Below are 72,089 nucleotides of genomic sequence, written 5' to 3' on the forward strand. Positions count from 1 at the left end.
TTTGACCCAGGAAAATAAAAACAAAAAAATATCAATCACCTAAAATACCACTTCTTAGTCTAACAACAACCAAAACTCCACCAGTTGTGCGTGCTTCTTAACTGCAACACCTAAAATACCACTTCTTAGGCTACGACCAAGCAAAGCAGACACCTCAAAATTCCTCCACCCTGGATGGAAGAAACAAGCAAATATTTCATACACACAGAATTGCACGTGTAAGGAAAGAATTAGAGAACAGTTTGGTTCCCAGAAAAATGAAGCCAAACGAGTAACAAGGAAATCTCACCTCTTCACACCAACTTCAGAAAGATGTCCAACTTTAACTGCGCAAAAGAATAACAGAAGAAAATAAAAATAAAAACGAACATTGACAAAAGACTAACTGGAACCAAAAGTATTAACTAGGTAGATTCAATGATTTTATTAGACAAGTAAAAAGCAAAACAATTACTGCAAAACAATTACTGCATAGAATTAAAGAACAGAATCAGTACGACGGAGACTCCAATGATAACTGGAAGAGCGGTAACCAAGTACAATGCACCAAATCCCTGCATGACAATTAGCTAGCCTGGTTACGTACTCAAAAAGAGCCTTGTCAAAGCATAAAAGTGAAGTTCATAGGGTTAGGATTAGGTGTTGTAACTGGTTTAAAAATGTAGAACACGTGACTATAGGACTAGTGAAATTTCAAACTACCATATTAGACCTTGGTTCTAACACTCCCAACAGAAGACATGGAAATAAAAACTAAGGATCACAAAAGTAGAGTTTCCTATTTTTGACGTCAGAGTGATCCTACGTATGACTTAAGTCATGTTCCTCACAAATAATGCTTAACCAGAGTTCACGGGGATATATATATATATATATATGTCTAGTTTTTAAGAGTACATATAGGGTGTTTGTGGTAAATTAAATATGATTATCATGTCTATGGGTGGGAGGTGGGGGTATGTTTATGTGGCTTTTCCGATTGGAAAATTGGGCACATCAATTCACACCTTCTGAGATTCGAGTACGCACTAAAACTTGGAAAAAGTTGCATGAAGCCCAAGAGAGGAGATAAGAAAACAAACCACGGCGGCGGGTACGTCTACTTGGTCACTAGCCTCACATCGTCAATCTCTGCAGTTGTATCCCATTCAATTTTGAGTCTTTTAGCAGCCACTTTGGGATCAACACCAGCGTTAGTTGCCTTGGCATATAGAGATTTGCTGGGTTTTTTATTTATCAATTGAACCCATTGGACAAAACAAAGTAAGAAAATGAACAATTCTCAAGAAACATAATTTGATTCAGTCCAACACCTCTGAACTCCATGTATACAGAATCTCTTAGCATTGTTTGCCAAATGATAATCGATTTTTACTGTCACATCAGTCTGGTAGATGGCAATCACGCGGCAAAGGTGGCCCTTAAGAGGACCAATTCGGATTCTCAAAGTTTGGCCAATGGAGAAAGCTCCTTCCCTACCTTGGCGGTTATTGTTGACTACATATATGGAAGGTACTACGTTAGAAGCAACACGAAAAAAAAAATCCACCTTCGAAACCAACCAGCTTGAAAAATACAAGAGATCAACAGTTGAGAGCGTACACTCTTGGTTGTTTTCCCTTCTTGCCTGTCATGCCAATCTAGATGATTGAGGAGATTTCGGAAATGCTGCTGAATCTGTAAACCCTGTGGGACCTGAATCATCAACTTGTAGCAGCCAAATTAAACTTGATGATAGGAAGAAAGAAAACAAACAGACAAGTTACACCACAGACATGGTTATAAGACATACATCGATATCTTGACAGCCATTGAACAACTTAATCTTCTCACACATTTGGCACTTAGCGCAAAAGTATCCACCATTCTCAAGATCGTTTTCACTATCATATACAAATATGTTGCCTTTGTAAATTTGCCTAACAATACCTTGTCTGCCCTGCACAGCACAAACATAAACAGAGTAACCACATTCAATCAGGTTTCACCCGAATATAATAAAACAGGATGAAACTGAGGTTCATCTTAGTTTAGTCATGGTGAACAAAATTTCTGACCAATGTAATACAAGATGAAACTGAGTTTAATTTAACACATTATAATAAAACAAGATGAAACTGAGGTCACCTTGAATTTTTAATGAAGCATGCCAACAATATCTTTCATGGGAGCATGTAGGTGAACAAGATGTTTATTACAGAGGTTTCATCCACCGAGAACGCATGATGAAAAAACACAAGATGAAACCGGTTTCACTCAGTGTCCACTAGTGATATAATACAAAAATACATCAAAGTTTACACTAATATGTAAACAATGGTGTAGTCAATTGCATCTGATTCTATAGCTAAATCTAAACAAAATTGACACAAATTTAAGCTAGTATGTGTATAAATGCATAAAAAAGAAAACTAAAGCATTAAATTCACGTCCAAAATTTATGTCAACATTAGCATCAACTTTTCAACTGAATGAAACCAATTAAAAATCAAATGTAATTAAGAAGACAATTGGGGTTTGGAATCTTACAAATTTGAGTATTTTCTTCATTTTCCTGAACCAAACTCGTTCTTAATTCATCATCATAATCTTCCAGCAACAGCAGCTCAACCTCGAATTCATCTGTTTATCAGCAAGAACAACATCTTCTTAGGCTCAGTTTCAACTGCAACCAAGCTCGGTCCAATCCTGCAGCTGCACCTTCAAAACAAGATGAAACTGATTTTCATCCAGCATATTCCGATGAAAATACAATTATATAATAGTCTATAACTAGATGAAACTAGTTTCATCCTGCATATTTTGACAAAAAAACAATTATATTACAGTTTACAACTAGATGAAATTGGTTTCATCCTGAGTATTCTTACGAAATTAAGGTATATCAATATGCAAGTTATATGAAACTGGTTTCATCCTGCACATTTGGCGAAAATACAGCTATATGAAAGTTTACAACTAGATGAAATTGGTTTCTAGTTGAGTATTCTGACGAAAATGGTATATCAATGAATAAACTATATGAAACTAGTTTTCATCCTGCATATTTTGAAAAAAAAAACAAATTTTACTTAATCTTAGAAAGGATTAAACTGGTTTCATCCTAATTAAGCAGGATTAAACTGGTTTCATCCTAGTTTCATCCTAATTAAGCAGGATGAAACTAGTTTCATCCTATTTTAAACTTGTATAAAAACAAATTCAAAAGGGATGAAATCAGTTTCATCACCAGCAAACATGGATGAAAGCAAATTGAACTACACCTAAAACATGATGAAACCGATTTTGAATAAAATATAACTTTTTCTTCTCTTTAGTGCATCTAGGTATATGAATTCAGTCAATTTTTTAAAATGGAATGTATACAGAGGCAATATGCTTATTGAAACAAGTTTCATCCTACTTTAAATCAGCTGAAACTGCACATTAAACCTGGATGAAGCCGGTTTCTTCTTGGATGGAACTGGTTTCATCGTTAGATTTAAATTCATCAATCATAAGGAATAATGAATTAAAGACAACACAGGAAAATCACTTAGTTAACTGCATCAAATTACATGAATGCAAAATCAATCAATTCAAGAATCAAAACCCATGTCATTCTAAAATATGATATCTATACATTTCCAAAATAAAAACAAATCAACATGCACCAAATTTTATAACTAAGATTAAACTATTTTGAATGTAATCAAAGATAATTAGAGTCCTGAGCTTACCGATTTGAACATATACTTCAATTAACACAAAACCCTAATTTTCTCAATTTATGAATTTGGGAAATCTAACTTAAATTACGGCATAAGAGATTTCTTTATGGACGGTGGCGGTGGTGACGACATTGGTGACGGTGTTGGAGAAACATGATGTTACCAACGTCGTTGGTCTCTTCTGATAGTAGAGATGGTGGTGGTGCTGTCGATGTTGGTGGTGGTGGATTGATGGTGTTGATAATGGAGTTGGAAGAAGATTATGTTGTTGATGGTGGTGCTGCTGTTTTCTGGTGGTGTAGAAAGAAGACGATGGTAGCTGTTGTTTGATTGATGAAGAAGATGAGGTGGAGACGCTTACTGAGAACGAGAGATTGAAATAATTTTTTTGGATCTGGTTTCTATGGATACGATAGAGAAGAAGGGTAATTAAGTCTGTTTCATTAAAAAAAAAATCCCGTCCATTTGACCCAGAACAAAAGCTACTCGTCCATTTGACCCGGAAAATGTGCAATTTTGGCTATATAGCCCATTTTCCGTTAAGTAAAAGTTAGGGGGTCATATAATTAGTTTTTCTTGTTCCCATACGAGCAGCTCAGGGCAATTCTTTGAAATTGGCAAATGTGTATTTTAGTAAAAATAAAATGAAGGCTATTATTCAAGATTTGAACTCAAGAACACTTACTCTATGATACAAGCTTGAACAATTATCACTAACAATCTTCAAGATGGATTTCAGATTGGTTTTGTTCCCACTCTGGTAGTCCGTTCATGTCTGTAAGGAAAACAATTTCTCTCCTGACAATTCTATGCATTGGTTAAGTGACTTCCATTATTCTGGAACTAATGGTAGCTACAAGACTAATTTATGATCAAAGTGCACAGCAAATCAACAATACAACATAGAATTCCGATAATATAACAACCACTTCTATTTACAGTTGAAAAGATAATACCTTGACTTATATTGAAATATATCCAATCAAAAAGAAAAAGGGAAAACATAAAGATCAATATAACTTTAAATATAGTACATTCACATTACATCACATGGCAACAGACTCACATTATTTTTTTTGGGGTTCAAGTTAAGATCAAGATCTAAAAAGGCTATTGACCGAACCTAAGATTACTCATCAAAAAAGCAGCAGTAATTGGTTGGGTAATCTATCATGAATCTCATTTACTTCTATCCACATTTCATTTTCACACAAATCGATATCAAAATATTATATGCTACAAAAAATACAAAGTAGAAAAAAAAAAAAAAATCCACTCTATACTTAGCTACTACCAAGACCCGCACAATACTTCTCTGTTTTGATTCGTCTCCAAGAATTTAGATGAATTTGACGAATATCAAATTCAGGTTGTCGATATTGACACTGTGATGGAGAGGCATTTGAGCACCCAATCTGCATTTTTTTTTAGTCGTAATAGTAGTTTATTTTTCTATATATTTAGCTCCATTTGGTTGAGGAGAAATGTCTTGATCACGCTGCTGGTTGATGAAATAAGGTGATCCACTATTGCTTCTGTTAAGAGCTTTCTGTTTACTACTAGAGAGTTCAAAAGCAGGATTATCATGAACATCAATATCACTATCAACCATATGTTCATCATTGCTAGCTTTATACTTGTACCACGAAGCCCAAAACAGATAGTTTGCAAAGTTTAGGAAACTAAGGATAGCTAAGAACCAATAGAACAGGTTCAAGTTGTTTTTGTTCAAGTCTTGACCATCTAACCATCCTCTTTTGCTTTTAGTAACTCTAGATGTTGTAGTGTTGATGAGATCAACAAAAACACTGCTCAAGAAGTAACCCACGGATTGAGACAAGTATGTGAATGAAGTTGAAAGTGATCTCATCCCTGACGGAGCTTCCTTATAAAAGAATTCCAACAGACCCACCAACGTAAACATATCGGCGATACCGAAAATGGCGTATTGGAAGGACAACCAGAAAAGGCTAATGGGTTTGGTTGGGTCTTTGATGGCTTGGTTCTTTCTTTTTACCTCTACAATACCTGCTACACCCATTGAGATGGCCGAGAGAAATAGCCCGACTCCGACACGTTGAAGTTGAGTTATGCCAGCAGGGTGTTTAGTAATCTTTCTTGCAAAGGGGACGAAAAGGAATTCATAGATGGGTATGAGAATGGTTAAGAAGAGAAGAGGGATGACTGGTATTGAAGCTGCAGGGATTTTGAAAGAAGGTCCTAGGTGAAGGTTCATGCTGTTACCCTGTTGAACTGAGAAGGTCTGAAGTTGGGCTAGACATGTATTTACTAGGATGGTGCTAGCTATGATTGGTAACATTCTGGTTAGGATTTTTACTTGTTCAACTTGGGTAATTGTACAGACTTTCCATGGATCCACAGTTGGTGATGTTGAGCAATCTTGGCGAAGAATTGCAGCTTTGTCTAGAAACCTGCTTTGTGATCAATAAACCACTTCATTTAGCTAACTGATATTAATTAAAGAACAATTACATAAAATCTATAGCTAGAGTACAAGTCATAAGACATCTAACGCAAGAAGAAAAAGAAAACGTCATGTACTGGTTATGAATACCAACCAAACAGACATGGACAGATATATGGTGGTGGAACCAAAATGCAAATGGCCGAAGAATAACGATTGAATCCAGGTTAAAACGCAGTTTATGATAGCAATAATAAATGAAATTGAAACGGTGTCAATTATTTGAGTAGACGAGAGACTACGTTTTGTGGGTGGGGCAATAATAGTATAGATTGTGATTTTTGAACAAAGAAAGTAAAACCGATAAAGTAAAGCAAAAAAAAAGAATGGTCGAACCACAAGAATAATAACACACACGCACTTTTACTGTTGTGGCAGCACTGCAAGAGAATGTCTACTCCAGCATCTAGCTGCTAATGCATAGACATAAAACATACCCAGTTGGTACTTGGTACTTGAGATTGTCAAGTGTAGGGTCACTAGTACATAAAATAATTGTAGGAATATTTTCTCATACTCTCTTCATTTCTCCATGTGGATATGTGGAAGTATTTGTTTTGGGGCTGTAAGGTCTGTCTTCTGTCGACAGCTAAACTTTGGTCTTTAAATATGTACTATGTGTTGGTGGTGGTGGTGGTGAACATATGAATGAATAAACCATCTATCTGATTTATCAAGAATATCTTAACAAATCCAACCTAGCACATGAAGACAACTAACCATATATATATATATATATATATATTTCCTAACCAAAAATACATGAATTGAAATAGAACATCACCTGAACTGGTCAGTATGTGTGATTTTTTCCTCATCAATGCAACTAGCTACTGTTGTAGATGCTGTAGTTGTTGCTGCTTCAGTACTTGTGCTGACTGGCTCATACAATTCTTCGGAATTTTCTGGTACCTCCAATTTCCGATTTTTAAAAGCCACAACAATAACCTGTAAGGAAGCCCAAATATAGCAAGTCAAATCTTCATCTCATTTCCCTTTCTAAATACGCGTACGTATATTATTAGGCAGCGAATAAAAACACCGGGAACAGAATAAGTGTCGCTTATTAGCTGAGTTCTTGACACTAAGCAAGGAAATGATGTTTGAATTATTATTGAATATATAATATGAAAGAGATAAATATAATAGAGAGACCTGTATAATCCTCAAGATTGGGCTGTCCCCTGGTGTTTGTATGCGATAGTAAGGTTTTCCGAGAGCCAGAAAGACGTAACCCACGATAGCAGCAATTGTGGCAATGAAGAAGCCCAAGTCCCAATCTTTATTCATGCTGACCCACACAATTACAGTCACGCCAATAGTAGCTCCAAAGGTTGTACTCAGTAAAAGCCAATTGAAATAGCTGGCAAGAGACTTCCTTTCATTTGGATCCTTTTGATTGAATTGGTCACCACCAAGTGCCGGTACAGTTCCTCTCATTCCACCTGCACCCAGTGCCAGCAAACACAGAGACACGTAGAACATCGCCGCGTTACCGCCTTTTAGACAAGTCGAACCGCTGCAAGCTTGCATTGGCATCATTGCATCCGGCTGTAATTCTTTATAATGAGCTTGAATTGTCACCATTGCCAATGCCTACACAGAAATTTAAAGTAACCCAGAATCAAAATCTTGATCAGTTACCCAGTAGAGTAATAAGCTTCTTAAGAACAAATCAATGAATGAAATTAGTATTACCAGAATTTCGATCACTCCGAATACAAGGCATGTATTGAATCTAGTCAAGTAAGTGTCGGAGATGAAACCGGCGAAGAGACAGAGCAAATAAGTCGAACCGATGAAATTTGTGAGGGTATTTGCTGAACCGGCCAAATCGAAGTGCATTACAAACAGGAAGTACAGTACCATGCTCACCATGTTAGCAACAAATCCCATATTCTCAAGAGCAATCAAGACTACAACACCCAGGAACAAACAACATAGATGAATCAATCCTTTGTGATACAGATAAAAATCCTTCGATTATTAACAGAACTGCAATACCAATACAATTGAGACTCACAGTTATACTTACCATATATGAACATTGTAGCTCGAAAACCGCCTTTTCGGTCACCCATTTTGTTAAGAGACTTATATCCTGCTTCGAAACCTCCTTTGTTTTCTTCCTGTAATTGCAAAGTATATCAATAACATTAGTGAGAACAGAGTAAATGAAAGAATACAAACATAGATGTGATATGTTAAGACTCACTCACCATTGTTTGGAGAGGGAAACAGAGAGAAGAGAGGGAGGGAGAGAGAGAGAAGAATCTTGGTGTGGAGAGAGTTAATGGCAATGAGAAAATAGAGTGGATGTTCTCATCATATATATGTTTTAGTTTCTCATAGTATCTAGCATTATATCAAGATAGATAGATAGATGGTTAGCTAGCTAGCATTTTAGTCATCAAAAGGAAAAAGTGTTGAGAATGAGGTGTACAGTAATTATACATGGCATGATCCACCCCAAACAGAATGATTTGAATAACTTTTTATTTAAAAAAAAAAATTATACATGTGAGTGAGTGAGTGAGTGTGGGAGGTAAGGTTTGGTAAATCAGAAAACATTGAATATACAACTCAAAGTCAATATTAGTCAGCTGGATAGTCTGTCTGTCGACTCTGTCTGTTCTTACTTCTTACCTTTGAGGAACTAGCTAGTTACTACTACTATACAGACTACAAAAAAAGTCCAGTAATTATTGGATTAAAAGTGGGTGCCGAAAGCCTACTTAAGTAAAAGGCGCTGTCGTCTAATTATAGTTAATAATTCTTAATCAATTCTTAATGATTTTCTTGATTAGGATTTGATTTGATGTTTCATCTATTGGTAGGTTTCTTAAGGACCAGTTGGGACTCTTTCAGTGACCAAAAGGTCCTAGACAAACTAGTTCATGGCTGGTTACTGTAAGGATCAAAATCTTTGTTCTTCTTTTACATGTACTACTACTACCATGACTATATTCATTGTTTCGATTGTGGGGTTTATTGACATCGAATGATCCAAGCTTGAGACACATAACATAATCTTTAAGCTTGTCCATATAATCTTCTTTTTTTTTTGCCAAAAAAGCATTTAAGCAAATGGCTGGTTGCACATCAAAACTAGGGCCATTTCCAAAAAGAAATTAATGTGCTCTTGACCCCCCACCCCCTCTTTTCTTACTTTAACTCCCTCCCATATGTTACATAAGTGGGGGGATTTCAAATTCCCACCTATCTTAGTGATTTGCAAGGGTGTGTGCATTTCAAGAGAGGGGGGGGGGGGGGGGGGGGGGGGGGGGGGACTACTACAAACCACTCATGGCAGATAGAATCATAACCAGATTACTCCAATTGTTTCTGTATCTTCTTCTTCACTTTCTACTTAATTCAATTATAGAAAACAAATCCCTGGCTTGGAGTGCTAAGGTTTCTTCTTCTTCTTCATTTTAATTAACTTCTTCTTAATTCTTAAGTGAGAGCAGTTGGGATCCAAGATATCTAAGTGGGTCACAGCAAGGATCTAATCTCTTTTGTTTGAATGCATGGGTGAATTAGCATTGTTTAATCTTGTTTGATTCTCTTAATAATGGGTCTGTAACAAGTTGTTTTTTCTGTTCACTTGCATTTTAATTTGTACTTTGGAAACATGTTTTATGGGTTTGGAAATCCTTATGATGTCATTAGGTTCCTCTTATAAAAGTAGAAAAACAACTAGTGTGGCATCGGGTTGTTTCTGTCCCACATTACAGCCTTGACTTATCCTGTTAAATATTCTTCTCCCAAAAAGTAAAAAAATAAAAAATGTAACAAGAAATTGAGCCCTCCATGCAAAATACTAGTAACATGCTCCTTGCCCCACAGAAACACCCACCTTCTCTCATCATTTGGTACAGAAGAGAGTATGAGAGCTTTTTCACCTATCAGTGAACCCTGAATCTCACAAAGTTTTCCTCAACCCATGTGATTAGAGATGCTTCTTTTCTACATAGTCTTCCTTCCTTTTGTGATTAAGTTATTACACCTTTCGTCTAATACCTTTTGGAATACTTTAAAGCCTCTTTTTCTGATAAGGACTCGGCTACTTTCATGTCTCATTCAAACTAGATAAGAAAATTGGGCTCAGATTAAGATCAACATTGAGTTATATGGACTTTATACAAGGTTAACAGAGGGTTTTTCCTCAGCTCTTTACTTTTAGTTCACATTTGGTTCTATGGTAAAATTAGATGATTCGGATAACAACCTGAAATTTCTAGTTTTGAGCAAACAATGCCTGCGCACAGAACTGTTCTTCAGTCAATATTCCTTTTGGTCTATTTTAGTTAGGACTGACAACTAAACATGGACCCAATTCACTTGGATATTTACAGTCCTTAGCATTTTGGTAGCTCGGTTGTACCCATCAAAGAAAGGGACTGAACAAGAACACATAATATCTGACTTGTGTAGATTAACAATAGTGTTGAATCAATATACTTTAAACATACGATATTCCAAACAAATAAGACATACTTCTTTAAACATATGATGAATCCATACAAAAGTATGCACGGCCATATCACGCAACAACCGAGAATTTCGTCAAAAGCTTAATCAGTGAATGCACGTCCAAATCAAAACAACCAATTTTCCTTCTGTGTTTTAATGAATTTTGTACTCCATTGTTATCGACAGACGAGTACAATTTGTAATTACAACTTACTGTGCACCAGATAAACATAAACATGGAAACCAGTCAAAAAATGTAGACGAAGGTAAATGGTGAGCAGGAGCACAGTTCTACCAATAACAGTGTACAATTCACCAGCTGAAGGGAAGAACCGACCTAAGCTATAGCTGTAGAATGAATGCTTTGACACTAAGCTATGTGCACCTTCAGTCAAAGAGTTGGTATCTTGGGATCTGTACCTGAGAAATCAAAATTTCTGTTGTTGTCAAAGGATGAAAAAATCTCAATTGCTCATCTTTTTACTCGAGCTATTTGATATCCTGATCTGCTTGGTGCCATCTTCAACTCGACAAAAGTAATAAAGAGATATCAAACAGATTATGACATCGGTAAGGAGTAGGCCGACCGCATCAAACACAAATTTCGGAGCAAAGAATCCCCATACCTGTAAATGAAGCAAGCAATGTTAATAGATCAATTACTTCAGAGTAGAGAGAGTAAAAAGAAGTGTTTACCATCAAATGCCTTCTCTGTATCGTCACACATATTACTGTGAGCATGGTTGTTATTGAAGTAATGAGTCCATACATAAGAAACACCTGAAATGTACAAGATGAAGAGAGGAACATATAATGCAATGTCAATTATACGAAACCCAAAACCAGTAAGCAGGAAAAGAAGTCCATTTAAGCAATTGCGATGTGTCATCCACAGAGAACATTCACCTGAGATAATTTCACAAAAAAGATCCCCCTTCCTTGGGTCCTCCCAGTAGCCTGTGAATATGGATACTGAAGGACAACAAGTAATGGAAGGCCGAGAATAGGAAGGATGAGAGAAACACCAAATGCATCAATTGTAAGAAGGATAGCTTGGCGAATTAGGTTGAACTCATCAAACTTGAAAAATGAATCCAAAATTAAACTACTATCATATTCTGCATCTAAACCTGCTATATAGTGGTAAATATAACAATATATTGCATAAAATTCAAGGATAAGAGCACTCATCCTATTATTTAAAAGATGAACCAAGAGACCAGTGGACTTGTTTGTTTTTCGGTAGCAGCACACAGACTCAAGTGAAAACATGGAATCTATAAACTTTTAGACTAGAAAAAATATAAAAAGATAGAACAAGAGTTCGGAATCTTTGGTCCACTTACCCAATAAATGCAGCACCATATCGGAGACCATCAAAGGCACACCTGCAATAACCTTGGATTAGTAAATAATTGGGGAAGGTTCTATGAAAATTTACAGATTGCTGCCTAAAGGTGCTCTCTGCCAAGTTTAACACAAAAATGTCAGCCTCCAAGTTACAAACATACAAGTCAAAAGGGTCTTACCAATGACCAGTAGAAGAAAATAGACATACAGCAAAAAGGCTCCACTGGGTTACTGGAAGAGGATCAGCAGTAAATACTCCAATGCCATTCTTGGTCTTTACCTCCAATTGTCCAAATCTTGTTATGCACCACCTGCCAAATGTGGATATTATTAACACAAAGCAAAATTACACCAAACAAAATAGCACTCTGATGTGTGTCAAATTAAAAAAGGGGGCATGATACGTATCTACTCAAGGATGGAGTTTGCGGATCATTTAACAATTAAAGAAATTTAGAATAACAAATTCAAAATTTAAGAAATATACCTCCGGTTATGCATGCCAAAGCAATCAACGGTCCTTGCCGTCCCAATAATAATATAACTGTTGAACTACATGTTAGAAAAAACGCTTTAAAATTACCAATTTTTCCATGGACTGTGTTTTGATCCCTAGACCTATTGCCCATTAGTTGTTTTTTCTTTTGAATAGATAAAACAATAGTCCCACATTGACTAAAATCTAAAGAGTTTTAGACATAAATACCATAGAGTTGGCTATAAGGGCATGGCCCTTGGGTCATTAGACTTTTGTGCTTGGGGGGGAGGCTTGGACTAGGGCAAGGTTGCCTTTCCCGTACGCGCGGTGCTTCGCACAGAAGCACGCACGCCGCCGTCCGGTCGGTCGGGTTCGGGTGTGGGTGTGGGTTCATTAGATCCTATCTTTTTGCTGAAATTTTTGGTACGTGTTTTCCACACAAGTAGAAGAATCTTTTCTTTGTCTGAACGTGCTTGTCTTGGCTTCTTTGTCTGCACGAGTTTTCTCCTGACTTCTTTGTCTGAACGTGCTTGTCTTGGCTTCTTTGTCTGTACGTGTTTTGTCCTGGCTCTCTTGTATGTACGTATTTGGCTTGGCAGCAACACACTGCTCCATGCCTGTCAAAACAACTTTTCTTGCACTATCTTTAACCCAACATAACCAGTTTTTCCTGTCATACGCATGGGTTTTCTTTCTTGTTTGTAACTACACAAACACTATATAAGAGAGTAGTTGTAATCTCATAAGACATACCACAGAGAAATATCTCTTCTACTCTCCCTCAGTTTTTCTATAAACATCTCTTCTACTTTTTTTAAGTTCTGCCAAGCTCTAAGGGTACCCTCATTGTATGCTACATTGAGGGGTACTAACTGTAGTTGTATCCTGGAGGTGACTCGCCAACTGCTGTAGCATCTCAGAGGAGTGGCAGGCGATATTGCCTTTAGGACAGCGTAGTCTACGTGCCTCTACATTCTCTGTGCAGCACACATCAGCAACATTATTTTGTGCTAAGTATCTTCTTCTCAGTTACTTTATTAGTATTTTTCTCAACAATCTAAAGGCAATATCCTCTTTACTATATTTTGTAACAACATGGGAAAGAGTACTGTAGACAAACCCCCAAAGTTTAGTGGCAAAGACTTTAAACGATGGCAGTCCAAAATGTTATTCTTCTTAAAAGACCAAAGGCTAGATGAAGTTGCCTTAGAAAGACCCTCAAGAAGGCTTCATGACCGTGGTTATGAAGATAGACTGGATAGGTGGACTAGGAAAAATTACATGTGCAAAAACCATATTCTTAACTGTCTGGATGACTCCTTGTACGACTTTTATAATGCAAAAGATAATTTTACTGCTTTTGATTTATGGGAAGCCCTAGAAGAAAAATATCTTGCTGAAGCTGCTGGAAGCAAGAAGTTCTTGGTGGCTAGGTTCCTGGAATATAAGATGACTGATGAAAAGCCTGTTGTAGAACAATTCGTCGAACTCCAGCTACTCATCAACGAAATTCTTGCTGAAGGCATGCATATTGATGAATCTCTACAAGTATCCGCAGTGATTGAAAAGCTACCACCCTCATGGAACGAGTACAAGAGGAGGCTGCGACACAAGAATCGTGAAATCACCATGGTGGAGCTGGGGAAAAAGATCCAGGTGGAGGAACTTCTGTGCTGCAAAGACAAGAGCCTGATGCTGAGCAAAGACATGTCAAACAAAGCTCATGTCCTGGACGATAATGCTGCGTCAAAGAAAAAGCACGGAGAATCCAGCAAAAATGGTAAACGTAACAAACATCGTAACTCCAAAGGTAACCATCTTAAGCCAAAGGGTGGTGTCTCCAAAAACACCATCAAAGGCGACTGCTATAACTGTGGGAAAACTGGTCATATGGCCAAGGACTGTAGGGCACCTAAAAAGACCAAAAATGATCCTAAACAGAAAAATAAGGCAAACGTAGTAGATGATTCTGGATATTTTACTGGCATGGTGTCTGAAGTCAACCTTGTCTCTAATGTGACCAATGTGAGAGACTGGTGGCTTGATTCTGGAGCCACTAGGCATGTCTGTAAGTTCAGAAATGCTTTCTCCTCCTATAACAAAGTAGGAGACGATGAGAAATTGTTTATGGGAAACTCTTCTACCTCTAAAGTGGTAGGAAAAGGCAAGGTTGAATTGAAGCTCACTTCAGGAAAAACTCTCGCATTGAATGACGTGTATCACGTCCCGGACATATGCAAGAATCTTATCTCAGAAACCATCTTACTTGGAAAAGGTTTTAAATTTGTAGCTGAGTCTAACAAAGTTGTAATCTCTAAAGGTGGTGACTTCGTAGGAAAAGGATATGTCACTGATAACATGATTAAGCTTAGTGTACTTTCTTTGAACTTGAATGATAATGCATCTTCTTCTGCTTATGTTTGTGACTCCTCACATGTTTGGCATGATAGACTAGGACATGTTAATTTCAAATCTATTGAAAGACTTGCTAAATTAGGCTGCATTCCTAAAATAAACTTTGACAGAGGTCATAAATGTGAAATTTGTGTTGAATCTAAATTTGCTAGAAAACCCTTTAACAAAAGGTTGAACGTAGTACAACTCCCCTAGAACTAATCCACTCCGATTTGGGAGATTTGAAATCAACACCAACTAGAGGTGGGAAAAAATGGTACATCACTTTTATAGATGATCACTCAAGATACTGTCAGGTTTATCTTCTTAGAAGTAAAGATGAAGCCCTAGACGCTTTCAAATTATATAAACTTGAAGTAGAAAACCAAAGAGGTGTTACTATTAAAACTCTTAGGTCGGACCGAGGCGGTGAGTATGTGATACCTATAGGAGAATTCTGCAAACTTAATGGCATCATTCATGAAACTACTGCACCTTATTCACCTGAGTCGAATGGAGTAGCTGAAAGGAAAAACCGAACACTCATAGATATGGTGAACGCTATGTTAGCTAGTTCAGGGCTACCTTCGAACCTGTGGGGGGAAGCAATTCTCTCTGCTTGCTATATCTTGAACCGAGTTCCATTTAAGAAATCCGACAAAACTCCATATGAGTTGTGGAAAGGAAGACAACCGTCCTATGCATACTTTAAAGTGTGGGGGTGTGTTGGCCAAGGTGGCCACTCCTCGTTCCAAGAAAACCAAAATAGGACCAAAAACTGTAGATTGTGTTTTCCTAGGATATCCTGAGCACACTAGTGCTTATAGGTTCATGGTAATTGGTGAGAACACCATAATGGAATCCAGAGATGCAGTGTTTTTCGAACACATTTTCCCTTTAGGGTCTGGACCTCATAAAAGGGTCCGCGATGATCTCTCAGATGTTCCTTCGACTAGTCAACCCCGTCTCTAGATGCTGAAACCGAACCTAGAAGAAGTAAGAGGGTCAGAACCAGGAGAAAGGTTTCGGTCCAGATTTTGTGACTCTTACGGTAGAGTCTGAACCCCAAACCTATAAGGAAGCTATGACTTCTCCGGAAGCTCCCTTCTGGGAAGAAGCTTCAAATAATGAGTGGGATTCCATTCAACAAAATGAAACTTGGGAGCTTGTAGACTTACCTCCTGGTAGTAAAACCATAGGTTGCAAGTGGGTCTTCAAAAGGAAACTTATAACAGATGGAACTATAGAAAAACACAAAGCTAGGTTGGTAGCTAAGGGGTACAGACAACAGGAAGGATTAGATTTCTTTGACACCTATTCACCGGTCACTAGAATCACTTCTATCCGGATGTTGATTGCTATTGCTTCTATTTATGATTTGCATATACATCAGATGGATGTTAAAACTGCTTTTTTATATGGTGAATTGAATGAAGAAATTTATATGGACCAACCGGAAGGTTTTGTTGTGAAAGGTTTTGAAGATAAAGTATGCAAACTGAAAAAATCTTTGTATGGTTTAAAACAAGCACCTAAACAGTGGCATGAAAAATTTAATCATGTAATGATATCTAATGGCTTCAAGGTTAATGAATCTGATAAATGTGTTTACATTAAATCTGTGGACGATTCTCATGTTATTGTGTGCCTATATGTTGATGATATGCTCATATTAGGAAGTAACCTTGATAGTATCAATACCACTAAAAGCATGCTTAACGAAAACTTTGACATGAAAGACTTAGGCCCTGCTGATGTAATCTTAGGGATGAAAATCAGAAAGATGTCTGATGGATATAGTCTTAGTCAATCTCATTATGTTGAAACTGTGCTTAAGAGATTTAATCATGAAAAAGCTAAACCTGCAACTACTCCTTATGATCCCAATTGCAAATTGAAAAAGAACAAGGGTGAGGGTATTTATCAACTTGAGTATTCTCGTGTTATTGGCAGTCTTATGTATTTAATGAACTGTACAAGACCTGATATTGCTTATACTGTGAGTAGATTAAGCAGGTACACTTGCAACCCTGGGCAGGATCACTGGAATGCTCTCTACAGAGTTCTACGGTACCTGAGAGGAACTTCAAACTATTGCCTAAGTTTTGGGAAGTATCCTGCTGTGCTAGAAGGGTATTGTGATGCTAACTGGATATCAGACTCAGATGAGTGCAAATCCACTAGCGGGTACATCTTCACACTTGGTGGTGCGTCTGTGTCATGGAAGTCTACCAAACAGACATGTATAGCTCGATCCACCATGGAGTCTGAGTTTATAGCCTTGGAGAAAGCTGGAGAGGAAGCTGAATGGATACGAGGTTTCCTGGGTGGAATTCCACTCTGGCCCAAGCCTGTGTCTTCGATCGCAATCCATTGTGACAGTCAAGCTGCTATTGGATGCGCAAAGAATAGTGTATACAACGGAAAGTCTATACATCTTCGAAGAAGACACAAGACAGTGAAACAACTACTCTCTACTGGCATCATCTCTATAGACTTTGTAAGGTCTAAAGAGAATATTGCAGATCCTTTGACGAAAGGGTTATCTAGAGAGGTAGTTAGATCCACATCGAAGGGGATGGGACTCAAGCTCATAGAATAAATCGCCATGAAGGACACTCAACCTTGTGAATGGAGCTCCAAGATCAAGGTTCAATGAGATAACTAAAATGGAGGCACATTTCGAGAAAGGATAATAGACTCGAAGACGCTTTTGCTTTCATCTCAAGTATGATGACATATCCAACTGCGAGATGCATAAAAATACAATCACTTCTGTCACCATCAGTTAACAAAGAAGAGGAAGATGTGGATGTGATTGTCATAGATAATGAAAAAGAAGAACAAATAAATAATGTCGCAGACTGGAGAATGGAGCTTCACGCATATTTGGCGAAAGGAGAAACACCAAGAAATAGATTGGAAACACACAAGTTAAAAAGCCGAGCAACGAATTATGAATTAAGAGATGGGTTGTTATACCGAAAATCCTTTAGTGGACCATCACTCAGATGTTTGACACGACAGGAAGGAGAAAAGGTGATGAAAATGTTACATAGTGGAGACGCTGGCAATCATAGTGGAGGAAGATCTTTGGCACATAGAGCAAAAATGCAAGGTTATTACTGGCCATACATGCATGAAGATGCAAAACAAATATCAAGACGTTGCGAAGATTGTCAGCGGCATGGAAAGAAGATACATGCACCAGGAGCACCATTGTCATCTTCAACCAGTGTGTGGCCCTTTGGAAAATGGGGCTTAGACATTGTGGGGCCATTTTTACCAGGAACTGGACAAAGAAGATACTTAATAGTCGCAACAGATTATTTCACAAAATGGACAGAAGTGAAGGCAGTACAACATATTCGCGACAAAGATATCTTTACATTCATATTCGAAAATATCATTTGCAGATTTGGAATTCCTGCACAGTTGGTATCTGATAATGGGAAACAGTTTGAGGGGCAGACATAGAAATGTTACTAATGCATTCAAGATAAAATGTGGAAAGTCCACTCCTTGTATCCACAAGCTAATGGGCAAGTAGAAGCAACAAATAAAACAATTGCAGATATATTAAAGAAGAAATTGGAAGGACATCACAGATCATGGTGCGAACAAGTACATAATGCAGTATGGGCTTATAATACAACTAGAAGAGAAGCTACTGGAATGTCACCTTTTTGTTTAACATGGAGTTGAAGCGGTGTTACCAACAGAAGTTGTTATTCCGACAACAAAAAGAGAAGCTTGGGAGAAAAATCTTAGTGCGGGTTTAATTTAAACAAACTTGATGAATTAGAAAAAAGAGAAAAAGCTTTACAACATATGGAGAATTATCAGCGAAGATTAGCTCGAGAATATAATAAACGTGTCAAATACGTGAATTTCAACCAGGAGATTTAGTTCTGCGAGAAACACCAATATATCAGCGAGAAAATGGTGGAAAATTAGCGAAAAAATGGGATGGACCTTACATCATAAGGAGATAGTTGGAACAGGAGCTTATAGATTAATGGACCCAGAAGGAAGAGATGTTGGTCATAGATTAGATAGACCATGGAACAGATTGTACTTGAAAAGATATTATCCGTAAGAAGCTTTGAGAAGTTATGAATTCTGAAAGAATAATTGCAGGATTATTCATGACAAAACAAGATCATGATGTGCGAAATTTTCGCAGAGAACAATGACATAAAAGAAAGGGGCGAACCTTTATGGCGTACACCCTAGTTCGCGAATAAAATTTCGCAAGAGGCAAATGTAAGACCTAAAGTACGTCATATTAGGGGGTACCTGTTACATGACTCAGGGAAAGGCTACCGCCACCGGAACCTGAGTCATGGAGATTTGGGGTCAATAAAACCCATCCGGGAGAGGCACCTTGGATTCTCAACTTAAGCATATGACTTAGGTTGGGCGACTAAGGTAATAAGGACTCTCCCAAGGAGTGCAGATCTGATCAAGGCGCCGAGGTACACGGTTGAGTCAAGAGTGCCGAGGGCGTTTGAAGCGTCCTTGCCATTCTTGACAAGTCTTGGCTTATACTGCACTCGGCCTGAAGAAAACCCCACTTAGGGTGCAGTCTCGTAACCATAAGCCCTATAGGTAAAAGGGATAAGAGGCTGCGAAAACAACTGGTTGTTGTTAAGACTGGATGGGAGGAGCTAACCTTGTATGGTATAAGTACGCCTCCTTGAAGGGGAAACCAGGGGGAAGATAAGGGCGGCACCCTCTATTAGGGAGATGATAAGTGTCTTAAGACGCAAATATCATGAGGCTTATTATTCGCAAGGATAATTAGCTTGTCATATTTTTGCAACAATCCTGAAGAGGCAATAATACAAAAGAAAAAGATAAGATGAGATCAATGGGTTTTCGCATGCAAGTGCGAAGACGTCCTGCGATTTCATCGCAAGACGGAAATGTCATGGGGCTTTATTTTCGCAAGAATATTTAGGCCTGTCATATTGTCGCAACATTCCTGAAGAGGCCATAATACAAAAGAAAAAGTTAAGACAAGATCAATGGGTTTTTGTATGAAAGTGCAAGGACGTCCTGCGATTTTGTCGCAATGACAAGAGATGGCATAATAAGACCTTTAATTAGGAAGGAAAAATAAGACCATATAATAAAACAAACTAATTATAAGCATTCATAAAAGATTATTTTTTGCAAGAAAGATAATGAGAGGCAAGTATGGGAATCAATATACAAGAAGCATTATCTTTCTTATCAACAAAATATTAAAAGAAAAAGTTGACTCCAAATTCGATTGAAAAATGTAGCTCTCAAAAGTGATAAAAATAATATAACTCAAGAAAATAAAGCTAGAAAAGAAGCTCAAGCTTCAATATCAATATCAGTAGCAGGAGATGACAGAAATTCTTCGCCAACATTCTCGCAAGCTTCTCCTTCATTTCGGCTTTGATCTTCGCCATGACTAGCATTTTGATTATCTCCAGCAATTACTTGATTAGCATCTTGATTATCGCCAACAACTACTTTTTCAGGAGAAATTTCTTTCTCATTCTGATTAACACCAGCAGATACTTCTTTAGAAGGAACTTCTTCTTCATCTTCCAGGAAATTATCCTCTGCACCGTTTTCATAATCGTAATCACTATCAGCAGGAAGAGGAACTTCATCATCATCTACTTCTAAAGGATCAATTGATGTAGGAGGAAGAGAGTTAGACAATAAAATGTCATTTACAAGGACTTCATCCCGGAGATGAACTTGGCGAAGAAGTGCTCTTTGATGATTCCTATCTTGAATATCCTTAAAATAAGCAAGATAATCAAGTCTTCTTTCTGCCCGGTCACGAGAACCAGTAAGGGTAGAGACGAGTAATGCATTCTTTTTGCGAATTTTAGCATATTTAGCCTCCAGATCAGAAATAGAAGAATGAAGATTCTTCTCAGACTCTGCGAAAAATAGAATACAAAATTTTATTAAGATAAGGAATTCAGAGAGATGTGACAAAGAAAAGATAATTAAGGCAGTCAAACTATTATGACTACCTTCCTTTTGCGAAATAAGATGTTGAATCAAGGATAGACAACTATTCTCCCAATGATCCATTGCGTCATCAAATTTATCTCCAATTAAACCTTTAAGTCGAGACTGAAGATTTTTCTCTTTAGAAACAAGGAAGGCATTTTTCTTCGCAAGAGAAGAATAAGATTCTTCTAATTTGGAATATTGTTCTTTAAGATGATTTGCCTTCACACTTAAATCTATTCTACCTTGAATGAGTGTATCTCTTTCAGCGATAGATGATTCTGTTACTTCTTTAAGTTCATTTCTTAAAGAGCGAAGAGATTTCTCTTGGTCAGCACACACTTTTTGGAGAATATTAAGTTATTGCGAAGATATCGCCATCTTGTTTAAATAAACTCGCTTCTCTTGAGATAAGGTTTTATTCTCATCTGATAAAGTTTTCATCCCTAAATTAGCTTTGGTTAAAGAATAATAAAGACGAGATACTTCATTACTTTATAGATCTTGTTTTTCAACTAATTGAGTATTTTCATTGGTAAGATTATTTATTTGATCAAGAGAATATGAATAGAGATTATCTAATTGGTTATATTGATCCATTAAGACTTCTTTATCAACACGGGCTTCTTCAACAACAGATTCAAATTGATATCTCTCCATTACTCGTTTCTGATTTAATTCTTAACATGCGAAAGAGGGATTTAAAGGATAATTAAACAGGGGAAAGATAAAACCATCGAAAAGGAAAATTAAAGACATAGATGAGGAAATCATACCTCTTAATTCATCATTCTTCTTGCGAAGATTATCACGATCCAGCAAAACATTCTGAAGTTTCGGATTTTCAAGACGAAGAGCATTACATTCTTTTTCTAAAGCTGTCTGCGAAGCAGCTTTGTCAGAACCCAAATGCTTGCTCAGAATTTCATAAACATTAGACTTGATGGGATCAGTAGAAGACTTCTTTCCATCATCCAGAATCTCAGATAAAACTTTGAAAGCAATATCTATCCCTTCCACGGTCTCTTTCGACAAAGGAGGAGACTTAGGTAGAGAACTAGTAGAGATAGAAGGTTGAGAAACATTCTCATTGGGAAGAGAAGAGGCTTCATTCGCGGAAGGAACCACAAGGGGAATTTCAGTCATAGAAAGATCAACTGGAGAAATGAAATCAGAGGCAGCATTCTCGCGAGTTGGAGATAAAGGTTTATCTTGCGAATATGTCGCAGGAGATTTGGAAGAAATGAAGTCAGAAGCAGCGTCTTCACGAATTGGAGATAAAGATTTATCCTGCGAAGATGTCGCATGAGATTTGGAAGAAATAAGTAGATGGAAGGGAACAAAAGTTGGAACAGCCTTGAGGTGTCGAGATTTCTTGTGAGGTATATGAAGATCTTTATCACCCTGCGAATTACAATCTAGATAAGAAACATAAGCAACAATATTGTTATTAGAAAAAGATAGTGTTTCTTACTACCTTCTCATTCGCAGACTTTCTTTTATGAACGACAACTTTATGCTGTGATTTGGGATTGTTAGGATTTTGAACTATAAATTTAGTGTTGGAGCCGCTTTTGCTGAAATAACAAGAGTATGGGAATCACATAAACAACATCACATAAGGCAATAAACAAGATTAATTTCAAATATATCAATTTCATCAAAACTTACAAGGAAGAAAAGAGAAGACTGACCTTGATGAATCCATGAAAAATGATAGTAGGGAAAATTATCTTGAAGAAGATCACGAACTATGAAGATCTAATTTGAAGATGAAGAAGAATTTAAAAAGATTAAAGAGGAAAGAAGAAAAGTTGCAACAATGGAGCTTGCAGAAGAACGACGAAGTTGCAGAGAGAATAAAAAGAAAGAAGAAGAGGATGAAAAGAAATATATATAGAGGGAATTTTTCCTCGAGAAAATAAACATGGTTAATACGGAAAGATTTAAGCGGTTAAAAAGTAACGGTTACAAAAGACGTGTCGAGAAATAAATGGAAGAAAGAATACGTGTGATAAATGCAGAATATGAGAAGATAAGTGGTTGCGTCATTTCTCACATCATTCTCTACTTTGCAGAGAAGATATGAGAAGAGGCAAGATGTAGGATCAGAATCTCGCAATAATTATATCTTAGCGAAGTTATCAATGGTATTGCACAAGAGCGTCGCAGAACAATTTCAGAAACGACGTCAGCAAGGATCATGAGAAAGATGTGATAGTCTCGCGAAAATTAGAAAGCTTGCGAAGTCAACATTTGTAAGGTTGCGAGAATGTCGCAAACCATATCCGAAAATAAAGGACAAATTAGTTGTCATCCACTATGTATTTCCTTTATAAATAGTCATTCGAGTTGTAAAGGAGAGACAAGTAAATAGGAGAGAGAAGTAAATAGGAGAGACAAGTAAATAGGAGAGAGAAAGTTCAGAACAAAGATCATTCTAGATTTTCTTTATTTTCCTTGTCTTGTAAGAACATTCAGAATTTAATCAATAAAATTAAGAGCGTTAACCTAAATAAGTTGATCAACAATGAAATCATATGACGGGTGTAGTGTAGGATTTCCTGCAACTACAGTTTCAATCGCTGACCGTTAACCTTTGAAGAACTACTACCATCCGGTGTCTCGATCTCAACAGCTCCATGAGGAAAAACAGTACGGACTACAAAAGGACCGGTCCACCGAGAGAGTAACTTCCCAGGGAATAGATGCAAACGAGTATCATACAGAAGAAATTTTTGACCTGGAGAAAATGACTTTTTTAAGATATTTCTATCATGCACAAGTTTCATTTTGTTCTTATACTCTTTAGCACTATCGTATGCATCTCTACGAATCTCTTCCAACTCATTGAGATGGAGTTTCCTATGGGCTCCTCCCTTGTCAAGGGAAAAATTTAGCTGCTTAACAGCCCAATAAGATCTATGTTCTAACTCAACAGGTAAATGACATGCCTTGCCATACACAAGACGATAAGGCGACATTCCAATGGGGGTCTTAAACGCAGTACGATAAGCCCATAAGGCATCAGTAAGCCTAGACGACCAGTCTTTCCGATTAGGATTAACTGTTTTCTCTATTATAAATTTTATCTCGCTATTGGAAACCTCTACCTGACCACTAGTCTGTGGATGATACGGGGTAGCTACCTTATGTGTAATACCATATTTCTTCATCAGAAGCCTAAAAGGCCCATTACAAAAGTGCGACCCTCCATCACTAATTATAGCTCGCGGTGTACCAAAACGTGTAAGTATATTATTTTTCAAGAACTCAATCACAACCCTATGGTCATTGATTTTACACGCAACCGCCTCAATCCACTTAGAGACATAGTCTACATCGACAAGGATGTATAGGTTACCAAAAGAATTAGGAAACGGACCCATAAAGTCAATACCCCACACATCAAAGACCTCAACAATTAGAATCGGGTTCAAGGGCATCATGTTCCTACGGGAAATGGTTACTAATTTTTGGCAACATTCACAAGTAACACAGTAACTGTGGGAGTCTTTAAACAACGAAGGCCAATAGAATCCACACTGCAATATCTTAGCAGCAGTCTTCTTAGCACTAAAGTGACCCCCACAAGCATGATCATGACAAAAGAAAATAATACTGGACTGGTCACTCTCAGGTATACATCTCCTAATAATCTGGTCTGGAAAATACTTAAACAAATAAGGATCATCCCAAAAAAAGTGCTTAACCTCGGATAAAAACCTAGAACGATCTTGTTTACCCCAATGTTGGGGCATTCGACCAGTAACAAGATAATTCACTATATTCGCATACCAAGGTGCTTGGGTAACAAAGAAAAGTTGTTCATCAGGAAAACTATCCCTTATAGGAAGGGAATCATCAGGGGAATCAACAACTAGCCTAGACAAGTGGTCTGCTACTACATTTTCGGTACCCTTTTTGTCTCTAATATCTGGAGAGAACTCTTGCAACAAAAGGATCCACCTAACCAATCTAGGTTTCGTATCCCTCTTAGACAAAAGATATTTCAAAGCAGCATGATCAGTATATATGACGATCTTAGAACCTAAGAGATAGGGTCTAAACTTGTCTAAGGCAAACACAATGGATAACAGTTCCTTCTCGGTAGTGGTATAGTTCAACTGGGCATCATTCAGAGTTTTGGTAGCATAGTAAATCACATGAAGTAATTTGTTTTCTCGCTGACCTAGCACAACACCAATAGCATAATCGGAAGCATCACACATGATCTCAAAGGGTAAGTTCCAGTTGGGTGCCTGGACTATGGGGGAGGTAGTGAGTAAAGTCTTAAGCTTCTCAAAAGCCTCTAAACAAGCATCATCAAAGACAAACTTAACATCTTTTGCAAGCAAATTGCAAAGAGGTCTAGAAATCAAGCTAAAATCCTTAATGAATCGATGATAAAAACCTGCATGCCCTAAGAATGACCTAATATCTCTTACGGTTTTTGGGACTTGTAAAGTCTTGATAAGGTCAAATTTTGGCTTTATCTACCTCTATACACTTATAAGATACGATATTCCCTAAAACAATTCCTGATTGAACCATGAAATGACATTTCTCCCAATTAAGCACTAGATTCTTTTCCTTACACCTAGTCAACACTAATGACAAATGATGCAAGCACTCATCGAAAGACGAACCAAACACTGAAAAATCATCCATAAAGACCTCTAAAAACTTTTCTACCATATCGGAAAATATGCTCATCATGCAACACTGAAAAGTCGCAGGGGCGTTACATAGCCCGAAAGGCATGCGTCTATACGCAAAGGTACCAAAGGGACAGGTAAAAATAGTTTTTTCTTGGTCTTCTGGGGCAATAATGATCTGATTGTAGCCTGAGTAGCCATCTAGAAAACATTAATGACTATGTCCAGCTAATCTCTCTAGCATTTGGTCGATAAAGGAAAGGGGAAAGTGGTCCTTCCTAGTGACCTTGTTCAATTTCCTATAATCAATACAAACACGCCAACCCGTGGTCACTCGGGTCGGGATTAACTCATTGTTATCATTCTGGACTACAGTAATACCGTATTTCTTAGGAACAACCTGAACGGGGCTGACCCACTTACTGTCTGAAATGGGGTATATAATGCCTGCATCTAACAGCTTAAGACGAACTACTTCTTTCATATTAGGGTTTAGTCTTCGTTGCATCTCCCTAGAAGGTTTGTTATCTTCCTCTAAATAGATCTGATGCATACAAACAGTAAGACTTATACCCTTAATGTCTGCTATGGTCCACCTTAAAGCTTCCTTGTTGTTTTGAATGACGGTCACTAGCCTGCTTTCCTAATCACTATCCAAGTCGGAAGCAACAATCACAGGTAAAGTCTCAGACGGGCCTAAAAACACATACTTCAGGGTATATGGCAATGGTTTTAGGTCCAACTGAGGAGGCTCTTCTAACGAAGGAACTAGGGTAGACTTAGAAACTGGTAGTGGTTCGAACTTAGGTTTCCATCCGTTACTAGTGTCTAAAAAGGGGTTGAATCTAACAAAGCATTCACCTCATTAATCACATTATCATCATCGAAATCAATCCCACGGTGAGCTAGGCATTTCTCTAACGGATCTTCGAACAAAGTGTTTGGTAATGACTCCTCGACTAATGTTCCTATCATGTTTACCTCTTCTATGCTCGAGTCATCTAGTTCAGAGGGTAGCTTACTAATATGAAAGACGTTCAGCTTAATAGTCATATTACCAAAATAAAAATTCATAATACCAGTTCGACAATTAATGATCGCATTGGATGTTGCTAAAAATGGGCGACCTAAAATCACTGGTATCTGGTTCTCTGGGTCAGGGACAGATTGGGTATCTAGGATAACAAAATCCACTGGATAAATAAACTTGTCGAACTCAATAAGAACATCCTCGATCACACCACGAGGAATTTTAACGGACCTATCAGCTAACTGAAGTGTCATCTGGGTAGGTTTCATATCACCAAGTCCTAGCTTGAGGTACACATGGTATGGAAGTAAATTCACACTGGCTCCTAAGTCAAGCAAAGCTTTCTCAACACGGTATTTACCTATTGTGCAAGAAATGGTAGGGGACCCTGGTGTAGATGGTGGATTTTCGACAAGGGATAAAATCGTAAACTCATAATTATACGAAGCTCTGATCCAGCAATCAGACGTGAGTATTGAGACACAGGTCTCTCATCGAATTCTCAATGGAGAGTACTTTCTCTCATAGTACATGTAGATATGTAGTCTCGCGACTGGAGAACGGCATATCTCATGAATACTGAACACTTTCAGTGATTATTTCTATATAGTATCACGAGATGGACCGCTCCTAGACAGCTTGCTCTGCTAGTATAGAGCGATAACGTCTTCAGGAACAAAAAACAAGTTTACCCTGACTATATAAAGGATGTGACTTACCGAAAAGCTCATATCGAGATAATTAATGCTCCTAGACAGCTTGCTCTGCTAGTATAGAGCCACAAAGTTAATTATTCCTAATTACAATTGCTCTTATTCCATGGTCGAATCCACGACTGGTCCCATGGAATGGCAATAACAATTGCTCCTATTCCATGGTCGAATCCACGACTGGTCCCATGGAATGGCAATAACAATTGATCTTATTCCATGGTCTAATCCACGACTGGTCCCATGGAATGGCAATAACAATTGATCCTATTCCATGGTCGAATCCACGACTGGTCCCATGGAATGGCAATAACAATTTATCCTATTCCATGGTCGAATCCATGACTGGTCCCACGGAATTGCAATAACAATTGTTCTGATTCTATGATCGAATCCACGGCTTGATCTCATAGAATAACAATAACTATATTATCTTATTAATCCGATTTCATGATCGAATCCACAACTGGTATCATAAATGGTAATAGATAAATCTTAATTACTCCGATTCTATGGTCGAATCTACGATCCCATGGAATGGTAATGCTCACTTTATTATTCTGAATTCGTAGTCGAATCCTCAGCTGATCCTATGAATTAATAATAAACATCTTATTACTCAGTTTTGTGAATTATTCTCCATTGAAATCCACAATTAGTAATAAATGATCAACAACCGGGCGTCTGAGCTACCTCTAAGAAAGCCATGATTCAAATGGTGAAGGTGTATTCAACAACGATACACTAACAGTCACCGCACGAACGAGTATTTCAAAATACAACGAAACGATGAACCTATGCAAAATAGGGAAGAAAATAATAAATAATTAAAAATATTGACCAGGGTGCTGGGAGCACGGACACACGACCGACCGACCATGTCGTGGTCAATCCCACGCCAGTTTTATATTTTAATGCATTTTTATTATTTTCCATGATTTGATGAAAATTCTCTCATTTTATCAAATCTCCTTCGTCTCGAGGAAACTCCTCGGTTTCATGGTACTTCCATAAATCCATAAAAAATAATATAAAATTAAGAAAAGGAGTGTGGGGCGTGACCATTGGCCAACCGGCCATGCCTTGGTCCCAACCGGCCCCACACCCCACGGTTCCTTATTATTTTATTATTATTATTATTTCTCTAATTTCATGAAAAAACTCCTTGATTTCATGGTATTTTGCACAAATCACCAAATAATAATAAAATAAATTATGAAAACTTGTGGGACCGGGCCCTGGCTGGCCGGCCATGCCCTAGCCGGTCCCACACGTCCCTTTGTTTATTATTTTATTATTAATTTTCCTTGAATTCATCAAATTCCTTGATTTCATGGTATTTCTCTCAAATTAGGAAAAATTCCCTCAATTCATCAAAAATACATGAAAAATACACAAAAATTAGGGAAACTCGTGTGACCGGGCCCAAGCCGGCCGGCCATGCCTTCCACGGTCCCACACGCCCTTGTTTTTATTATTTTAATATTTTTGCTTCCCTGAACTCATGAAAACTCCTTCAATCCATGGAAACTCCCTAAATTCATCAAGTTTCTCAAAATTCATGAATTTTTCATAAAATCATCAAAATATTATAAAATTAAGGAGAAGGCACCACGGGACCGTGGTCATGACCGGCCGACCGTGCCTTGACCATGGCGGTCCCACGCCTCCTCATTCCTTATTTTATAATCATTTTTCATCATCTCATGGTGTTTTTCCTCAGTTTCGTCGAAACCCTAATTTTGGCATATTTTCTCGAATGGATGCTCAATTGCACGCCAGAAAATATCAAAATTCTCAGGACTGAGACGCGGATGCCTTGGGGACACGAGCACGCTATCTTTACCGACCAAGATTGGATCTTTGGCTCATGGAAGCCGGTCCCATCAATTTTCACAGTTTTGACCTAATTTGCACAATTGCTCGTATTAGGTCCAAAACTCTTCCAAACACTTTGGATTTTCATGAAGTGATCGTCAGGAGGTCACGTGACAACCCAGGGCTGGTTTTATGACCCCATTGTCGGTCCCTCACTCCGTCATAATTAATTAGGTTTTCTCACCTAAGGCTCAGAGGAGCATTTTCGAATAAATGATTAAACCATCATTTAATCATTCTTTCAACAACAAATCGTCAACTCTTCAGGAGTTCTTCGTATTTTCTCAAGTGAGAATATGGATACTACATGGTTGATCCATGGTCCCATGTAGTCGCTCCCTCCTTCGTCCCATGGTCAAAATTCTGACGAACCATGAATTGATCATCAATTGATCAAATTAGGGTTTCTGAATCCAAGGATCATCATTCCAGATTCCAACCTTAATAATTTTACGACGACCTCATGGTCATTAATTTTATTAATTATGATCGGTTCAACGACCAGTATTCTAATTAATATTTTTGGTACGCTGCCAATAATCCATCAGATGAGCAACACATGCTCAGACGATCAAATATTCAACAATTCATCACATGAGCAACACTTGCTCAGATGATAAATATTTGCTCAAACCAAGGGATATTGGTTCAACAATCAATATTCAACGATCCATCGAATGAGCAATACTTGCTCACTTCATCGTAAGAACTATACCTCTGTCTCATGACATGTTCAACTCATGAGTTTCAGAATATCATGTTCAACTCAGCAACTACATGGACTCATCGTCCCATCAAACCACGAAGTCATCAATTGACTAACATACCACGAGACGTCAATCGTGTCACTTTGGGGGGATATCACTTAGGGTTTTGGTCTGGCGGTCTACGGCACGTGTGTTCAAACACACGATGGAATGTGAGCAAGTCGTGCAATCAGTTGAAGGAATTCACGAGGTAGTGGGTGGAAAATCGACCAAGTCTCCACACGTTGAGCAACTGGTTTCAAACACGATCTCCACTTCCCTATTCCTTGATTCCATCAACTGTCACACTTCATGGGATCATGGTGTCTAAAATTCCAGCAATATAAATAAGTCTCTGAATCATGATTGAATTATCAGCATCATCGGCATCAACAGTATCATCAATCTCACGTCAAAATAACAACACGAGATCATCAACTCATCAATTGATCAACTACTCTCAATTGAGCAATTTCAATCATTCAGAGCTTATCATATTCAGAATTCACACACCCAAAATCTTTGATTACCATTGATTCCACGCATTTCTCAGCTTCCCTCCTGCAGATCAACCCATCCTCTCTTGTGACCGAATTTACTCTGGAACGGTCATTGTCTTGATTTACGCCGGAGTACTACAGATTGATCTCTCGTATCTAAATCACCCCCTTTGCATCGGTGCATCTGTGTGAGGTTTAACATTTCGCTCGGTTCGAGGAGTCTCCTCCGTACGGTCGTCTCCTCAATTCCTTAAAAACCAGCAAATCTTTTTTCCCCATCTACAGATTGGCGACCACAGTGGGAGATTAATCTCTCGGTTGCAATCTCAAGCTTTCACAAGATGGTTGATCTTAGGTCACGCACGATCGCATATCCTAACATAAATGATACTAACACTAGTAACGACACTAATGATGATATTCAAGAATCCATTCCTGCTTCCAACAATGCGGTGGCGTCACTCCTCATCAGACTGGAGAACATCCCCTGTTTGGTCGTTCCCCTGAGGAAATCAGAGAAAACCCACCTACCACTGCTGATCTCATCAAAGTGCAAGAGATTCTTGCAAAGAATCAAACCGATATGGCTACAACACAGAAGGAGCCATTTAATCAACTGAAAGCTCTCACTGATACAATGTCATGGAAGACCCCAGTAAAAGGAAAAGAGAAGGAAAAATCCTCAGAAGCTGATCCTGAGGTAATTTCGATTCATACAGTAGATGATGATGAAGTCCGCAAAGCTGCAGATGATCCATCGGCGAAGGAGTCATCAAACTTCATCACTCGGAGGATTTGGAACGCCTTATGGAGAAACGTGGAAAGGACAAGACCCCCATGTCCATCGTCACCAGTCTCCATACCCTGCTGCTACGCAGAGGATTCCTCTTCCAAAAGGTTATATCTCTCCAACCTTTACTTTGTACGACGGAACCGGCAATACTCAAAAACATATTTCTGGAATTATTGGGCGAACACGAGCACAACCATGTCGTCCGTCTGAAGAAATTTTCAAAGTCTCTGACAGACAGAGCATACACCTGGTACAACAACATCGCACCAGGAAGTATCACCGATTTAGGAGAGATGATTAATGGTTTCTACAGAAAATACTTCTTCGTGTCAGAGCAAGTCACTCTCTCTAATCTAGGAAGGATGTTTCAGAGGAGCAACGAACATCTTGATGATTATGTGAAAAGGTTCAAATTTCAAGCCTTGGACTTCCATGACCCAACGTCACATCGCAGCAACTAGTAGACTTGTGCATCAACAGAATGATCCCGGTCTACAGAGCCTTACTGGAAAACCTCTGGTTCCATGCTTTCTCAGAGTTTTATGAAGCAGCCAAACGATCCGCGACTACTGCACCTGCTTTCCTGAAAAACAAAGTCTGCAAGATCGAAGAACCTCGAATCAGCCGACGCCTAGTCAGCAATCAGTGCAATCTCCAGCCTTCGACAAACATTGTTGCTGAAAGAAGTGAAAGGAAATCCTATACACGACATCATATCGCTTCTCCAACATCCAAGACTCCTCTAAAGGCGCAAAAGATAACCAACCTTGAAATGCACAAACCTCGACCCGACATCAAAGAACGGGGAAATGATCGGGGACTCAAACTGCCATCTTTCAACTGAAGAAGTGATCGAGTTACTGGAATTCTGGGTTTAAGATGATGTAATCTATTGTTCATCATAGAGGGACAACTGAAGGAAAAATGGAGAATCCTAGGTACCGCCGTCTTCATAGACTCATCAATCATCTAACAAGTAAATGCAACATATAAGGTGGATCCACCATGGCTTCAACTGAGGAATGAAGGAGTACACAAGAATCCTCTCTCAATCGGAACCTTTACACTCTCCGAACAACCAGTCGAAGAAGCAGTTCAATCGTTGATCGAGCATATCTGTGAATTGCTCTATTCATCAAAGGCACAAAGGAAAGACATGTTCACAACACCGAATCATATTGTTTCAGACGTCTTTTCATCCTGGAAAACTCCTTGAAACCTTCATCCATAGACAAGGAGATGCATGACCGGGGACTTCTTACCACAGTCAATCTCAGAAGAAACGAATTTGCAAGAACGTTGATCGATGCTGGCACCGCCATCAACAACATTCCACTGAAAACCATCAGATCCGCAGGCATCACTCGACAAGAAGCCGCTCATGTTCCCGTCTCAGAGACCTTGAAGGAGCACTCGGAAATACTTCTGGCTACGTCACTCTCAAAATGAACATAAATCCAAACTGGGCAGAAACCATGTTTCACATAACCAGGAAGATCCAGGAAATGACATGTCCTTTAGAAGAACGTGGATCCACGCTGAAAAAATGGGTACCTACAAAGCGCCTCTGGTTACACATCTCTCCAACGAAGAAATTTCTGATCCAGAAGATTTTACGGAATACCATCATCAGAGCACTTGGAGAAATTTCGAACTTTGACGAGATTGAAGCAAGAACCTACAAAAGATGCATAGACATTCATCAAGAGGTTACACACTCAGGCAAGTCTCATTCCTCTCGTGTCTACGTCATTTATTTCTTCACATGCTATCCTAGCATGGGGACTCAATTCTGCTAGAAACTCTGCAAGACGTTGTGAATGGTAGCCTCTCCAAATCGAGCACCGAACATTCATTACCGAGATGATGTCCAAGCATGGAAAAGAATACTTTGGGCGTTTCTCCATAGCTTTGCAGGAGCGTCCATGTGTGCCACAAAATCAGAAAACTCTGATGGCTGCACAAGTGTTGAATCTTACTACCGCAACGAGAAGAATGCTGCATCAACAGAAGATACTCAGGGCCGAGATGATCAAAGCTACGACATTTGATGATTAAGGGATATGATGCTTCAACAATCAAGCATCTAAGGAGCCTTCAAATTGTAATCCCAATCAAAGAGTACATCTTCGATAATGGCGCCTCTGGCTTCAACACAAATATCTCTACACTGATTCAACACCAACACGATCAAAGTATTACTAAACTACAATCGATAAGTCTTCATTATCCCATGATAATACTTCTGAAGCAGATGCAACATCATTCATACATGGATGGCATTAACTCCTTCAACATACACTGGACAACCTGAGGTGATTCCGTGAAACTTCATCAATGATAGCAAGGGAATGATACCCTAAAACTATGTTCTAATTTTCCTGCAAGTATACAGGGTTGTTATAGCTAGTAAATAAGCAGGGTAAGTCCTCAGGGACAAGGAGGGAACTGATGTTGTTTTTCTAATATTTTCCTAACTAATTTCTAACCTACAGTGACAATGACTAAGGAATTTGGGATATGAGAGGGACTGCTAGGCTTTGAATCCACCTCTAGCCCTATACTAAGCATTCAACTGAGTATGATACTCTTGTCCTTGTAACAGATAAGGAAGAAGTATCAAGTCCATCACTTACCTAAGGTGTTTCACCAATGGATAGTTCAATCGCAACTAAAGTATTAACCCGGAGCACTAATTCTCTAATCAAGCACAACTAGTCAAAGGATTAACAATAATATATCAAACATGAGTTGCAGTTCAATTAACACAATGTTATCCTAACTACAATGGATGCTTGACATACATTGTGAGAGAAGAGTATTGATGCACTGAGATTAAATCTATCATACAACATTTTAAGCATTCAAGAATCACACAAACAGCATAAATAACATAGTACAAATCTATGGTTTCATCTCAACCTTAACTTAGTGAACTAAAACATGATCAAATCATACTACTGGATGAAACAGATGAAATAGTAAAATTACAGAACACTAAGAGCTTGGTGCTCCGGCTAGCCCGGGCATACCCACACACACACAATACCATCTTCTATTTATAGTTTTACATGAAATCCCTAATTTCTAAACCCTAATTTTGAAAGAACCCGAATTTTGAAAATCGAGAATTCACTCACTGATTCTTAGAATTTGTCTCCTTTGCTCTCTTTCTCATCCTTCCTTTCCTCTTCTGCTACGAACCCATGCCTTCTTGGTCTTCTGTGCGCTCCTATTTAACCCTAGCTTCTCAATGCCTAATTCATAGCATCCAGGAATGATGCTAGGAATGAGAGAGAGGGAAACTAGGGAGATGGGTTTTTGTCGGGTGGTTGTGGTTGTGGAACTCGAGGGATGGGAGATGGTGGAGCAGACGCTAGTGGTGTCGGGGATAGGGATTTGCAGGCTCTGCAATTTTTGGGAAGAAGGGGAAGAAGAGATCGAGAGAAGAATGGGTTAGGGGCTGTTTGTTTTGGGGTATAGGTATTCTAGGTTATGGTGTTGAGCGGGCTCATCAAATTTTGATGTCAGCGAAGGGAAGATGTTGGATGAAAAGATGAGAGAATGATCCAACGGCGCGATGGAAGTGGATGTGGAGCGACCGTTGGATATGGAATATATCAAAACTGACGGTCCAAGATGGAGTTAGGTGCTATAGTGTTAGACAGGAACATCAAAGCTCGATGTACTCTGATGAAGCGACCGTTAGATGATGGAATGGATCCAATCTGACGGCTAAGGAGAGAAGCGGGTTTGGGTTTGGATTTTGGGTTTAGGATATGGGTTTTGGTTTAGGAAATGGATTTGGGCTTAGGTAATCTTGATCCCACTTCTTCTTTAAGAACAATTTCTTCCTTGTTAAGCCCATTTTCATCCTTGAGTCTTCCATACCGCATTCTTCACTTCTTTTCCGCTAGAGTTTCCTTCGGTTTTTTCCCGTGTCTTTGCTCTTTTCGCTCCGTGAGTTAACCAGGCTTTATTTAGTACCTAAAAATGCAAAATTAATCGAGAAAAGTATTTATTCTTGAAAACAACGAAAACACGGAATATGGGATAAAATGGAGCGTTAGTGCACAAATGATGAGTTAAATGCCAATAAAAAGGTGCAAATATATACAATATTTGGCACTCATCAATCAACGGGGACTTCTCTACATCACAAAACCCTGCATGACTGAGGAACTTCTTCTCTTCACCGATCCAGAATGGAGATTTATGCTGCTATCTTCCACAACAATGTGGATTCACTTATAAAGCCGCTTCACGGTACAGTCATGCTTTCAAGAGCACTCAGGTTGAACTCCCAGTATACCGGATTCTCAACTCACTAACTAGTTCTTCAATATAAATGCTCACCGAATGGAGGAGCAACGAATAATCATGGTTCCAGCCTTTTTCGATCTCTGGAGCAGCTCTAACCATAGCATCGACATCATCAAGGATATATGGTGGAAATCCTTCCATGGTCTCAGCATCAATAAGAATATATGGAGAAAACTCAATCGTGATCTCAGCATCAACAACGGGAGAAACATCCTCATGACATGGCTTCACCAACTAACCGTTCTCTGAAGTGTTACACATGAAGCGGGCATCTCCAAGCACTAATGATTCATATCAAGGTATCTAGACGTGAAAACACGTTAGCATGAGCATCTTCCGAAAGCTTGCATGGTGGACGGTCACAAGCCAAAGTCTTCTACAAGATGTTCTACAGATAAAGTACAACATACTTCGGCCCATGGGTTTACAAAAACGTACCAATGAGTGAGGAATAGGACAATACTTCCTCAACAAAAGATGTTCTTATATGGCTCTTCTACAACATACCAAAAGGGCGCATCAATCGGACATACGAGATAAAAGATATGGCCTTTACTGTCAGGTCTACGAGATCTGAAAAATTTGTACGGGATTACAAATTACAAATGTGCACGCCTCGTTGGCTGACTTCTACAGCTCAAAATTGAGTGATTCTTTTCTCATGTGATAACTCAATCTCTTAGATTCAAAAGTTGGGGTCAAGCATCGAATTACGATGTCGTATGAGGTTTCTACAACTTCCATAGCATACAACGCGCAACCAGAGATTCGTGGACGAGATTCATAACTTCCACAGTCGATCGGTGTCCACCAGGTCTTTTCGCTAAGTCCTTCATCAAGGTACCTCCAACTTCGACCACCTAGGTCTTTACATCGATTTTTCTACCCGGGTCCTCTATCTAGGTCTTGACTGAAGAAGGGAAAACGAAAGAGGGAGATTCAACAATATACTGGGGACTGTCGGTCCACCGATCATGACGATCAATTTCACATCCCAACACTCGTGGTGCCGGGCTCTCCAGTGCTAATCATTCATCATAAATGGAATGCTACCACCGGGACATGAAACCATGGTCATTACATCATCCCCTATTGAGAGCAACCTCAGTTATGGTCCCATGACCAGGGTTTCAGAAGTAATGTTTCTACGACTGACAGAAACAAGGTGGTAATCAAGTACCATGCTCATGTGCCAATCAAGGAGTCCTGATCTCAATTGAATCAATGGCATCAATCCTTCACCAACCATTCAATACACAAGCGAATGGTCTAAAGACGCAACATGAGTGTTTTACAACAAGCCCGTCTGATTAAATTTTATGCTGTCTTGTACAAACGGACGATCTGGGACCAATTGGTAAAGAATATAGGCATGGGTCATATACCATTTTCTTCGTATATATGTCCTCTACAACATATCCAAAATTCACAACAATTGGAGAAACGAGCGAAGAGTTGTGGCCAAAACATTGGACCCCATGCCAGCTGTAAATTTTCTGAAGGTTTCCTGGAAGTTTACTGTTTCGTCGATTTCGGATCCTAAACAAGCTCTAAACTCAAAAAGCTTCTATGTTAAAGCTTGTAAATTTCCTGGGCTTGAGAATACATATGCATATGTCGAAAATACGACCCCAAACGAAGATTCTACAGCGTTTTTACTAAAGGCTGAAGTCTGAAAATTCCCGGTGACGTATTTCGGAAAAATTACTCGTGTATTCACATGGGTTTTCATTCATTCAATTACAAATCAGAAATTTCATACTTCTATGGAGAGGTCACAGGAGATATACTTACTAGGGGAGTCTCTAAACCATTTGAGGGTTCGGCAATGTTGGAATCTTCGTTGGCAACTCCATTATCTTCATTCGGTTCGGGATTTTGGGAACTCTCCATATTCTCATATCCCAAAAAAGAGCACGCTTCATCAACATAATGCTTATATACCATGATTTCTTCCTGGGTTCGTCAACAACAATTATTATTATGTCATTCAAGGAGATGCCACGATCATGTGCACGAAAAAGGGTACTTACATCGACTTCTTCATCAGTGCTGGATTCATGAATTGTTTACCCGGGAACAAGTTGAAGACCGTCAATCGATGGAGCAAAAGTCTGAAAATAAGTAACAAACCTTGATCTCATGATCCTAATTACACGGGTAAAGTCATGACACAAGGAGCGGCTGGGGACTGCACGTCATTTACTAACACCCTATAGTCCTTACTTCTGGGCTCTCCGCTCCCGTAGATTTTCCTCCATTTCCATGGAGTCTACATTGATCCGGGATGTCACTACACGATCATCCTATGGTAAAGCTAACGGAATAACCAGAAAATACAACTCAGTATGAAGGATCTCTCACCACTCAGAGCACATCGTTCATACAAAGCGCAGGATTTGACAGAACAATGAATCATGGATTAAAGGTGCTCACAACAGCGTCTACAAAAATGGTAATGCTCCACTCTTACCTATTTACGTTTCACGAACTTAGTGATAATAACGTAAAACCTTCGAAAAACTTGCTCGCCTCTTCAAACTTGCCAAGATGAGCAAAATTCATTATTTAAAACCAGCACCTGATTTTTCATGAAACTATGAATAATTCACATAACCTTTCATATGAACATTCGCTGGTTTTCTACGTGTGTGCATACACTATAATATCGCCAAACTCATACATACATTATTTCATCATGTATACAATTGCTTGCTTCCATCAATTGCTCAAAAATCATAAATTGATTTTCATGAAACCGTGGACAACCCACGTAAAGTTTTTACTTAGTGAACATCCACTGGTTTTTCGAAAATTGGACAGACGTCCATTCTACAGTTGTGAAGACTCACAGACATTATTTCACCATGTATAATTGTCTACTTTCAACAGTTGTTCAAAATCAAAACATGATTTTACAAAATATGTAAATATTTAACGTGAAACCCATGTAAATTTGAAAAATATATCTACATACTTTTTCTCCTTCGCGCGAGCATCTGTTTTTGAAGCGAGAGTATATTTTCAAAAATTTGTGAACGCTCACATATCGAAAATAAAAATTTTCATGAAAGCTCATAGACAAAAATTTTATTAACAGACGCACGCCTTTTCAAAAAAAAAAAAAAAAACTTTTCTCTCGTGCGAGCATTCACCTTTGGAACGAGAGTTTATTCCACTTTGTGAAATCTCACATATTTAAAATATAAAATTCCGGTTTTTGTGAAAGCTCATAGACGAATTTTATATCATTAGACTCAGGTCTATTTTGTTTGTTCCTTAAACTAACAAATGAACGAGCGTCTATTCATAAAACAAGGATTTGTCTTCATGGGCCCATCCCACGAATCCTAAAACGACCAAGGTCTTGTCGTCCAAATCAGCGGTTCAACGCCAATCTATGCTCATCAGACGATGATGCTCTATCATGACATTGAAGCCTTCATCAAGTCGTGGTTTTCTCATGCTCTCTAAATCCGGTAACGTCTCAACTTACGATTAAGTTCAAATACTGGTATTATTATCTATGGCCGGAAAATCACCATTTAATGCTGACTGAGGAACACAGCTTTCCTCAGTAAGCAGGGGACTTAATGTAGATTGTGTATTTTCGACAAGGGATAAAATCGTAAACTCATAATTATACGAAGCTCTGATCCAGCAATCAGACGTGAGTATTGAGACACGAGTCTCTCATCGAATTCTCAACGGAGAGTACTTTCTCTCAGAGTACATGTAGATATGTAATCTCACGACTGGACAACGACATATCTCATGAATACTGAACACTTTCAGTGATTATTTCTATATAGTATCACGAGATGGACGGCTCATAGACAGCTTGCTCTGCTAGTACAGAGCGATAACGTCTTCGGGAACAAACAACGAGTTTACCCTGACTATATAAAGGATATGACTTACCGACAAGCTCATATCGGGATAATTAATGCTCCTAGACAGCTTTCTCTGCTAGTATAGAGCCACAAATTTAATTATTCCTAATTACAATTGCTCATATTCCATGGTCGAATCCACGACTGGTCTCATGGAATGGCAATAACAATTGCTCCTATTCCATGGTCGAATCCACGACTGGTCCCATGGAATGACAATAACAATTGATCCTATTCCATGGTCGAATCCACGACTGGTCCCATGGAATGGCAATAACAATTGATCTTATTCCATGGTTGAATCCACGACTGGCCCCATGGAATGGCAATAAAATTTTCTCCTATTCCATGGTCGAATCCACGAATGGTCCAACGGAATGGCAATAACAATTGTTCTGATTCTATGATCGAATCCACAGCTTGATCTCATAGAATAAAAATAACTATATTATCTCATTACTCTGATTTCATGATCGAATCCACAACTGGTCTCATAAACGGTAATAGATAAATCTTAATTACTCTGATTCTATGGTCGAATCTACGATCCCATGGAATGGTAATGCTCACTTTATTATTCTGAATTCGTAGTCGAATCCTCAGCTGATCCTATGAATTAATAATAAACATCTTATTACTCAGTTTTGTGAATTATTCTCCACTGAAATCCACAATTAGTAATAAATAATCAACAACCGGGCGTCTGAGCTACCTCTAAGAAAGCCCTGATTCAAATGGTGAAGGTGTATTCAACGACGATACACTAACAATCACCGCACGAACGAGTATTTCAAAATACAACGAAACGATGAACCTACGCAAAATAGGGAAGAAAATAATAAATAATTAAAAATATTAACCAGGGTGCTGGGAGCACGGACACACGACCGACCGACCGTGTCGTGGTCAATCCCACGCCAGTTTTATATTTTAATGCATTTTTATTATTTTCCATGATTTGATGAAAATTCTCTCATTTTATCAAATCTCCTTCGTCTCGAGGAAACTCCTCGGTTTCATGGTACTTAAATAAATCCATAAAAAATAATATAAAATTAAGGAAAGGAGTGTGGGGCGTGATCATTGGCCAACCGGCCATGCCTTGGTCCCAACCGGTCCCACACCCCACGGTTCCTTATTATTTTATTATTATTATTATTTCTCTAATTTCATGAAAAACTCCTTGATTTCATGGTATTTTGCACAAATCACCAAATAATAATAAAATAAATTATGAAAACTTGTGGTATTGGGCCTTGGCCGGCCGGCCATGCCCTAGCCGGTCCCACACGCCCCTTTGTTTTATTATTTTATTATTAATTTTCCTTGAATTCATCAAATTCCTTGATTTCATGGTATTTCTCTCAAATTAGGAAAAATTCCCTCAATTCATCAAAAATACATGAAAAATACACAAAAGTTAGGCAAACTCGTGGGACCGGGCCCAAGCCGGCCGGCCATGCCTTCCACGGTCCCACACGCCCTTGTTTTTATTATTTTAATGTTTTTTGCTTCCCTGAACTCATGAAAACTCCTTCAATTCATGGAAACTCCCTAAATTCATCAAATTTCTCAAAATTCATGAATTTTTCATAAAATCATCAAAATATTATAAAATTAAGGAAAAGGCACCACGGGACCGTGATCATGACCGGACGACCGTGCCTTGACCACGGCAGTCCCACGCCTCCTCATTCCTTATTTTATAATCATTTTTCATCATCTCATGGTGTTTTTCCTCAGTTTCGTCGAAACCCTAATTTTGGTATATTTTCTGGAATGGATGCTCAATTGCACGCCAGAAAATATCAAAATTCTCAGGACTGAGACGCGGACGCCTTGGGGACACGAGCACGCTATCTTGACCGATGGCAGGCCTTGAAAAGGGGTATAGAAATGATGCGATGAAAACGGGGGCCTACAGTAATACCGCAAGTGCACGGTCGTCGGTTGTAGCTCGTGCAAGTACGGGTCGATCCACAGAGATCGGGTGTGTTTTGGAAGTGTTTTAGCTAATTGGGTTCCTAGATTTGCTTTGGGCTTAGAAGCCTTTTGGCTTAAATTGGGCTTTAAGTACTAATGGGTTTGATAACAATAAAATGAACTGAGCTTGGGCTCAGTTGGTCTTTGAAGTGCAAATGGGCTTTGGCCTTAAACTTAGGCTTTTGATTAAGCCTGAATTGGATTGGGCCTTAATGAATTTGGGCTTTGGTCTTAAACAACTGGGCTTTGGTTAAGCCCACAGTTGACTGAATTGGGCTTCAGTTTGAGTTGAGCTTTGGGCTTGAGTGCACAGCAATGAACTGAATTGGGCTCAGCTGGCAATATTTGGCACTCATCAAATACCCCCAAACCTGAATTTTACTTGTCCTCAAGTAAAACAAAACTAAGGAAATCCTAACTATACCACTGTCGCTGGTCTCTCGAATGCATTTAGCGTATGCACTAAGCCTTTTAAACCACTAAGTGTCCCTAGTGGACGAGTTGAAGTCTCGTGAAGGTTTACCAGAGGTGTGCCTACAAAACCTAAGGACAAAATATAAGCTCATATTCCATCAAATGTGACATGTGCAAAACAGTTAAGCTCACAGCAAAATGGAGATGTCAATCTAGCTATCGAAGGCACAATCCTAGCACTGATAACAAAAAAAAGACATGTGATAAGAGTGTAAAGTGTATCTACACATGTGTAAAGAAAGATCTGAAGTCATGACTACTAATCACCAAGAGATAGTTTCTCAGGCTAAGAACTGAGGTCGAAATCTAGCTAGCTGTCCGGACTTTACGAAAATTGTGAATGAGTTGGAGGTATTTCACAATTACTCGCGTTGTACATCAATGGCATACACCCTTCCTTGCTTATTACAATGAAACAACAAAATGACTATTTACATGACTCTTATTTACATTGACTATTCTCTTTTATTTTTGGAACAAGAGATGATGGAATTGATAAATACTTGATTTTTTTGTATTTTTCTGATATTTTTTTTTCTCTTTTTTTTTTTTTTTTTTTTTTTTCAACAAGGAAACACTTTTGATACATAACAAAAAGAAACAAAATTACATGACACTTTGCAAGAGGTAGCCCTTTTTGATGCACCCAGTTAAATTCGATGGTTGTCTTTCTTAATGTAACCTCCACCTTCTATCCCAACCAACCAAAGAACAAGCTAGTCAAGTTTCGTTCAGTATTCTAAAGTGATTGGCAATCGTAACTTCCTATCAAACAACTTGAAGATCGAGGCCATACATGTATTGGTAGATCGTGCGCGTGCAAATTTCTTATCACTATGTGAATTGTGCTAGAATCAGGGTGCCTAAATATCTAGACTAAGACTCCTAATAAAAATACATATTTGCACAAGAGTCAACATTTCAAGGTAAATGAGCTCCATTTTTATGATTTTTTTTTCAATTTTTTTAATTTTTTTTTTGAATTTTGATTTTTCAATTTTTTTTTTTTGGAATTTTTCAATTTTTTCAAAAAGAAGAAGGAGTTCGTTTTCAATTATGGCAAATTATCATGGTATCTACTCTATACCCCCAAACCTAAACTAAACATTGTCCTCAATGTTTCAAAATATGGAAAGAATTAAAATGCAACATATGGAAAGGGACATGCTGAGTAGAGTAAAAGGAGAGAGAATACCCGATTTTCGTCGGCGAAAGCAGAATTAAAACTCCGTTATTCAAGGCAAAAATCCAACATATTTCAGCCGAGATCATATTGGATTAGCAAATATATACAAAAGGAACAAAAGGGTTTTTAAGAAATTTTATCTACTGGATTATATACAAAAAACACCATACACTAACAATCTAAAGAGTTGAGGATCAACCCAAAAGAAAAAGTGTAGAGACATGGAAAGTTTCAAAACACTAAAATTAGACTTAAATGGGAGAAAAATAAAACTTTTTTTTTTTTTTTTTTTTAATTATTTTTTTTTTAGAAAAAGAAAATAAAATTTGGTTTTTGAATGGGAGCAAAGGAAATTTTTGGTTTTTTTTTTTTTTTTTTTTTTTTAAAAAGAAAATAAAATTTGGTTTTTGTATGGGAGCAAGCCCACTGTTTGTCCTCTAATGGAATGGAAGGAAGGCTGCGGCCCATGAAACACTAAGTTTTAATTTTGAAAGTTTAATTTGGCCCAGTTGGTTAAGGCCCGACGTTTGTTTTTAAAACTGTGGTTTCGAGGTCCACTTACAAGTCCACAATCAGTTATAAGCTCAGCTGGGTTTAAACCCAGAGTCCAAAATACAAGTCAAATGGAAGAATTTAAACAAGCCCACACAAAATAAATACAAGCCCACAAATAAATTATTACAAACCCAACAGAAAATAAAAAGCCCAAAAAATTGGGTTAATTATTACAAACCCACAATTAAAGAAATTTGGAAGCCCACAGGTTGGGTTCTCTCAATGGAATGGGTTTAGGCTTACCTTTTTAGCACAGCCCAGCTGCTCTGATATTGTTGCAAAAACCCAGTTGGGTTTTGGTTCTTTTCCTTGGTGGCGTCCCAACAGAGGAAAAACAGGTTCAGAACAGCAGGTCCAACAGCAAATGAAGTGAAGCAGATGCAGATGCAAATGCTATGAAATGAAATGCAAAAAATAGCTAAGAAAAACACAGCTAAAACACAGCACCAATCCCCGGCAACGGCGCCAAAAACTTGGCAGGCCTTGAAAGGGTATAGAAATAAGCGTGATAAAACGGGGGCCTACAGTAATACCGCAAGTGCACGGTCGTCAGTTGTAACTCGTGCAAGTACGGGTCGATCCACAGAGATCGGGTGTGTTTTGGAAGTGTTTTAGCTAATTGGGTTCCTAGATTTGCTTTGGGCTTAGAAGCCTTTTGGCTTAAATTGGGCTTTAAGTACTAATGGGTTTGATAACAATAAAATGAACTGAGCTTGGGCTCAGTTGGTCTTTGAAGTGCAAATGGGCTTTGGCCTTAAACTTAGGCTTTTGATTAAGCCTGAATTGGATTGGGCATTAATGAATTTGGGCTTTGGTCTTAAACAACTGGGCTTTGGTTAAGCCCACAGTTGACTGAATTGGGCTTCAGTTTGAGTTGAGCTTTGGGCTTGAGTGCACAGCAATGAACTGAATTGGGCTCAGCTGGCTTTGATCTTTGCTTGGCTGCAGGAACTGTAAGACTGCACAGCAGCTGCACAAGTGAGCAGCAACAGTTTGCAAGGCAGGGGAAGAAGTGGCAGCAGCACAAGTGACAGAGAAGGCAATGCACAGCAGGAGAAAAGCAATGCAGCAGCAACAGGGTTGCAGCAGCAGAGAAGAAGCAACAACAGCAGAGGCAGCAGTGTAGCAGAAACAGACAAGGCAGTGCAAGCAAAAACAACACAGGGCAAAACAAGGAACAAAGCAAATGAAAACTAAACAGTAACAAAAGGGAAGATACAACAGGGCAACAGCAAAAGCAAAGAACAAAACAAGATGAACCAAGGCCTAAGCCAAGGGCAGGGATGATAGTGAAACTGAAATGGAGCAAAACTAAGGCATTCTTGAGATATACTAAAAGAATGGGAAGAGAACTAGCTTGCTATAAGCACTAGTTTCTCCCAATGCACAATCAACACTGCATCCTAAGCATACACAAGGAATGGCAAGAAAATCAGCTTGCTCTGAGCACTGATTTCTTCCATTACACAATCAGCACATTGCTTCTCAGATACCTAGCCTAGCATTCCATCAATTGTGACAGCAAATTTAAACATGACAGTGAATTGATACTAACAGTGAGCAACAACAAACATGAACACAACTAACTGAACTAACAATGAACAACATCTAAACAGGACACATGTTAACAGGAGATGAAAATAAAAACATTAACAGAAACATCACACTAAACAGGAATTAACAGAACATGAACATTAACATAAATAACAGGAGCATTAACAGAGCAGCAAATTGAACTAAAAAGAAACAACATTAACAGAAAAATAGTAATCAAGAACATGAACTGAAATTGAGCTGAAACACATTAAAGAAAACATTAACATTAACAGGACATGAAAGTCCTGGATGCCGGCTAATCCAAGCATGTTTTTTACATCATACCCACACCCATATATATAGTCCACAACACAATTTCCCTAAATACAAAATTAGGGTTCTTCCCCAAAAATCAGTTGAATTAGGTTTACCTAATTTCTGTGAAATTGGTCCTTGAAATCGTCGACCCATGCTTTGTAATTGCTCCTACTCCATTCCCATGCTCTAATTGCAACTCTAGGTTACCTAATTTATCAATTTTTTCACGCCTAGGGTTTCAGGAAGAGAAGCGTGAAAAAATGAGAAAATAGGGAACTAGAGGGCTAGGGGTGAGATGGGTTTTGGTTGTTGGGTGATAGGGTGATGATGGTGGAGGTGTGGTGGTGGCAGTGAGTTGGTGGCAGAGGTGGAGAAGGTGGTGGTGTACGGTGGTTCTCTGCTGTGGAGAAGATGGAGGAGAGGCTCGACTGTGTTTGGGGTAGGGGGCGTGTTTGGTTAGGTGGTAGGGCTCGGGTGCTAGGGTGTGAGGCGGCTTCATCGAGTCTTGATGTTCTGTGACTCTGAGCTGCGAGATGCGAAGATGGTAGGTAGATCGGACGGTGATGCGGAGGCAAGCGATGAGCGACCGTTGGATTATATGATACAACAAAATGAACGGTACTTGATGGAGTTAGGTACTGTAGTGTTAGGCGGAGATATCAAACTTTGATGCACAGCAAGGAAGCGACCGTTGGATTCAACTACCATCTAATCTGAAGGCTTGGAATTTCAGCGCTGTGGTGCTCGGCAGAGACATCAGATTTTGATGCTCTATGAAGGATCGACCGTCGGATGCTTCTGGGAACTGATCTGACGGCTGAGAACGGAGGCGCTTTTGTGTGTAGAAAATGAGGTTGTGCGCACCATTCTTCGCGGCTTCCTTGCGTAATTTCTCCCGGCTTTTCACTACTTTTCTGCTCTTTTCGCTCCGCGACTCATCCGAACTTTATTTATTACCTAAAAATGCAAAATTAATTAATAAAAATATTTATTCTTGAAAACAATGAAAATACAGAATATGGGATAAAATGTAGAATTAATGCGCAAAAGATGAGTTAAATGCCAACAAAAAGGGATAAATATATACAATATTTGGCACTCATCAACCGACCAAGATTGGCTCTTTGGCTCATGGAAGCCGGTCCCATCAATTTTCACAGTTTTGACCTAATTTGCACAATTGCTCGTATTAGGTCCAAAACTCTTCCAAACACTTTGGATTTTCATGAAGTGATCGTCAGGCGGTCACGTGACAACCCAGGGCCGGTTTCATGACCCCATGGTCGGTCCCTCACTCCGTCATAATTAATTAGGTTTTCTCACCTAAGGCTCAGATGAGCATTTTCGAATAAATGATTAAACCAACATTTAATCATTCTTTCACCAACAAATCGTCAACTCTTCAGGAGTTCTTCGTATTTGCTCACGTGAGCTTATGGACACTACATGGTTGATCCACGATCCCATGTAGTCGCTCCCTCCTTCGTCCCATGGTCGAAATTCTGACGAACCATGAATTGATCAAATTAGGGTTTCTGAATCCAAGGATCATCATTCCAGATTCCAACCTTAATAATTTTACGACAACCTCATGGTCATTAATTTTATTAATTATGATCGGTTCAACGACCAGTATTCTAATTAATATTTTTGGTACGCTGCCAATAATCCATCAGATGAGCAACATATGCTCAGACGATCAAATATTCAACAATTCATCACATGAGCAACACTTGCTTAGATGATAAATATTTGCTCAAACCAAGGGATATTGGTTCAATAATCAATATTCAACGATCCATCGAATGAGCAATACTTGCTCACTTCATCGTAAGAACTATACCTCTGTCTCATGACATGTTCAACTCATGAGTTTCAGAACATCATGTTCAACTCAGCAACTACATGGACTCATCGTCCCATCAAACCACGAAGTCATCAATTGACTAACATACCACGAGACGTCAATCGTGTCACTTTGGGGGGATATCACTTAGGGTTTTGGTCTAGAGGTCTACGACACGTTTGTTCAAACACACGATGGAATGTGAGAAAGTCGTGCAATCAGTTGAAGGAATTCACGAGGTAGTGGCTGGAAAATCGACCAAGTCTCCACACGTTGAGCAACTGGTTTCAAACACGATCTCCACTTCCCCACTCCTTGATTCCATCAACTGTCACACTTCATGGGATCATGGTGTACAAAATTCCAGCAATATAAATAAGTCTCTGAATCATGATTGAATCATCAGCATCATCGGCATCAACAGTATCATCAATCTCACGTCAAACTGACAACACGAGATCATGAACTCATCAATTGAGCAACTACTCTCAATTGAGCAATTTCAATCATTCAGAGCTTATCATTTTCAAGATTTCACACACCCACAATCTTTGATTACCATTGATTCTGCGCATTTCTCAGCTTCCCTCCTACAGATCAACCCATCCTCTCTTGTGACCGAATTTACTCTGGAACGGTCATTGTCTTGATTTAGGCCGGAGTACTACAGATTGATCTCTCGAATCTAAAGCACCCCCTTTGCAGCGGTGCATCTGTGTGAGGTTTAACATTTCTCTCGGTTCGAGGAGTCTCCTCCGTACGGTCGTCTCCTCAATTCCTTAAAAACCAGCAAATCGTTTTTCCCAATCTACACCTGGGTATTTATACTTAGGAGTAGTGGTATTCTGAATAATGGAACTCACGTGACTATCTAGGAAGGCTTTCTTATGGACACTAAGCTTACGCTTTCGTGTACACAAGTCCTTAAGAAACTTGGCATAAGCGGGAATCTGCTTAATCGCATCTAACAATGGGAGGTTGATAGTAACCTGCTTAAAAACCTCCAATATATCATTAAAATTGGACTCCCTCTTAGTCGGAACTAGCAGCTGGGGGAACGGGGCTCTGGGGAAAAAGTCGGGCACAGCAGGACCCTCATTGGTCTCTTTGGAGACTCTATCAGTCTCCTTATTTTCTGGCTCATAAGGGTGAACTACAACATGTTCACTATCATACATGGCAACCTTATTGTCAAATTTCTTTCCACTCCTAAGGGTTGTAATAGAATTCACATGATTGTATGATTTCTCTCCTTTAGGATTGGGTTGAGTTTGACTAGGAAACTTACCTTTTTCCCTCAAAGATTCATTTATCTGACTAACCTGGTTTTTTAACTCAGAAATAGCTTGGGAGTTAGCATAACCTATATTTTTACTTTCTTCTATCCCTTGAGCAACCATTTGGTTGATCTTCTCAGAGTTTTTAATAAACGGCTAGAGTGTCTTCTAAACTTGTGATCTTTTTATCCGAAGGGTTCTGAAACTGGGGTTGACCTGAAGAGTTCTTAGCATAACCAAAACCTGGGGGAGGATGAGGATTACTATATTGTCCTTGATTCTGACCCTTAGACCAAGAAAAATTAGGATGGTTTCTCCAACCAGGGTTGTAGGTCTCTGAATATGGGTCAAACTTCTGACGGTTTTCAAACCTAGCGTTGTTATAGACAGCATGGGCTTGTTCTTCACTAACATGACCTTCCCAAAACAAGTTATTGGGCTTTATCCCAAAACTAGAGACTTGAGAGGCTCTAATCCTATCATCAGGTTCAACAAGAGACCTATGTTTAGGCTGATTCAATTCCAAAGCTTCTAACCTTCTAGACAAAGCAGCAAACTTAGCATCTGACTCGAAGCTTGTATCTACCACATTGGTGCTACTTCTATTGACCAAGAGTCTTTTAGGGGGTTCAACACAAGACTCCCATTGTTGGGATTTTTCAGCGATAGCTCCTAAGAAGGTAAAAGCATCATCAACATTTTTATTAGTGAACTCACCAGCGCACATAGACTCGACCATGGCTTTGGTCGAATAGTCTAGACCATTAAAAATAATCTCTACAAGTTTCATCTTATCAAATCCATGGTGAGGACATTGGGATAGGAGATCATTGAATCTCTCTAAAAACCTATAAAGAGACTCTCCCTCTTGTTGCACACTAGCACTAATTTTCTGCCTAACAGCTGCAGTTTTATGCTTAGGGTAGAATTTTATATAGAAATCAGCAATAAGTTCCTGCCATGTTTCAATGGATTCAGATGGTAGGTTGTTCAGCCAGGTCTTGGCTTTATCTCTCAAGGAAAAGGGAAACATCTTAAGTTTCAAAACTTCATCAGTGAGGTCTTTTATTCTAACTATCCCACGGATTTCCTCAAAGTCCCTAATATGAAAATAAGGGTTCTCATCATCTTTTCCTAAGAATATAGGGATCATCTGAAGAATACTAGGTTTTATCTCGAAATTAGCCGTATTGGCTGGCAATTTAATGCATGAAGCTCGGTTGGTCCTAGTTGGGAACATGTAATCTTTCAAAGTTGCCATCGCTGGCACAGATGAAGTACTAGGGGTACCTTCCTCACGAAGAGACATATTTTCAAAACTGAAGTTTCCAAAAACAGGGCTCTCAAAAGAAGAGTCTTCGAGCTCCCCGCCTTCACAAGAAGAACGTAGATATGCCATAACGGCATGTTAGATTGAAGTTGTTGTGAAAACAACTTAGCCGGAGCCATCTATGGAATTAGGGCATGCTCGTGCCTTGTTGTGGCATACCAGAATGGCTTGGCGCATTGGCGGCTAGTTAATGCGCTATATTTAGCATGGTATGCTAGTGGCATAAAAATGGCATGGTTCCACGCGTGTTTTATGCCACAACTAAAATGGAGAGAAATATTCCAGGCCATAATATGCGGGTGAGATAATGGAGTACTGAATTACCACGTGGCCTTTGATTGGCCTATTTTATGAAGACAAAATAGTGAATAGCGTGTGACCCAAAAAATAGCGCACGGACCATGCCATGGCCTTGGCAATGGTGTCAAGGCCGAGATCAGCGCGCGGAGTCTTGCCACGGCCTTGGCCATAGCTTCCAAGGCCGAGAATGGCGTATGAGACCTTGTAATGGCCTTGGAAATGGTGCCATGGCCGAGATTAGCGTGTGGAGTCTTTCCATGGCCTTGGCCATAGATGCCAAGGCCGAGAATGACGTGTGAGACCTTCCAATGACTTGGACATGGTTTCCAAGGTCGTGAATCACGCGCGCGGAACTACGCCGTAGCCTTGGCCAAAGCTGCCAAGGCCGAGAATGACGCGCGAGAAGGTTTTCGTGGCCTTGGCCATGGTGGCAAGGCCGTGAATAGCGCGCGGAATAGTGTCATGGCCTTGGCCAAAGATTCCAAGGCCAATAACGAGGCGTGGTGGTTGGTCTTTAAACAAGCCTACAATAAACTGCAAGTGCGCAGTGCCTTATTATGTATAGTGCAAATACAGGTCGATCCACAGGGACAAGGTGGGTGTAGAGTTGATTATATGGTCTTACTACAACTAACTTCTAACAAGGATTAATCAAAAAGGGGGTTGTTTTTGCGTCGATACAACAAAGATTGATGATTATACTAAAGCAACAAATGTAAAACAAATACAAAGATAACTAGGGTGTTGAATCCACCGCCTAAATGCATAAAATTTCTTAATTTGATATACTAGTTCTCTTTTAATCAAGGAGCTATAGAAGTTCTAGCCTCAAACTACCTTGAAGAAGTGATAAATCACTTGCACAAATGGATGATTTAACCTCAAGCCAAAAATCTATCAAACCCAAGCATTGTTTGTCTTGTTACGGCACAACCAATCAAAGACTGAACTATAAATGCAAATTCCTAGCATTACCTATATGTTTAAGGCATAGGCAATCACAAATTGAACTAAATCAGTTTACAAAGCTTTAATACATAACAAAGAATTGACCAAACTACCAAGGATGCATGACATACAAGGTGAAAGTAAATTGTTATGAATTCTGAGATTAAATCATGCTTCTCAGTATAAAGTCATGGAAAACAAGTAGAACAAAATCAAGCAATTCTAATTATTTAGGGGTTTCATCTCAACCCTAGTTAGAAAACTAAAACATGAAGAAAATTGAAATTAAACCTAAATTATAACTAAGGCTTGGTGCACCGGCTACTCCGGGCATGCTTTCAACATACATCTGCCTCCCCCATTTATACAAGATTTCCCAATTAACAATTCCTATATTCATTAAAGTACAATCAGAAATTAGGGATTTGAATATAAAACTACCACTTACAAGAAATTCTGACAACTCTTTTCTTCAATTTGTTGCTGCCATGCTCAGAGCTGTGATTTGTCTCAAGATCTCTACTGATTGATTTTCAAACCATACTTCTATCAATAGGCACATCATACCCATACTCTAGAAACTAGGTCTAGCAATTTAGGTGATGGTTAGGGTGATTACATGACAGAGAGAGTGAGAGACGGAGACAAAGCGGTGAGACCGTACGAAGTTAGGGAAGAAATATGGGCTAGCAGTAGGACGGTGGTGTTTTTGGTAGAGAGAGGGAGGTGGTGTCGATGATTAGGTTGCACAGTAAATGAAACATTTTCTCTTTAGAAAATGAGAATGAAGAAGCCGTGATGTGTATGTATGTATCAAGTGGATTTGGGCGTGAAGAGAGATAAGATTTTCTTGGGCCCTTGACATCTCTCTATCAAGCCCATGTCTTCTCTTATGCCAGTGAATGTAAAGGGATTGCAAAGTCTTCTTCTGTGACACTTCTTCCACACTCCTCATAGCCTTCCAGCAGCATTCTTTCCTCGGTTGTTACAGACCACGAATTTTCTACTCCTCTTCTCTTCCAAGCACCAAGCTTTATTTAACTGCCTAAAATTACAAAATTAAGTTAGAATAAACAAATTTACATGAAAACAATAAAATACAAAATTTGACATAAAATGGGAAATTAAGGCACATGAATGGGATAAATGCCAGCAAATTGTTATAGAATTAAGAATTATTAGGCACCGATCACGCGGGACCTTGCCATGTCCTTGGCCACATTACCAAGGCCATGAATGTCACGCGGCTTAGTGTCATGGCCTTGGTCAAAGCTGCCAAGGCCAAGAACGAGGCGCGGGACCTTGCCATGGCCTTGGCCACATTTCCAAGGCCATGAATGTCGCGTGGCTTATGTTGTGGTGCATTGGAAGGCCTGCCACATGCCATATTTTGTTAAATTGTGTCATGGACTTAGCCAATATGACGCAATACTTACGATGTGATCATCATATAGCTATATCCTATGATCTGAGTTTAGGGCAATATGCCAGGCCTAGATTTTGAGGCGCAGTGCCATTTTAGTATAGATTTCGGTGCAACTACAATATATTCAAGGAACTCGGCCGTGGGATTTTGCGACTTGGGACAATACTGATATGGCTATGTATTAGACATAGTACTCTCAATAGCATGTTATTTCGAGAGTGACGTCCAATCTTATTTTGAATATGAATAATGCCATGTATATGGCATAAAAGGCATGTGTATTGGCGTGCATGGAATAACGAGGTTTCTACTGGGGAATGCCCTGAAATTTGGCATGCATATACACCTTTAAAATAGCTTTAGGACTGCTGAGTCCTTTAATTGAATACGCTTTATTGATTCACTTGCGGAATACAAATGGTATTGATACAGATTCAATAATCCTGATGCCGGGTCAGGGATCATATTTATACAATTAGATCGAGGATAATTTACTGCAGATTCCCTTGTCAAAAACTCACCATCAACAGCCCTGGAGCAGTCCAGGGAGTAATTTGGTTTATGTTATCTTTAATTTCTTGCTAAGTTGTAGGTGTAAGTAAGTTACTATACTATCAGCATCAGAGATACAGGGATCAATGCTATTAAAGAACTCATTGTTCTTGGAGGGATTGGTTGTGGTACCCATAAAACTAAAATGAGTAGCCAACAGATTCTCAATATTAGCTACAACATTGATTCATTGGCCATTATCCATCTTTAAAGCACTTATATGATTATAATACTTTCTTCAATTGACAGAGTTGTGGTGGTAGACATTATTTTTATCAAAAGATTTGAAAAACTCATATCTTGACTTTTGGGCATAAATTTCCTCTTGAAATTTTTGCCAATGATCTTAGTCAAGTTCAATTAGTTTGAAATGATCTAAGTTCTTATTAATATAGGATGGACTATTCAGATTGTGGAGATCACCATTTAGAGTTTTAACTTTTTGGTCTATAATATCAAAATGATGGATATTCCATTTCTTGAGACCATGTTTAATGAATCTCAGTCTATTTGGGTAGGAAGGAGATCCTCTGACATATTTAGAGTGTGCATTTTTTATTACATCTCTAACAGAAGGATCCTTGCTGCAACATTTGAATCTCACTCAATAATATTAATGCAACTCTCAACGAATAACTTCTGGGAGACATCCTCATTGCATTACTTATCATAATCCTAACATATTTGTTTCTCACCTTATTATTCATGATACTAGGAATCTGAATACTGAACTCATTCGGTTTTTCTTTACACCTGATTCTTGCAACAAAATCTTAAACACTGAGATCCCTATTGCTGGTAAGGATATATTAATCTGACCTCACACCAACTCCGGTGCTTCTACAGTGAAATCTGCATATAATGTGTTGTCTAGTGAATCTAATCCCAATAATTTTTTTCCTGCTTATAAACAATTGTGTTCTGCTCCAGTTCTACCAAAAGTGATTATGTTTCTACGAAAATATGTTAAAGATATTCAATTATAACCAGAGTATTATATGTGTTATGTGTGATGATACCTGTCAGGAGTGTGCTGAACATATTATACTAAACTGCAAGTTTGCCAAAAATGTTTGTGTCTGCTACTTATTATGGCCACTTAGTTCGCCAGGATGTAGGTTTAACCATTAGGATTAAGGATTGGATACACAATGGTTAGTGAGATCTAGCTCAGTGATGAAGTTTGTGTTATCTTCACCATTTTCTGGTGTCGGAAAGAAAAATGTTGCAAAAAAAAATTAGGATAAGCATATCAATCATATTGTTATAACCAGATGGGCTATGAGGTTTTGTAATTAGACTATATATGCTCTAAACAATAACTATACCATGATTCATACATATGTTCGTGTACCTGCAGAGGCCCTTCCAACTTAGAGTTGCCTAACCAACACATACCGTGATAACTCAATTTTATTTTATTTCTGATCAGTAAAGAATTTGATGCTAGCGAGTTTCGAAATCAGGACACTGGTATCATCACCCAGTGACTTTACCATTGTACTACAGTGGCACCGGCCCGTTATGCCTCATTTGACATCAATACTCACCGGTTTGGTATTAGAATTGTCTTCTATGACTTAACAATAACTTCAAAGGTTGTAGAAGAGTGATTGGGATAACTGGAAGTGTAGAAAAAGCTGAAATCCAAGCTATCTATGAAGCACCGCAATGGACCAATACCAAAGGGATTAACTACACTTGCATAAAAAGTGACTCCAAGAATGCTATCCCTTATCTAAACAAAGCAGATAACCAGATAGGCCTGTCAATGGATATCTGTTATCCGCTAGCCGAATCCGAATATACGGAATCCGTTAGGTTAACATCCGACATATTGGTAATTGGATATTTGTATCCGATAATATGACGGATATTTCAATCCTGACGTAACGGTACCGGTTAAGGCTATTTCCGTTAGCCTTATTTCCGATATTCGATAACGTATGTTTAGCACGTGTAAATTCCTATACCTAGGTAAATATACTTCGAATGAATCACTCATTCTTCAGTTCAGTCGACACAAAAGAGAGAAAAAAAAAGAGAAGAAAAACTCACCTCCTCGTCTCAGAGATTTCAATTCGTGCAAAATCATCAACTTCTCTATACAAATCATGTGTGATTACTGATTAGAAAACTAGGGTTTTCTTCTTCTATTTATTTTGAGTTTAATTTCAATCCTATAAACTCAATTTTTAATTTAAGGTTTCTGAAATTAGGGCATCTGAGTTACATATTTGTGAAATTAATCATGCCCCAAAGCGAAAGAGCTTCAAACCATGTTGGTTCCTCAAACAATCTCTCACTTTCACTTGCATCACAATTACCAGAAGAAGTTCAAGGTTCAGGAATTAATTCAACACCTGCTGCTGTTACAACTGTGATTCGTCCCAGAGAAGAAGCAGAAATAAAAGTAGATGAATATCCAATTATAGCTGGAGAAAAGAAAAAACTACGTTTAGTAAGGTCTGATGTATGCATTAATTTTGAATGGTCAATTAGAAATAAGATGGTAAAATGGAAGGAGGTTGGGATACTTATGGATGAATGCAAACAATGTAAGAAGAAAATGCCTGCACCCAGTAACCAAGGAACCAGCCGCTTGCATCACCATGCTAAAACCTGCAAAGAAAAGCCTAAGAATAAGAAAGGACAAAGAAAGATTACTACAATCAAAACAGGTGATGCACAAACTAAGTTAGCTAATTGGAAGACAAAGAAATATTACTACAATCAAAACAGGTGATGCACAAACTAAGTTAGCTAAATGGAAGTATGATGCTGATGCTACTAGGATACTTGTTGCCAAGATGATTTCTAAGCATGATTATCCAATCACTATAGTTGAGCATCCATATTTTAGAGAGTTTGTTAAGTCTCTGAATCCTGCTGCTAAGCTTTACACTAGGAATACAGTTAGGGATGATATCATGAAACTAACAGCGGAGTTCAAACTCCAATTACTAGAACAATTTGACACAATTATATCTAAAGTTAGTTTGACAACAGATATATGGACATGTAAGCATACAAAAGATGGTTATTGTTGTGTGACAATGCATTACATATATGATGAGTGGAAACTGATTAAGAAAACACTAGCTTACATTTTAGTGCCATCACCACATACTGGAGAAGTTCTAGCATCTTTAGTGAGATCAGTAGCTCTAGATTGGAACATAGATAATAAACTTTTTGTTGTAGCTGCTGACAATGCTAGAGCAAATGATGTTATGATGGCAAATCTGAAGTCATGGCTTGATAGCAAAGATTGTATAGTTCTTAATGGGCATTTGTTCCAAATGAGGTGTAGTAATCATGTATTGAATTTGATTGTGTTGTGTGGAGTGAAAGTAGCTGCTCCATTTATAGAAGCAATTAGAGAGTGTGTGAAATATGTCAAGTCAAGTCAGATGAGAAAAGAAATATTTGAATGTGCTATTTCCCAAGTTAAGCTTCCTGCTTCAAGGTCTGTTGGTTTAGATGTGGATACCAGGTGGAACTCCACCTTTAAGATGCTTAAAGATGCAATTTTTTTGAGACAAGCTTTTGTTAGGCTAGCTGATTTGGATGATGACTTCAACATATACATATATGTGAATGTTTGGAATTATTTGATGTGATTTCAACCAAATTTGCTGGGATTAAGTATCCCACAACAAATTTGTATTACAATGGGGTGCAAGAAGTTAATAAATACATTAAGGCATGGGAATTAAGTGAGCATGAGTATATCAGAGACTAGGGAAGAATATGAGGTCAAAATTTGATAGCTACTGGAAAGAAAGTAACACTTTGATGGCCATTGGAGTTTTTTTAGATCCTAGGTATAAGGCTAGATGGGTGGTGTTAGAGCATTACTCGGTTGAACTCGCATGCGTTGCTATCTCAAGCATGTTTATCAATGTTAGTGATCAAAACTATATGTCTTGATTTATAGTTTACTTATGACTAAGTATCAGTCTAGGATAGTTAGGAATAGTTGAGCTCCAGACTCCATGGAGATTATCTTAAAAAGAAGAAGAACTACTCAAGGAACCAGTGGAACTTCATCCGACCAACAGGTATGTGGAGACTTGAACTCATCTGTCACTCAAAAGTCTATCTACTCTATCTCATACTCTTGAGACAAAAGTCGTATAAGTATGATAGTTTTCATACATACACATTTGCTATTTCGAGTCGAGTTTACTCGCCTATCTTTTTCTCGAAATATGTGTTGGTAAGCTTTTGCTTTAACCATTTTCATCTTTACCCGTGACGAAAGTCATGATGACATTTCAATCTTGAAAATAGCTTTGATGACGATAGTCGATTCTTTATGTCTAACGACTATTATAACATTATAGAAGAATGTTTCAATGATTGAAATGTAGAGTTGAGATTACATAACCAACTATGGATATAAGCATATATAGTGTGTTCGCACATTAGTGTATAAATCCATGTGCCGGAAACCAAGTGCGTGCATATGTGTGCACGCGGTATGCGTACTGGCGGAACTTTTCCTCCCGGAAAATTCTGCTGAGTTTAGAGTTTACAAACTCATAAACCAGTCACCTTAGGTATGCGTACCCGTACGCGTACTGGCAAAACTTTTCTACCCGAAAAGTTCTGCTGAGTTTGGAAACCAAAAATCAACTCAAATCCGGTAGCTAAGGTACGCATACCCGTACACGTACCCAAGCTGGTTATATTTCTCAAATCGGTAGTTCCATGAACTTAAACAATAAATCAATAAGGAATGCAATCTTTGCAAACCGTGGATATATTGTTCATGAATTGATTCAAGTGAATCAAACCGATTTTGTTTTAATTGTGTCTATGTATAAAGATCTAAGCAATTGAACAACTCTTGAACTGGTTCTTATGAGTCATTTGAACTAGTTATGAGAAAGATGAACACGGTTAATATGAAAGTGCTCATATTGCTAATCATTGTTTAACTATTTGTGAACCAACTAAGTGTACACGTTTAGGTACGGTTACTCAAACCTAAATGAATACATTTAATTTGTGTGTGTGACAAGATAAGTTTCGATCTAACGGTTGAAATATATTATCTTGGATAAATCAGGTTTTTCATCAAACGGTGAATATTGAATGCTTTGTTACCAAGGTAACTTGGATTGCAAACCCTGATTTGAAAACTATATAAAGAAAACGTCTAGAAACTAGAAAAACTAATCCCCACACCTCCTGTGTGATACTAGTTGGTTTTGCTAGAGTCGATTCTCCTTTAATCGTAGGTTTCTTCTCGAGACGCTGTCGGTTAACGACTTAAAGACTTCATTGGGATTGTGAAGCCAGGCGAAACTACTTCTCTTGTAGTTGAGCGATCTGATCTTGCCATTTTCTATCGTACGAGTTCAATCGTAAGATTGTCTTGAGATTATATCTCCGATAGGGCAAGATAAAAAGAAATCACAAACATCTTCGTCTCATCGTTAGTGATTCCGTAATATCTAGTTACGCTACCATACGATTTAGATTATTGTGAGGTGATTGATAATACTAGGCTGTTCTTCGGGAATATAAGTCTGGTTTATCAATTGGTTCCTGTTCACCTTGATTTTATCAAAAGACGGAACAAAACTTGTAGGTTTATCTGTGGGAGACAGATTTATCTATTATCGTAGACTTTTCTGTGTGATACAGATTTCTTTATTAAAGTCTTCGACTTTGGGTCGTAGAAACTCTTGGTTGTGGGTGAGATCAGCTAAGGGAATCAAGTGCTTAGTATCCTGCTGGGATCAGAGACGTAAGGAGCGCAACTGTACCTTGAATCAGTGTGATATTGATTAGGGTTCAACTACTGTCCAGACCGAAGTTAGTTTGTAGTGGGCTAGTGTCTGTAGTGGCTTAATACAGTGTGGTGTTCAATCTGGACTAGGTCCCGGGGGTTTTCTGCATTTGTCGTTTCCTCGTTAACCAAATTTCTCGTGTCTGTGTTATTTCTATTCCGCATTATGTTTTGTTATATAATTGAAATAATACAGGTTGTGCGTTGTATCGATCAATAGTGAAATCCAACCTTTGGTTGTTGATTAGATATTGATTGATCCTTGTATATTGGTCTTTGGTACCATCCAAGTTTATTCCTTGTATTTGATAAAGACTCGCATATTTCTATTTGCTTGAGTAAAGATCAAATCAAGAGAAGAGATATTAACTCCTCGATATACTTTTACCTAGATTGAGTCTGACTGTCTAGTTGATTCTCTAGAAAGTACAGTGAAAACTCTTTTAATTAATATTCAATTAGTTAATAAACTCTCTTATATAATATTTTTGGCCGGTCCCGAGTCGGGGGCAACGTGCCAAATTAATAATTCGTTAAAATTATAAGATAATACTTTTTTGATTACCTATGTAGGCCCCATATGAAATATAAATTAATAATGCATTATATATATAGTCAATACATTAATGATTTACGAAGACTTTTTGAAAAATGATTTAATTGTCTTCTTTTTTTTTGCTAAAATCAATATAGCATTGAATTTAATTTCTAATTTTTCATATCATTGCAAGAATTTTTGGTGTTGTTGGATTATCCTTGTTGTGCTTGCATAATACTCTGGGAATTTCATCGGTCATTGTTGATTTTTGACACCTTTAAGATGAGAAGCCATATTGTGTTTATGATTTGTTTGTGTCAGTAGTATGATTTCATATTGTATTTATACAAAATATTTTTTATTTGTTAGTAAAATGATTTCATATTGTATTTCTATATGAAATATATATTTTATTTTTGGATTATCCTTGTTTTTTTAGAAACTAATTATTTGATATGAAATTTATCTATAAATTAATAATTATTAATTTGTCGGTTAATTAATATCTCGCTTAATTAATAAATTTTGATGGTCCCTACAACATTAATTTATAGAGTTTCTATTGTATATTGGAGTTAGTCCATACAGATTTCTAATCGAAATATTGGGTGTGGTTGTTAGACCCCCCGATTTTTAAGGTGGAGTTTGTTTTGAAGAGAGTACATGGTGTGCACCACTATCAAAGTCGATATAACAAATTTCAGGGTTCACTAAATGCTCTTTATTGTGCTTATGAAACCAACACTACAGCTCCAGATTATTTTGATAGTGGAATGAATTCAGTTGGAATGGAGATCTTTGCAGCTACAACAACATCAAATGAATTTGGTTATGATGATTTTATAATGGATAACAATTTGTTTGAGGTTCAGAAGTCAGAGTTGGAGACATACTTAGCAGAACCAGTTCTTCCTAAAGGCACATCCCCTGAAGAAATGAGGTTTGATATATCTTAAGTTGGTGGAAGAATCATGCTCCTAAGTACCCAACTCTCTCAAGGATTGCAAGAGATGTATTGGTTGTTCCAGTGACAAGTGTAGCATCAGAATCAATGTCTAGGGTTGGTGGTAGGTGAAAATGCGGGGGTCTAACAACATCACCCAATATTTCAATTAGCAATATGTATGAACTAACTCTAATATACTTTTAAGAGAATCAACTAGACAATCAGACTCAATCTTAATAAAAAGTATATCAAGGAGTTAATATCTCGATCTCTTGATTTAATCTATTGTGGTTGCAGGAAATCCTACACTACACCCCTCATATGATTTCATTAACATTCAACTCATTTTAGATTAACAATCTTAATTTTATTGATGAATCTTTGAACAATCTTTACAAGAAAAGATAAAGGAATCAAGAATAACCACTGCTCTAGATTTTCTCTCTCCTATTTACTTGCTTCTCACCAAGAAAAAGATCTCTCCCTTTCCTTTACAACTGAACGACTATTTATAGGGAAGTACATAGTGGATGACAGCTAATCTGTCCTTTATTTTCGGATATGGCCTGCGAGATTCTCGCAATCTTATAAATGTTAATCTCGCAAAATCTCTTATTTTCGCAGAACCATCACATTTTTCTCATGATTTAGCTGACGTCGTTTATTATGTCATTTCTGAAGTTGTTCTGCGACGATGTTGTATTGTTGATAATTTCGCTGAGACATTATTGCTGCGAGATTCTGATCCTACATCTTTCCTCTTCTCATATCTTCTCTGCGAAGTAGAGAACGATGTGAGAAATGCCGCAACTGTTCGTTTCTTCATATTCTGCATTTATCACAGGTATCCTTTCTTCCATCTATTTCTTGACACGTCTTCTGTAACCGCTGCTTTTTAACCGCTCATGTCTTTTCGTATTAATGGTGTTTATTTCTTCGAGTAGTGATGTATTTTCAAATGTTGTTGTAGATAGTGGTGAAAACTGGGTTCTTTTCGAACTTGTGAAGGTAACTCTTTTTTTTTTTTTAAGATTTAAACAAATAAATAAATGAAGGAAATTTATAGTAATGTCAAGATTTTAGAAAGATGAAGGCTAAGGATTCACTATTACTTCAAGTTGATTGGTTATAAATAATATTTCAGAAATTATTATTAAGCTCTTTTTCTTATTAAATCACTTTTTAATTTAAAAGGTGTCCAAATATTAAGTTGTAATCCTTAAGCATGATTTATCAAAGAATATATTCTAAGCATAAAACATCAAATTGATTCACAAATAATTAAGAAAACCATTTTATCCCTTTTTTTTATATCTTTATCCAAGTAAATTAAATAAAATAAATAATTAACGAAATTATAAATAAAAATATTACCAATCAAACATGAGTGAATAGATCCTCCATTGCCTCAATCACCAGGTATTTTAGCCGCTCATCATGTTGGAAAACCTCTCAAAATATTTCATTGATGCTCAAAAGTGTTTTACAATGAAGAGAAAGACAAGAAAATGATATAAAACATGATTCCGCGACCCACAGAAGGCGTCCAGAATCAACGATAGAGATAAAGTGTTGTTGTCTTTGAAAAACTATGACCCACGAGCGACAGTCGTTGTCTTTGTTGGTAAACGACTGCCTTTGGTAGTCTGTTCTTCCTCTTCTTCTTCCTCCTCGAGCAGCAGCAGCAGCAGAACCAGAATCTCTGCAACTTCAATTTTCTTGCTTTGTAGTGCTCTAAACCTCTCCCAATTCTCTCTAAAATTCGCTAGCTGACCCAAAGAGCCTTTATATACTGTTTAATGCCTTCAAATCTTCACAATAACTCCCAGAAATCTCCATTAACGTCGGGAATATTTTCTTTGTATTTCATGCAGGATATGGGATTTTCTTCCCTGTTTAACTCTTCTACGCGTCTCTGGATTGTCTTAAATTGTTCGTATAATATCATGAGAGAATATCTTCCCAAATATCTTCTCCCAATCTTCACACAGCTTCCGTAATTAACATAATCTTCTAAAATATCTCGGTCCCCTGTTAACTTCCAAACTCGGATTTCTGGCCCAAGTTACTTGATCAAATCGCTTGCATATACCATGTCTAGGGTATTCAGGCCCAGCCCAACCGTTTCTAGCGATTGAATCTCGCTGAAATCCCTCCAACAATCCGACCCAAAGTCAACAGCGTCTGCATTAAGTATTCCCGCCAAAACCAAATTCAAACAAAGAAGATGACCTCCCCCTATCCAGTTCAGGGGTGCGAATAGCAAGTAGTCACCCCTTATCAAGTGGGTGCCCCTTATCCAAAGAAGAGAGTCCGAATAACAAATGTCCTCCAGGGATGCTCCGCATAATTTTTCGAGCCGATTTTTCCAAAATTATTTATTTCCAAAAAAATACTAAGGACAAAAACGAGTACTAACAAAATACACAAAAGAGATGAAAATAGACACATAAATGCGTCTATCAAGTAGAAAATCCTCTCTATATATATTCTTCTTACTCTTCTTTCCATTTTCTTTTTACTTTCTCTTCTCTTTTTATTCTCTCATCTCTACAACTCTATTATTTTTCCGTAAATTCTGCCATTGAAACTTTTCTTCTTTCTTCTTCTTTTACTCTTTTTATTTTCTTCTTCATCTCCATATTGTTCCCTCTGAAGATCTTCACTGTTTGTAACTTTCTTAATTTTTACGAATTAGTCTTCCTGCTGGTGTTTTCCATGGATTCGTCGAGGTTAGTTTTCTTTTTTATTTCTTATGGTGGTTTTGCTGAAATTGATCTTGTTTACTGCTTTATTTAATGATGTTGCTTATGTGATTCCCATACTATTGTTATTTCAGCAAAAACGCCTCCAACACCAAATTCACGGTTCAGAACCCTAATATTCCCAAACCGCAACATAAGATTGTTGTACACAAAAGAAAGTCTGCGAATCAGAAGGTAGTAAGAAACATTATTCTTTTCTAATAACAATATTATTGCCTCTGTTTCTTATCTGTATTGTAATTCGCAGGGTGATAAGGATGTCAATAAACCTCTCAAGAAATCTCGCCACAGTAAAACCGTTGAAACCTCTGTTCCATTCCACTTACTTATCTCTTCTAAATCTCCTGCGACATCTTCGCAAGTTAAACCATTATCTCCAATTCGCGAAAAAGCTGCCTCAAATTTCTTTTCTTCAACTGAACTTTCAATGATTGAAACCCCCATTATTGATCCTTCTGTGAATGAAACTTCTTCTACTCCTATTGATAATGTTTCTCAACCTTTTATCGTTACCAGTTCTCTACCTGAGCCTCTTCCTTTTTCGAAAGAAATCGTGGAAGGAATAGATATTGCTTTCAAAGTTTTGTCTGAAGTCCTGGATGATGGAAAAAAGTATACCATTGATCCTGTCAAGTCTGGTATTTGCGAAATTCTGAGTAAGTATTTCGGTTCTGACAGAGCTGCTTCGCAAACAGCTTTGGAAAAAGAGTGTAATGCTCTTCGTCTCGAAAATCAAAAGCTTCAGAATGTTTCGCTGGATGAACTAAGAGGTATGATTTCCTTATCTGTGTCTTCAATTTGCCTCTCTAATGATTTTATCCTTCCCGTATTTAATTATCCTTGAAATTCCTCTTTCGCATGTTAAGCCTTAAACCAGAAACGAATAATGGAGAGATATCAATTTGAATCTGCTGTTGAAGAAGCCCGTGTTGATAAAGAGATTTTGATGGATCAATATAACCAATTAGATAACCTCTATTCATACTCTGTTGATCATATAAATAATCTTACCAATGAAAATACCCAATTAGTTCGGAAGCAAGATTTATTAAGTAATGAAATGTCTCGCCTCTCTTATTCTTTAACTAAAGCTAATCTTGGGATGGAATCTTTATCAGATGAGAATAACTCTATCTCAAGAGAAACGAATTTCTTTAAATAAGATGGTGATATCTTCGCAACAACTTGGCATCCTTCAGAAAGTATGTGATGACCAAGAGCAATCTCTTCACTCTTTGAGAAATGAACTTAAAGAAGTAACAAAGTCATCTATCGCTGAAAGAGACACACTCATTCAAGGTAGAATAGCTTTAAGTGTAAAGGAGAATCAACTTAAAGAACAATATTCCAAATTAGAAGAATCTTATTCTTCTCTTGCGAAGAAAAATTCCTTTCTTATTTCTAAAGAGAAAAATCTTCAGTCTCGACTTAAAGGTTTAGTTGATGATGCGATGGATCGTTGGGAGAATAGTTGTCTGAACTTGATTCAACATCTTGTTTCGCAAAAGGAAGGTAGTCATAATAGTTTGACTGCCTTAACTATCTTTTCTTTGTCACATCTTTTTGAGTTCTTCATCTTACTTAAATTTTGTATTCTACCTTTCGCAGAGTCTGAGAAAAATATTCATTCCTCCATTTATGTTTTGGAGGCTAAATATGCCAAAATTCGCAAAGAAAATGCACTACTCGTCTTTGTCCTTACTGGTTCTCGCGACCGAGCAGAAAGAAGACTTGATTATCTTTCTTACTTTAAGGATATTCAAGATAGGAATCATCAGAGAGCACTTCTTCGTCAAGTTCATCTCCGGGCTGAAGTCCTTGTAAATGATATTTTATTGTCTAAATATCTTCCTCCTACATCAATTGAACCTTTGGAAGTAGATGATGATGAAGTTCCTCATCCTGCTGACAGTGATTATGATTATGAAAGTGGTGCAGAGGATAGTCTTTTGGAAGATGGAGAATAGATTCCTTCTAATGAAGCAACTGCTGGTGTTAATCAAGATGAAAACGAAAAATAAATCTCTTATGAAGAAGTAATTGCTGGCGATAATCAAGGTGCTAATCAAGGTGAAGATCAGAATCGAAATGAATGAGAGGTTGGCGATAATGAGAACATCAGCGAAAAACGTCTATTATCTCCTTCTACTGGAATTAATAATGGAGCATGAGCTTCTTATCTAGTTTTATCTTCTTGAATTGTCTCATCTTTATTATTTTTTGCGAATAATATTCTTCGACCAACTTTGGAATCAATTTTCCCTTTTAGTATTTTGCTGGTGAGAAAGATAATGCCTCTTGTTTATTGATTCTCATACTTGCCTCTCATTATCTTTCTTGCGAGAAATGATCTGTTATGAATACTTATAAATATTTTGTTATGTGGTCCTATTTTGCCTTCCTAATTAAAGGTCTTATTATGCCACCTCTTTTCATTGCGACAAAATCGCAGGACGTTCTTGCACTTTCATGCAAAAACCCATTGATCTTTCCTTAACTTTTTCTTTGTATTATGGCCTCTTCAGGAATGTTGCGACAATATGACAGGCCTAAATATTCTTGCGAAAATAAAGCCCCATGACATTGCCGTCTTGCAACGAAATCGCAGGACGTCTTCGCACTTTCATGCGAAAACCCATTGATCTCGTCTTATCTTTTTCTTTTGTATTATTGCCTCTTCAGGATTTTTGCACAAATATGACAAGCCTTAATACCCTTGCGAGTAAAAAGCCTCATGACATTTTCGTCTTAAGACACTTATCAGCTCCCTAATGGAGGGTGTCGCCCTTATCTCCCCTCTGGTTTCCCCTTCAAGGAGGCGTACTTCTACCATACAAGGTTAGCTCCTCCCATCCAGTCTTAACAACAACCAGTTGTTTTCGCAGCCTCTTATCCCTTTTACCTATAGGGTTTATGGTTACGAGACTGCACCCTAAGTGGGGTTTTCTTCGAGCCGAGTGCAGTATAAGCCAAGACTTGTCAAGAATGGTAAGGTACACTTCAAACGCCCCTGGCACTCTTGACTCAACCGTGTACCTCGGCGCCTTGATCAGATTCTGCACTCCTTGGGAGAGTCCTTATTAACTTAGTCGCCCAACCTAAGTCATATGCTTAAGCTGAGAATCCAAGGTGCCTCTCCCGGATGGGCTTTATTGACCCCAAATCTCCATGACTCAGGTTCCGGTGGCGGTGTAGCCTTTCCCTGAGCCATGCAACAGGTACCCCCTTATATGACGTACTTTAGGTCTTACATTTGCCTCTTGCGAAATTTTATTCGCGAACTAGGGTGTACGCCATAAAGGTTCGCCCCTTTCTTTTATGTCATTGTTCTATGATTATCTCTGCGAAATTTTCGCACATCATGATCTTGTTTTGATATGAATAATCTCACAATTATTCTTTCAGAATCCATAACTTCTCAAAGCTTCTTACGGATAATATCTTTTTAAGTACAACTTGTTCCATGGTCTGTCAAGTCTATGACCAACATGTCTACCTTCTGGATCCATTAATTTATAAGCTCATGTTCCAACTATCTCCTTAATGATGTAAGGTCCATCCCATTTTTCGCTAATTTTCCACCATTTTCTCGTTGATATATTGGTGTCTCTCGCAGAACTAAATTTCCTGGTTGGAATTCGCGTACTTTGACACGTTTATTATATTCTCGGGATAATCTTCTCTGATAATTCTCCATATGTTGTAAAGCTCTTTCTCTTTTTTCTTCTAATTCATCAAGTTTGTTTAAGATCAAACCCGCACTAAGATTTTTCTCCCAAGCTTCTCTCGTTGTTGTCGGAATAACAACTTCTGTTGGTAACACCGCTTCAACTCCGTATGTTAAACAAAAAGGTGACATTCCAGTAGCTTCTCTTCTAGTTTATTATAAGCCCATACTGCATTATGTACTTGTTCGCACCATGCTCTATGATGTCCTTCCAATTTCTTCTTTAATATATCTGCAATTGTTTTGTTTGTTGCCTCTACCTTCCCATTAGCTTGTGGATACAAAGGAGTAGACTTTCCACATTTTATCTTAAATGCATTAAGTAACATTTCTATGTTCTGTCCTTCAAACTATTTCCCATTATCAGATACCAACTGCGCAGGAATTCCGAATCTGCAGATGATATTTTCGAATATGAATATAAAGATATCTTTATCGCGAATATGCTGTACTGCCTTCACTTCTGTCCATTTTGTGAAATAATCTGTTGTGACTATTAAGTATCTTCTTTTCCCAGAACCTGGTAAAAATGGCCCCACAATATCTAAGCCCCACTTTTCAAAAGGCCACACACTGGTTGAAGATGACAATGGTGCTCCAGGTGCATGTATTTTCTTTCCATGCCGCTGACAATCTTCGCAACGTCTTGATATTTGTTTTGCATCTTCATGTATGTATGGCCAGTAATAACCTTGCATTTTTGCTCTATTTGCCAAAGATCTTCCCCCGCTATGATTTCCAGCATCCCCACTATGTAACATTTTTAGCACTTTTTCTCCTTCCTCTCGTGTCAAACATCTGAGTGATGGTCCATTAAAGGATTTTCGGTATAGCAGCCCATCTCTTAATTCATAATTCGTTGCGCGGCTTTTTAACTTTTGTGCTTCCAATCTATTTCTTGGTGTTTCTCCTTTCGCCAAATATGCATGAAGTTCTATTATCCAATCTGCGATATTGTTCGTTTGTTCTTCTTTTTCACCGTCTATTATCATCACGTTCACTTCTTCTTCTTCTTTATTGATTGATGGTGACAGAAGTGTTTGTATTTTTATGCATCTCGCAGTTGGATCTGTCATCATGCTTGAGATGAAAGCAAAAGCGTCTGCGAGTCTGTTATCCTTCCTTGAAATGTGCCTCCATTTTATTTTTGGGATTTTCGCTGACAATTCTTCAACGAGCTTCTTGTATTTCTTCAAGGATGGTTCATTTGTAGTGTACTCTCCCTTTATTTGGCGAATAACTAGCTGCGAATCACTAGTGATCCTGGCATTTTCTAGTTTCATTTCTATTGCGAATTTGAAGGCATGTATCACAGCTTCATATTCCGTTTAGTTATTAGTGGATGCAAATTCCAATCTGAATGAAAAATCCATCTTCACTCCTTCTGGCGAAATTAAAACAATTCCAACTCCATCATTTCTTCTACCGCTTCATCTTCTTCTAAAGGAAATTCTGCCAAGAAATCTGCAACAACTTGTGATTTTGGTGAAGACAAAATTTCATATTTAATATCAAAGTGGCCTACTTGTGCATTCCATCTCTCCACTCTTCCTGATCTTTTTGAATTCTTCATCACTGATCCAATTGGTACTTTTGTTAATACCTTTATCTTGTGCGCTTGAAAATATATGCGGAGCTTAAATGATGCATAAACTAATGCTAAGATTAGCTTCTCAATCTTTGAGTAATTCTTCTCGGCAGTATTAAAAGTTTTGCTAATGTAATAGATGGGTTTCTCCACTCCTGCATCTATTCGCAATAACACGGCACTTAATGCATGCGACGTCGTCGCAAGATAGATCAATAATTCTTCTCCTGATTCTTCTTTTTGTAAAATAGTTGTATTCATAAGATGTTCTTTGATCCCTTGAAAAGCTTTTTCCATTCATCAGTCCATTTGAATTTCGCACCCTTCTTGAGTATATCGAAAAAATATTTGCATTTGCCTGATGATCACGAAATGAATCTCCCCAGCGAAGCTAAAAGTCCATTCAACTTCTGTACATCTTTTATTGTTGCTGGTGTTTGCATGTCACGAACTGCTTGCACTTTTTCTGGATCAACCTGTATTCCTTCCTTTGATACAATGTAGCCTAAAAATTTTCCCGATGCAACTCCAATAATACACTTCTCAGGATTCAGTTTAATATTATACTGCCGCATTTGTTCAAAAATATCCCTCAGGTCATGTACATGGTCTTTGGCTTCTTTAATCTTTACTAACATGTCGTCCACGTATACTTCTAATGTTTTGTGTATCCATTTCGCGAACACCTTCTCTACCATTCTTTGATATGTCGCTCCCACATTTCGCAAACCAAATAGAATTTTCCTGTGACAATATAAACCTCTAGGGGCGAAGAAATCAATATGCTCTTGCTCTTCTTCAGCGAGAGGGATCTGGTTATATCCTTTGTACCCATCTAAAGACGATACCCTATCATTTCGCGTTGCGGATTCCACCATTTGAGGAATATCTGGTAACGGAAAACTATCTTTACGGCAAGCTTTGTTTAAATCAGTGAAAACTATGCAAATCCTTATTCCTTTGTTTTTCTTTGGGACAATGACCATATTCGCTATCCACTCTGGGTATTTAGCTTCTCTTATGATTCCTGCATTAAGCATTTTCTGTAGTTCTTCTTCAATTTGGGAATGGTAAGCTGTTGCGAATTTTCTTATTCTTTGTTTAAATGGTCTCACATTCTTGTTAATCTCCAACTTGTGACATGCAATTGATGGATCTATTCCCGGTACCTCATCCATGCTCCCTGCGAAAACGTCTTTATATTCTCGCAAAAGGTTAACAGTTCTTTCTTCTTCTTCTACATCCATCTTGGTTCCAATTCTCAATATTAGAGGTTCTTCTATAGTCCCAACGTTTACTTCTTTTGTTGGTTCTGCGGCAGTGTAACTGGACTTGGGTTCTCCCATTGGTGTTGGTTCTTTTATTGTTTTCACAGGTCCTTCTCCTTCTTCCGAAATTTCGCTGGGTATTCCCCTGCATTCTTTTGCCCTTATCATGTATACTCTAAATTCTTCTTCTTTCTTTGCCTCCTTTGCCAACTTTCTGCGAAATTTTTTCCTTTTTGCTTGTCCTTCATAATGCTTTACTTCAATTTAATGAGATAATTTCGCATTGTCAACATCTCCTCTGATTTCACCTATTCCATTAGGTGTGGGGATTTTAATACATTGATGCAACGTTGATACTACATATTTTATCGCATGTATCCATGGTCTTCCTAGCAACATATTATATGGCGATTCCATATCCACCACGCATAGTGTCACGTGTGTTTCGATCTCTCCTAGTGGAATTCGTACCACTATTTCTCCTTTAGGTTTTGTTGTGGATTTTCCAAAGCCATGAACAAGATATGTTGAACTGGATATTTCTTCATCTTTAAATCCCATTCCCCTGAGCGCATGATAAAATATTATATCCACTGAACTTCCTGTATCGACTAAAGTTCTGTTCAATATCCATTCTTCCGTGGATTTTGTTGTTGTCCCCTTCTCTTTTCGCGTAATAGGCACTGTAATAGCCAATGGAGATGTGTGGTTCAAATTTTCTTTTGGTATTTCTACCGCCATGAATGTGATTTTTTTCTTTTCCCAATCTTTCAAGGGTGATGTCTTTTCTACCGCCATAACCTTCCTTCCTTCAAAATTTCGTTTATGTATTCTTCCTTTGATGTTTTCATGGAATTCATTAACCATTGTTTTGGTTATCATATTACACTCCAATATTTTGTCATCTTCATTGACTCTAATCATTTTTCTTTCAACTGGTTCACTGATTTATTTAATCACTTTCTTGATTTGAACAATCTCAACAACAATCTTCAACTTTCAATCTTCAGCTTCCCTGTTTCTAGCGCCATTATGTAGTTGCAGGAAATCCTACACTACACCCCTCATATGATTTCATTAACATTCAACTCATTTTAGATTAACAATCTTAATTTTATTGATGAATCTTTGAACAATCTTTACAAGAAAAGATAAAGGAATTAAGAATAACCACTGCTCTAGATTTTCTCTCTCCTATTTACTTGCTTCTCACCCATAAAAAGATCTTTCCCTTTCCTTTACAACTGAACGACTATTTATAGGGAAGTACATAGTGGATGACAGCTAATCTGTCCTTTATTTTTGGATATGGCTTGCGACATTCTCGCAACCTTATAAATGTTAATCTCGCAAACTCTCTTATTTTCGCAGAACCATCACATTTTTCTCATGATTTAGCTGACGTCGTTTATTATGTCATTTCTGAAGTTGTTCTGCGACGCTGTTGTGTTGTGTTGTTGATAATTTCGCTGAGACATTATTGTTGCGAGATTCTGATCCTACATCTATACTCAAGCAAATAGAAATCTACGAGTCTTTATTAAATACAAGAGATATAAACTTGGATGGTACCAAAGACCAATATCCAATGATCAATCAATTCCCAATCAACAACCAAAGGTTGGATTTCACAATTGATCGATACAACGCACAACCTGTGATATTTTAATTATATAACAAAATATAATGCGGAATAGAAATAACACAGACACCAGAAGTTTTGTTAACGAGGAAACCGCAAACGCAGAAAAACCCCGGGACCTAGTCCAGATTGAACACCACACTGTATTAAGCCGCTACAGACACTAGCCTACTACAAACTAAATTGGGTCTGGACTGTAGTTGAACCCCAATCAATCTTACACTGATTCAAGTTACAGTTACGCTCCTTACGTCTCTGATCCCAGCAAGATGCTACATACTTGATTCCCTTAGCTGATCTCACCCACAACCAAGAGTTGCTACGACCAAAAGTCGAAGACTTAAATAAACAAATTTGTATCACACAGAAAAGTCTACGATGATAGATAAATCTGTCTCCCACAGATAAACCTATAAGTTTTGTTCCGTCTTTTGATAAATCAAGGTGAACAAGAACTAATCGATAACCCAGACTTATATTCCCGAAGAACAACCTAGAATAATCAATCACCTCACAATAATCTTAATCGTATGGTAGCGAAAAAAGATATTGTAGAATCACAAACGATGAGACGAATATGTTTGTGATTTATTTTTATCTTGCCATATCGGAGATATAATCTCAAGTCAATTCTTTCAATTGAACTCGTAC

The 72,089-nt window shown here is 38.1% G+C and overlaps 2 protein-coding genes across 2 annotated transcripts; both read right to left on the reverse strand.

Moving 5' to 3' along the window:
- Positions 1 to 4,700: 4,700 nt before the first annotated feature.
- On the reverse strand, positions 4,701 to 8,572 carry LOC113333055 (protein NRT1/ PTR FAMILY 4.3-like). Its single transcript, XM_026579546.1, has 6 exons — positions 8,415 to 8,572; positions 8,231 to 8,324; positions 7,894 to 8,111; positions 7,351 to 7,791; positions 6,980 to 7,143; positions 4,701 to 6,142 (listed from the first exon to the last, which is right to left on the reverse strand). The coding sequence occupies exons 1-6, from the start codon at positions 8,415 to 8,417 to the stop codon at positions 5,155 to 5,157; spliced, it is 1,908 nt and encodes a 635-aa protein (XP_026435331.1). The 5' UTR covers positions 8,418 to 8,572; the 3' UTR covers positions 4,701 to 5,154.
- Positions 8,573 to 10,796: 2,224 nt separating this feature from the next.
- LOC113332860 (GPI ethanolamine phosphate transferase 3-like) lies at positions 10,797 to 35,678 on the reverse strand. The gene is made up of 7 exons (XM_026579359.1): positions 35,571 to 35,678; positions 12,509 to 12,573; positions 12,201 to 12,332; positions 12,018 to 12,059; positions 11,578 to 11,863; positions 11,368 to 11,451; positions 10,797 to 11,297 (listed from the first exon to the last, which is right to left on the reverse strand). Exons 1-7 carry the CDS (start codon positions 35,676 to 35,678, stop codon positions 11,136 to 11,138), a joined length of 879 nt encoding a protein of 292 aa, XP_026435144.1. The 3' UTR covers positions 10,797 to 11,135.
- Positions 35,679 to 72,089: the final 36,411 nt, after the last annotated feature.

Source organism: Papaver somniferum, unplaced genomic scaffold (assembly GCF_003573695.1).
Source record: "Papaver somniferum cultivar HN1 unplaced genomic scaffold, ASM357369v1 unplaced-scaffold_132, whole genome shotgun sequence".
Lineage (NCBI taxonomy): Eukaryota > Viridiplantae > Streptophyta > Magnoliopsida > Ranunculales > Papaveraceae > Papaver > Papaver somniferum.

Coding starts and splice junctions, on each gene's coding strand:
- LOC113332860 (XM_026579359.1), bottom strand. CDS start 35,678: ATGGAAGGATTTCCACCATATATCCTTGATGATGTCGATGCTATGGTT. Junction 11,864..12,017: donor TATGGTGCTGCATTTATTGG/GTAAGTGGACCA, acceptor TTTAAATAATAG/GATGAGTGCTCTTATCCTTG. Junction 11,298..11,367: donor TACAGAGAAGGCATTTGATG/GTAAACACTTCT, acceptor CTTCATTTACAG/GTATGGGGATTCTTTGCTCC.
- LOC113333055 (XM_026579546.1), bottom strand. Junction 8,112..8,230: donor AGCTACAATGTTCATATATG/GTAAGTATAACT, acceptor TGGGTGTTGTAG/TCTTGATTGCTCTTGAGAAT. Junction 6,143..6,979: donor ACACATACTGACCAGTTCAG/GTGATGTTCTAT, acceptor ATCACAAAGCAG/GTTTCTAGACAAAGCTGCAA.